The sequence below is a fragment of the Desmodus rotundus genome, chromosome 11, assembly GCF_022682495.2.
Source record: "Desmodus rotundus isolate HL8 chromosome 11, HLdesRot8A.1, whole genome shotgun sequence".
NCBI lineage: Eukaryota > Metazoa > Chordata > Mammalia > Chiroptera > Phyllostomidae > Desmodus > Desmodus rotundus.
In genome coordinates, this window is record NC_071397.1 from 2,130,743 (window position 1) to 2,199,354 (window position 68,612).

Here is a 68,612-nt window from a genome sequence, read left to right on the forward strand (position 1 = left end):
CCTACACCCAAGATTTCTCTATCCAGCAAAGCTTTCGTTTAGAATGGAAGGGCAGAAAAAGTGCTTCCCAGATAAGGTCAAGCTAAAGGAGTTCATCATCACTAAGCCCTCATTATATGAAATGTTAAAAGGACTTATATAAGAAAAAGAAGATAAAAACTATGAACAGTAAAATGACAACAAACAACTATCAACAACTGTACCTAAAAAACAAAACAAAACAACAACAAAAATACCCCAAACTAAGCAAACAACTAGAACAGGACCAGAATCACAGAAATGGAGATCACAGGGAGGGTTATCAGTGGGGAGGGGAAGAGGAGAAAGAGGGAAAAGGTACAGGGAATAAGAAGCATAAATGGTAGGTACCAAACAGACAGGGGGAGGTTAAGAAGAGTATAGGAAATGGAGAAGCCAAAGAACTTGTGGGCCCATGGACATGAACTAAGAGAGGGGGATGCTGCCGGGAGGGGAGCGCAGGATGGGGGGGAATAAACTGGAGAAAAAAACCAGGACAACCGTAATATCATAATCGATGAAATATACTTTTAAGAAAGCAACGATGTGGACTAAATGGCTGAACGCCACACCATGTGTTGTGTTACTTATGCGTCAGCCGTCTGCACAGGGCTTGGTGGAGACAGCTTATCTGTTTGCGGGGGGGGGGGGGGGGGTGGGGGGGGGCTGGCGGGCCTCCGTCTCCCCACCAGGTCTCTCCAGCAGGGCAGCTGCTTCCTCTTTCCATGGTGGCTCCGGCCCGAGAGGGTGGGAGTGGAAGTGAGCAGGCTCCACGACCGTGGGCCAGAACGCACCGGGATCCTGCTGGCTACATTCCATGGTCAGGGCTGGGCCAGATTCAAGGGAGAGAAATAGACTGCACCTCTTGATGACAAGACAGGCAGACAGCGTGTGGCATCTAACTCACGGACATCACCAAGGTGTCAGAGGCTTCTGACCTTGCCTCCCAGAGTCCAGTCGGACCTCCACACTCAGGCTGTGGGATGGAGGCTCCAGCGGGGAGGAGGGTTGGACACACGGAGGACAGCCCGCCCATGGACTTTGGGGCGGGACTCTTCCAGCTCACCCACGGGAGACCCGCCCCACGGCAGGGCCCTCCAGCCTGGCTGCCACATGGGCTTCTGTTTTGCACACACTGGTGTTTGCAATCAGAAAGTTCAGCGGCCTTTCCAGCGTGCTTAAATTAGTCCCTACAGAAACCGAATCACTTCATTTGCAGCGAAGGGCTTAATTGCAATGGGAACCAGGCAAAGGGAATTCTGTTGCCTGTTTTCATTGAAGAAAATTACTGTACTTTCCCGTCTCCTCACTAAACAGAAGCTGCTTAGAAATTGGACTGTGATCCCCAGTCACACCTCTCTTTTCTCTTCTCCAAGCCTGTACAGCTCGTCCTCGTTCCCGAGACCCTGCTCTGAACTCTTCTTGCTCCCCCGCCTGGCCAGCCACCCCAGTGCCGGCCCGGAGCTGTGCAGCGCTTCCCTGGTTTGCTAGTCTCACCACACCCCCGTGAGGTCAAAAGGATCACCCTCAACTTCATGGGGGCCTCAGCCATGGACTGGTCCACACTGTTGGCAGGAAAAATCATTATCCCTTTCTTTCCTAATCTGCTCTGAGCCCTAATTCACCTCACCTGTGCCGCAGAGTCGTCACATTGAGAAGTGCCTTACACAATGCCTGGGGCTTGCCTGGGTCGGTGCCTGGCAGAGGGGAGGGGCCTGCTGTCACGGGATGCTGTGGGCTGGCAGGTGCTCCGGTGTCCTACGTGAGGAAACCCGGTAAAAAATCACCTCGGTCTGGGAAGGCTGGTTCCCTCTGTGCTTCTGTGCCTGTGAGCCCTGCCCTGCCTCAGACAGTCCGGCGTGATTCCCTCTGTGGCCAGAATTTCCCTGGGCAGGGGCGATGGACCCTTCAGGGAGACAGGTAGCAGGCTGGTAACCTGCGGGGGGAGGTACAAGTAGGGAGGTGAAATATGTACATCTGGTGTTAGGAGAAAAATAAGGGAGGGCTGGGCCGTGGAGGGTGTGTGGGGTTGGGTGCAGCCCCAACCCCAACAGGCATGTGGTCTGAAGGAGATGGGGGGAGATGGGGAACAGCAGAGGGGGTGGAACAGCAAGTGCAAAAGCTCAGAGGCAGGAGTGGGCCTGGTGAGGGCAGAAAGGCGAGGCCTGAGCAGAGTTGGGGAAGACGGGAAGGGCAGGTAAGAGGAGCCTCCCAGAGCCTCTTCCTCTGGATCAAAGCTTCAGCAGGCTTCTGAGCGTGGCTCCCCGTTCTGTGCTTTGGGAAGGGCAAACAGCAGGGACAAGAACAGACTCTGGAGCTTGGCAGTCTGGGCTCAACCCTGGCCTCGCCACCTACCTGACCTCCCTGTGCCTCAGTTTCCCCCTAAAGGGGATATGACGCTGCTGCACGGGGTAGTTGTGAGGGTGCAGTGGGCGATAGCTCACTGCGAATGTGTCGTGACGCTACCACATGTCGGCTGATTTTCTCACTTCTTTCTTAATAACGTCCCCTGCTGCGGGGATACAGCAACCTGCTCGAGGTCCCGGGCAGTGAAGCGCAGGGTTCCCAACTCCACGCTGCCCAGTGCAGCATACCTCCCCCCCCCTGGAAAAGGCAGCGCCAGGTGGCAGTGTCCCCCACCCAACCCCTCTTTTCCCCGGTGCATTGTGGGACCCTTCGGCCAGATTATCTCCTTGTCTCCAGAGCTTTCTCTGGGGACCGAGTGGAGAGCTGGCCTGGCTGCCCAGGGAGGAGGGCCATTTTGGAAAACCGGGGTCACCTCGTGGCACCAGAGAGCCCTGCCCCTTCCCTCCGGGGGAGGCTGACAGAATAATGGATTTGAGTCCGTACCCCTGCCTCAACAAAGGGCTTTTCTGAGGCTCAAAGTCAATGGTGTATTAATTAAGGGGAACAGCTGCTACTGCAGCTCGTACAAGTCACTGACAAACGGCTGTTTACCTTTTTCCTGAGCTGAGACTCCGGAAGGTGGCCTGGAGCTCCTGGGTGGACACCAGGGCCGAGGTTTGTGGGTCCCACCTTTCCCCCTCACCTCCAAGCTTTTCTATATTGGTGCCCATGGAGCCGACACGCTGTTTGTCAGTGAGGAAAGACAGGTGTGTGGCCCAGCAAGCGCTTGGAAGGTATCAGGCGGAGGAGCAGAAATCTCTCAGCAAAGCTCCCACCCAAAGATGCCCTAGGACCGTGCCTGGCAGATGGGTCCCTGCGCCGCCCCATGGCCCTTCAAAGCCGAGATGGCTGCAGAGCTGGGTCTGGGCCTGAGCCCTTCGAGGATGCGCTGGAGGCCTTTGTGCCCAGCGCCCTGTTGGACCATAAAGGACCCGGCTGGTGGCGGGGGTGGGGTGGTGGCTTCTCTTACTTCGTTTATTTTGGTCTCACTCCTGCTTCCCTAACAGCTGCACAGAAAGAGCCCTGCGTTAGCTCCCACCCCAGCTCAAGACCAAACGCAGTGCAGGGGAAAATCTTTCACTGAAACGAGAAAAGGGGAAGACGGGCTCATTTTCTTCTGTGTCGTTTCTGGGTTCCTTGATTATCAATTTACCTGCCGAGTTTCCAGCCAGTGGGAGGACAGGACAAAGCTCAGGCCAGTCACCACCCACAGGTGGGAGGGGCGTGGCTGGGAAGCTCAGAGGCTGCCGGGCAGGGCCCCTCTGGATCAGGGTGCCAACCCCCCGACGCCCCGCAGCTCTTACCCCACACCTGCCGTGCCCCAGGGCAGACCCCTGGCCTGCAGGTGTGGTCCCCAGGCTGCACTGCCATTCTCCCCAGTGGTGGGCCTCCCAAGGAGACAGCTCTGCTGCCGGCACCAACCTCCTGCCTCCTCAGGACACGTCAGCTGCCAGGGAGCCCCACCCAGCCTCATACTGCTGGTCTCCTGGGTCTGGTCTGCGCACCTGGGGCCTCCAAGGGGGTGGAAATGGGGCCCAAGGGAAGCTCTCTCGATCCCCACTCTTCGTCACCTGCAGGGACCAAACAGGCAGCTGGTCCGTTTGCCCTGCAGGGGTTGCCACCGCTGTGTGAAAACTGGCTCTTCCAAGTTCTGTGGTTTGCGGAGGGACCCGAGCCCCGAGGTAGGAAGGCCCAGGGACCCTGCTCAGCCCTGGAGCTGGTGTTAGTGACGGCACGCTGCCCCTCCTCCTGCACTGCTCTGGGGTGCAGGGAGCAGCACCTTTTTCATAAAGCGTTTATCAACCCCAACGCTGAAGCCTGTCGCATTCCTCATTCTGGCTGGAGTCTGAGCGTGAGACCGTCTCCTTGCCACAGCGCCCCACGGGTCACCCCGACTGCAGAGAAAGCGAGAGCTTTGCTCAAACGAGGAAGACTGAGCTTTATTCAGAAAAGAAGAAATACCAGGGTGGCCAGGAAGGGGCGGTTAATGCCTTTTGGAAGCAGCTGTTGCAACTCCCTGCTCGCCCCCTCGCCAGCCTGCTGCAGATGCGCACATCTGGGATGAGACTCAGTTGGAGAGGCTCCCGCACACAGTAAGGCCGCACACTTGTGCGGTTTCTGGAGACCACCCCGACCTGGGGCTGCTGAGCTGGTGGCTGGCAGGTCTGAGGTGGCGCAGCCCGGCTCTCTTGTGGCCAGCAGGGGGCAGTAGTGCGGCCACCACACCTCCTGGAAGCACAGAAACCAGTGTGTGCTGAAGGTTCTGGTAAACCGGCCCCTGGCTGGCTGTGGTCGCTGTAAACAAAGGCGCTCTCCCCACACCGGAAGTGCGAGGCTCCCGAAGTCCTGGAACCGGCGCGGGGGCGGGATGCAGTGCCCTGGCTGCAGGTTTGGTCTAAAACCTCGTCTTCCGTGAGAAGCACCACTGAAGGGGCCCACCAACACTCCCTCTGCTCTCAGGCCCTGTGGCCACCCCAGGTTCCTCCCAGGAAGCCACCTGGCAGCTCACACCTCCTGACGTGAGGGCCTGCGTGCCAGGGCCACTCTCCTGTAGTACTTGTTCTAACTTCTAGCACCTTCCCCCTTCAGGACAGGAGGCCCATCCAGCTGGAGGACAGGCTTTCTCCCTCCACCCTGGAGCTCCCAGGCAACAACCCCAAAGGCACGTGGATGAGCTGCTCCCTGACCCTGCGGCTCCGGCTCACTATCCCGCCCCACCGCCCCGCCCAGTGTCCGCACCCAGCTTCACACTCGCTCTGCGGGACCTGGCAGCTGCTGCTTTTATCTTTTCTATTCAAGAAAAACAAGCCCTTCTCCACTTCTTGGCCAGCAGAACAGCGCAGAGAAGGTGGGGCCAGAGCAGAGGACAAGCTACCCACCTGCCCCTGGCCTCTCTCCTCCAGCCTCTGAGGAAGCTCAGACTTTCCTGCTAAGCTAATCTCTGAAGAGTCTTACAGAGAGACCTTTGGAACAAGGTCAGGAGGAGGTGAAAGTCAAGGCAAGTGTGAACTCAGCACCAGCAGGTCTGCTGGCCCTCTGAGCCCCCAAGGGGACTGGCCGGACAGGCCGACTGGGGACAGGCCTCAGCGGAAGCTCATCGCTCGGAGTCAGAGAAGGAAGAGGGCTTGGTCCATCTCCACACCAGCATGTCCTCTCCCGCCACGCGGTGCGACTCCGTCTGGATCCGGGATTCATTGGAGGCCAGGAACTCCACAGCCCGGTCCCAGACCCTCTTCATGCGCCTCCTGCAGAGAGAGGGAGGGCCAGCTGGTCTGTGGGGGGCGCCCCTCATGCAGGGGGGACAAAGCTCCAAAGTCCCGTGCAGAATTTGTCTACGGAAGGAGCAGCCATTAGGTACCAACAGGACTCCTGCGGAGGGAAACTTCGGGGGCCCCGGACAGATGATTCCACAACTTTTTCTGCTCCAAAAGCATTCCATTAAAGGGAGGTGAAGGAGCCAGAGGCGTCTGGAGCAGCCCCAGGTGTCTGAGTAGGGAGGGACTGTGCTCGCTGGGCCCGATATTGCAGCAGCCGGGCCAGGTGGCCCACTACCGGTTCTGCCTGCATCTTGATGCCTCGTGTGGGCTAATTAAAGAGTGGCCGCTGGGCTGCTAAGTCCACAAACTCCTTAGCACTTCAGGGGATAGGGATGAGCTAAGCATCAGAAGCTGGAGCCACTCCTGGAACCTGAGCAGCCAGGTATAGCTCCTCCCCCGCTCGCTGGCCAGCCAAGGCCGGTGGCCAGAGGGTCCGCTCGGAGAGCTCCAGACCACATGGGAAGACACCATGGCAGGTGGGTAGGGTGCTTGGCTATCTACTGTTTGCCTTGCCTTTCATCAGCCTTGCAGCCCACTTCCCCACGAACCCTCTCGTGGGAAGTGAGTGTGTGTGCGCGTGCGTGTGTGCGTGCAAGAGCAGGAAGGCTCCGCCTGGGGGAGGACAAAGGGTGGGGAGGTCCTGAGGTGGCCTGTGAGTCAGGAGGCAGAGGGGCTGTCGAGGCTTGCTTTCCCGAGGGTGGGTCCTGCCACTGACCAAACCCCACAGCTGTTCAGCAGCCCCCACTTGGCTGGTCTGGTCAAGGACACACGCCTGGGGACTGAGCCCGTCATACTGGGCCCCGAGAGGGGGCAGCAGCCCGTGCGGTGTGCGGGTCGTCCTTCCCAGGCTGCCCACTGCCGGGTAATGAACAGGCAGCCCAGCGGCTTCTCTCCGCACACTCTGCTTCCTCAGTGCGCTCTCTTCCCACGTGCCCCGGCTTTCAGGAGTAGACCCTCACCCACAGGGCACAGCTGAGGGCGCCCCGCAGGGCTGGCAGCCGCTCACACACCTATGAGTTCAGAGCTTCACTGAACTGACGGGGAGGCTTGGCGGGGAACGGAGAAGCTGCGAGCGGCAGGGCCTGCGCCTCCCGGTCCCTCACACCCTGTGCTGTGACGAGGGGCAAGGCGACTTCCCGCTCCAATTTAAGTGAACGTGTGTCGCATATAATTAAAGCCCAAGCTACAACGGCTGCCCTCTGACGAGTGCCCAAGGGCCAGGCAACGACCCAGTGAGCTGAGCGGCTGCCTCCTGACACCCTGGTTGTGTCCCTCACAGCACACATTCTCAGGCCTCTTCCCCTGTCTTCCCCTTAGAACCGATGCTCCAGCAGGCCCGTCCACCCCCACTGTCTCCCCATGACCTAGGACGGTGTGGCAGGCAGCAGGCGCCAATAAACGCTGCTGAGTGAATGAGGGAATGCCAGCCTCTCTTCACCAGAGGCCCCCGCAAGGAAGTGGTATCATCTGTTCTACGAGCGAGGAAACAGCCCAGAGAGGGCGATACCCTAGGTCCCGTGCTGGCTCCTCGTGGCAATCGGGGAGCGCCAGTCGGGGAGCACCAGCTGGCCCCTCCGAGACCTTCCCCAGTGGCTGCCTCATGCTGGGGGCAGTCTGTTCTAAGCTTCCTGCCCCCACCTTCCCAGGGGGTGAGGTGTTCATAACAGTTATTAAACATCTTCACATTTAAAAGAGGCCCTTTAGCCTGGCTGGTGTGGTTCAGTGGGTTGAGTGCTGGCCTGTGAACCAAAGTGTTGCCGGTTCGATTCCCAGTCAGGGCACATGCCTGGGTTGCAGGCCAGGTCCATGGTGGGGGGCACACGAGAGGCAACCACATATTGATGTTTCTCTCTCTCTCTCTCTAAGAATAAGTAGATAAAACCTTTCTTTTTTTTTTTAAAGGGCCCTTTAATGTTCTACTCCTCTCCCAATTCCTCTTGGGTTGGGACCAAAGAGCCCAGCAAGGGGACCACAGAAATGCCACCAGCTGCGGGCCTCTGACCCAGTTTCTTAACCTTTCCATGCCTCATTTCGTCATCTGTAAAATGGGGTCCTCTCTACTCTTGCCTCCCGAAGCCATGGTGAGAGCCAGGTGGGGGGCACACACTGCGGAGGGCTCAGAGCAGTGCCTGGCTCACAGGGAGCACTCGGCAAGTGTGAGGCTTAGCGTCCTTAGCATACATCAGGAAGCATCCCCAGCATCCTGGGAGGTGGTGGCACCCAGCCAGCCCGAGACCACAGCGACACCTGTGGTAGATGGACCATAAGCCGAGTGACACCGTGGGGGACTCTGCTGGCTGCCTCTTGGGACTTGGTCCCCTAACTCTACCCACCCCTGGTTTTTTCAGGGCACATGTGGAAGGTGGCCCTGGAGCCAAGCATGACAAGACTGCCATCCCTTCCCAAGCAGTGCACGCCCTGGAGGCTGGTTCCATTTGCTGTCAGCTGCAATGTGTGTGCGTGTGTGCGGGACCTGGACCACCATATTTCAGGTAATGGGCATTTCTGACCGTGGACCATAGTTTAAAAGTTTGAAAAGCAGCTGGCCAGTGTGGCTCACTGGGTTGGAGCGCCGTCCTGTGACCAAAAGGTTGCTGGTTGGAGTCCTGGCCAGACCACCTGCCTGGGTTGTGGGCTCCATCCCTGGTTGGGGCATGTGCAGGAGACAGCCAATCGGTGTTTCTCTCCCTTCCCCCTCCTACTCTCTCTCAAATGAGAATAAAACCAACCATAAAAAAAAGTTCTTAAAAAAGCATTTGAGAAAGTCTCCCCCTCCTTGCCAGTGATGGATTTAAGGACAACTAAGCAATTGTCCAGCGAAGCCTCAAGGAGTGGTCCCTGGTGGCTTCTGGGAAGGCTCTCTTGCTCGTGAGGACAGCAGGAAGCCTGGCCTCCCTGGCTGGCAGGTGCCATCTCGTGACCGTGAGGAGCTCCGCCAGCCGACAGCACTCAAGGAGGGCAGGACCACGAGAGCCGGAGAAATGGAATCCGAGACCTGACTGACTGTGCTGGAGCCCACGTGATTCTGGATGCCACTCGTGGAAGCCCACCAGGTCCTTCCCTGCCCGAGCCCCTCGGGGCAGAGGGTGGTTCTGGTAGTCACTGCCCGAAGCACCCCAACCGTACAACCCTAACAGGGCCGCAGTGGGACCAGCCCCACACTCGTCTGTGCCTTGTGCCACAGAAAGCTGAGCGCCGGAGGATCGGCAAGAGGCGTGGACGGTGCCCCCACCTGTGAGGCCGGGGGCCGCCTGATGCCAGGCACTCGGTGGCCTCAGACCTGGGACTCACCGGCTCTGCGGAGGGATGAGCGTGTCGCGCACGTGCAGAATGCCCACGTACGGGTAGCGCTCCATGTCCTGCTCCCAGTCCACGTAGTGGTCCTGGACTACATCTGCGGGGCAGACGGCACAGGTTAGGGCACGGACCTCCTGTTGGCGGCCAGCAGCCCTTCCCCAGGGGCCACACACCTATGATCTTCTTCACCATCTCATACATGGCCTGCTCCTCCTCTTCCAACTTGCGCCACCGGTACTTCAGGAAGATCAGGAGTCCCCACAGAAAGGCCAAGCCTGTGTGGGAACACGGCGCTATCAAAGGCTCCCATCACTTGGGGCGGCTCAGACGCGCACCGGGTCTCACTACGGGGCAGTCACTGTGCTGGAGGCTGAGGCAGGCTGCGACTGTGCTCTGAGCGCCTGCTGTGTGTCGGGCCCAGGGCTGCCAGGCAGGAGACAAAGGGCGCAGAGATGCCAAGAGAGGACAGGCTACCAAGTGGCTGTCTTCTTTCCTGTGAGCTGTCGCCGGAGGCGCCTCCCAACCCCATCCCGGGGCCTCATCCCCTCCCTCGTGAACTGGAACCTGGGGTTTCATGCATGTGTACGCGCTGGGCCCTTTGTGTTCTGAGATGCCGCCGCTGATCACGATGTCTGTGCCTGATAGTGTGGGAGAGGGAGCGGTGTGCATGCCCAGACGCCTCTGATGTATAGCTCAGATCTCTTGGCAGAGCCAGCGGGTTCTGTGACTTGACCTTTTGCCCTCAGAGACTCCCCAAGGCCTCTGCTCAAAGGCAGCCCTACTGTTGGGAGACAAGGCCTGAGCTCTGCTTTCAGCTCAGCACCCTGGGTTTTTCCTGCTGTTATCAGGTGTCTATAGCTTCCCAGGAGATGTTTACATGGTTCAGGGAGTAAAATTAGGCCGAGCTCCTGCTGCATCTCCCCATCGCAGTGGCCTGCATTTTGGGGTCCTGGAAGGGACAACACCCACCTCTAGCCCGGGCCAGGCTCCCTCTCAGGGGCGCAGACAGTCCACTCCCTGAGTCGAGGACATTTTCCAGTTAACCTCCTGTTCCTGGCACCAGTCTCTACGGGTCAGACAACCCAGGGCAGGAGCTGGCTTGTCCACGCCCTCTGTTTCATTAGACAAACCTCAGGCTCACTGGACAGAAATGGACACTCGAGGGCCGGTTCCCGTAACTCGTCCCTCAAGCCCAGGAGTGTCGGGAGCCCGCCCCTGGGCGGCGCTGCGTGCAGGCACTTACACCAGAAGAAGATGAGGACGTGGGTGACGGCGGTGAGCAGGGCGCGGCTCAGGCGGCAGCCCACGCCCATGCGGGGGCGGGCAGATTCCAAGCAGACCACCTTGTCCACGGCTGTCACCGATTCGGAGGGGTCGTCCCCTTTCAAACTGAAAGGACAAGGGGTTGTGAACACGTCTAAGGGCTCTGAACAGCCGCAGTCTAAGCCCCATTTTCTGTGGGGGCAGGAGAAGGGAGGAGGGGCTTCGAGGCCTCTCCTTGCTTGTACAATAGACTTGGTATCCTGGTTGCGCTCTTCCCAGAAATTTCCCACGTTGGCTACTTAGAAAGAAAAAAGCTTTAAAGAAGCAGCATGCTCGAACCCCTACTGCTAAAGTGATGTCCCCCTTGTTGGGTCTTTGACAGCCCCTCTCAGCATGCGAAAGATTAAACTATAAATTGGATTCCCACCTCCCAGCACAGAGAAATGGAAATGTTCACCGAACCACTGGCTTCGCACTGCGTGGTAGGAACGAGAAGACAGAGTCCTGGGACAGTGTGCTTCTCCTCAGGCGTAAGGAGGCACAGAAGCTGTTCCCGGGGAGAGATCAGGTGTGGTGGCAGGGCACAGGGCATGAGGACCGGGCTCTCCCAGGCCAGGCCCCCGGCCAGGGGGCGTCAGGACCCGCGGGGCGCTGACACCCACGCCTTCCAGTTAGGTGGCAAGCGCATGCCCTGCACACACTGGAACGGCTGGAACCTCAAGCGTCCCAGTTTCTCACGACCCACTTTCAACCCTGGCCATCCGAGCCAGCTCAGCCGCCCTTCAGGCTGCCCTCCCCTGTGTGAAAAGGCGAGTGTCACCGCTCTCCTGTGTTGGCACCTGCGCACTGTCCTCCACCTTTTCTAACACAGGAGAATCGTTCAGCCACTCAGGGAAGCTTTATTTCTTTTTAAACCAATGAGTTTTAGTGGTACCATGCATGCAGTTTTCAAGTTTAGGCCGAGCTGCCCTAGGCTTCGCTGGATGCATAGCTGATGGAATTAGTAATCTGGGTGGGTTAGAGAGGGGAAGAACAAAATCCCAGAGTGTGTTTTAGTGCTGGGAGCTGTAACCCGAGCAGAGCCCTAACAAACCCAGACACCGGAGTGGAGTGACGGGGCGAATGCCTCCCAGCAGGGAACTTTCGGTTTCCAGCCACCAGCTAGTGGTCCGCACCCCGGCCCTAGGGGGCCTTTCAGGGAGGCAAAAGGGCTCACTCTCTCTGCTAACGGTGCTCAGCACAGAAAAATGAGGTGAGACTGCCCAGTCAGAATAAAATCCAGTATTTCCTTTTGCGATTTCCATAGAGTGAAACGAACGTGCACACTCATTTCATCTACAAGTGGAAACCAGCACCGGAGGAAAGGAGTGGAAAAGTGCCTACTCCAGAAAACCACTCGGAGCCGGCGAACTGAAACGGCACAGGTGGAGTCACGTGAGGTAGGCTTAGCGTGAGCACCTGGCTGCCGTCTGGACACCTGCGTTTTGTCTCATCTTGAAACTGCTCCTTGCCCGGCTTCCCAACGCTTCTTCCTCCCATGGCCAGCTTTGGCTGGGAGACCCGCCCTCTGCCGTCTGACCCCAGGCGCCTCTTTTGGGGCCAGGGAGGCAGCTGATGGGTGAGGACAGCGGCCGCAAGCACCCCTCTGGACACCCCGCTCACACTCACCAGATGCCCACATCCTTGTTACTGCTCAGTATCCAGGCCAGGGCAGCTTCAAACTTGGCCGAGGAGCTGCCGGTTGCATTCTGTGGAAGTGGGTAGGAGAAGATTAGTTCCGGGGCTGGGCGGAGCAGCTAGAGCAACATGATTCTGCTGCTGGGTTCAGGAAGCCCCCTCCTGTGTCCTCTGCATGTCCCCAGCCATGCTCTGCCCCGGGCGCAGCCAGCCAGCAGGAGGGAGATCAGGAGCTGATGAGAGCCAAGGAAGAGGCTATACCAGAGGGGTGGCGAGGAAGCACACACAGGGAGACAGTGCGGGTCTGCGGCAGCCAAAAGAACAGAATGTCTCAAGGACTGAAGGCCAGTGCGGCAGCAGCCCACCTTGGGTAAAATGGAAAAAAGCGTGGGGGTTCAGGGGCCTGGCCACCGGTCCCTGGTGTTGGCCTTTGCAAGTCCCTGCCCCTCTGTGGGCCTCAGTTTGTTCATCTGTGAAGTGAAAACTGGACTGGGTGACCGAGGTTCCTGCCGGCCCCACACACCCATAACTCTGTCGTCCTGACGCCACGTGGAAAATCAGACGGACCACACAGTACTCATAAGGGGAGAGGAGGAATGGGCAGGCGACAGGCGTACCCTTAAAGCCGCTGAGAAGGGGAGGAAAGCAAACTGAGGGAGGAGCAAGTGACAGGACCATTTCAGAGGGGCAGCCTGCTGTGGCCCGTGCTGCCGGTCAGTAGTGAGCGGCACACACGCACACACAGCAGGATGCGGCAGGTTTACTCCGGCTCACAGCTCAACTTGCTCCCAGTCACCCCCCACTGCTGCCTTAACTTAAGGCAGCCTAGCACTCGACTAAATTTAAAAAAGTGAAAGAGCAAAAACCTCCGAAACCAAACACAAAGCGAAAAGGAGAGAAGAGACCAGGGCCTCCCGGGAGCGTGAGCGCCCGGCCGACTTACTGCTATGTACTCCTGCGCGTCCGTGACGGGGATGCATTTGCTTTTTAGCTTCTCTGGATTTCCACACTCAAAATTACCTAGGAGGGGAAAAAACACATTCAGACGGGAAAACGGTAAAAAAATTACTCTGAAACAGACTAAAGAAATGCAGCAAGAATCAAGCCATTAGCTCGGAGAGGGAGCGTGTGGCCTGGGGCTCTGGCTTCCGTGGGCATCTTCCCTCTGCAGCAGGATCAAAAGCCATTTAGCCTGGGTCGATTCTACATCATTAAAACCTGACCTGCAAAGCAGTGCAGTGATTTGCATTAAATGACTAAAAAGCTGCCCAATGCCAAGGTCTGTTTGCAATTGATCCCTAAAAGGATCAGACAGATAGCTTTGGAAGGTACCAGAAGGGCACTATAAATAAACCCAGCCTGGGAAAGAAAGGCAGGGAGGCTACAGGCACTGCAGGGGTCTGACACACGGAATGGGCAGGTGACCCAGAATGCCAGGCCCATTGTTTTGAGGGGGCCTGGACGGACGTCCAAAATGCCCCATGGAGGAAGGGGGTGTCTGAGCGTGGGGCAGTGGGGCCTCAGCAGTGCTCCAAAGCTCCCTTCTAAGTACCCCAAATGGCCAACTCCCACCCAGGATGGAGCTGGGAGCTTCCCCCTAGTCCTGCCATTCTTTCAGGTCCAGCCCAAAGGCCCCAGCCTGTGGGGGCCTCGTTTGGCCAGATTGCTAGGAACTTGGGGGCCTGCCACAGGCCTTGGCTTTCAACTGCCCACTGCGGCTTGCCCACCGTGAGCTGCTCCACCACCAGACCCCTCGAGCAGGGACAGTGCAGGGCCGGGCAGGCGAAGATCCTTTACCCTCACACGTGGGCTGACTGCCCTTCAGCTGGCAGTCTGGAGGCTTCAAGTGGCCACTGTGTGTGTGTGTCTGTGTGCTGGGGAGGAGTGGCGAAGACAGCATTCAAAATCTTGAGAATGAACTGGAGCCCATCGTTCCTACTTCAAACCTGATCTTGACCTTCTGGGTCCCGAGACCAAGCTGGCTTCTCCCACCCTCCTGCCCCCATCAAGATGGCCTGCCTGGGACATGGCCATGGCCTCCTGGCTGCCTTCCTCCTCTCCCCTTTCTTTTTTAGTTTAAAGCTTTAAATTAATTCTGCTTAAACGCCGCCACTCGACCTAAATGCTGCCACACAGCCTTCCTAGCCCCTGGCCCTCAGCACGGCACTGGGCCTCACTGCCTGCAAGACTAAGCCTTGGTGGCCTGGCATCTGTGGCCCCCAACTGACCCTTTTAAACTCCACTCCCTGCTTCTCCTTCCCCCAGGAAGCCAACTGTTTCCATCCCTGACCCCGTCATTTCCTGCTGCTTTGACCTCACCTCTCCCTACCGCCCCACCCCATACACAAAACCAGTCCTACCTGGGCTTCAGGGCCTCCCCCATGACACTTTCCTAACTATTCTAGCTAAAAGGCATTGTGCCTCTGGAAACTTGTGGTTTCTCAGTTCTCATCCGAGGCCTCTTGTATCTCCAGTGGTCAGGGAGGTAGGTGGCCTGCGCCATCGTGCACCTACAAGGGTCAGCACTGCCCCCTGCTGACAGCGGCCTCTAATAGGGCGTGGGGGGAAGGGAGGATTGCTTAGTAGAGAGCCCACACTCCCTGGCAGCCTGTCTCAGTGAGAGGCACGTCCTCAGGGCTGCCTGTTAGGCTTGTCACAGGACAGTGGGACAGGCCCCTTGATGGCATAAGTGAGAACCGCACCTGGAGGGTGGGACGGAGGAGAAATGTCGACTAGGAGTCACAGTCTAAGAGCGGAGCTTCTCAACTTTACCCCCTGGGGCCTTATTAAAATGCAGACTTTGATTCAGTAGGTTTGGGATAGGCCCTGAGACTCTGCACTTCCAAAAAGCCCTGGTGGTGTGGGTGCTGCTGCTCTTGGACCACAATCAAGTCCCAAACCTTTAGAGCACCCTCTGAGGCCAGGACTTACATCCCGAGCACCTGGGCCGTGGGCAAGGCCCATGATGCCTGTGGTGCTGTGAGCCCCAACTCCGATCGCTCTCCGAGGAGCTCACAGACGCCTCCCGGACCACCTCTAGTCTCCCACCAGCCAGGAGGGTAGAGGTAGCAGAGCTGAGGCCCACACGCTTGGCCCTGAGGACTGAGGGCCCAGTAGAAGTCCACCCAACCTTGATTTCCCAGCAACAACCTTAGGCAAGTGTTGGTCTGTAGGAAAGAGGCGCCTCCCCAACATCCCATGAGGCTGAACAGCTCCATCTGATTCCCGCGCCAAGTGTATTCAACACGGGCACAGCCCTGGGAATTCACCTGCGTCATCAGCAAGTGACTTTGAGAAGGACACAATAATACAGGTGATCCTCTGGCCTCAAAGACCTGGTTTGCCAAATAAAATAGGGGAGCCTTCTGGAAGGAGTTTCCAGGGGGTCCTTCCTGGGGGGCTGAGAATGCCCTCCTCTAGGGGGCAGCACTTGACTTTCATTTTATAAGGGAAAGAGACGACAGACCCAAGATCACTCGGAGAGTCCCTCAGACTACCAGGGCCTTGTCCAGGGTCCTGCAGCCAGCTGGGGTGACCAGGACCAGACATGACAGCAGGGCCTGGGCAGGCTGCCCAGGCCTGAATGTGCTTAGCCCACCACGCAGGGCCCTGCCACACACCGGCCTCTCTACCTGTCCTGGCCGACCATGTGGTGCAGGTAGGTCCTCTAGGTGGGAGGACTCAGACTCTGAGGCTGGGGCCGGGCCCCCCCAGTGTAACACAGACCCCCAGAGCACGAGGTGGGGCTGAGCCAAGGAAGGGCGCACCGCTGCTGAAGGGCCTGTGCATGTGCCAGGACCCCTGGGGCCCTTCGATGGCATGTGAGAACCCAGTGCGTTCTGCCCAAACGTAAGGCTTGCACAAACGTATGAGCGGGCAGCGGGGCAGTGGAGACTCGGTTCCTGAGTGTGTCTTCTGGGAGACGAGCACAGAACGCCCCGGCTGCCCTGGATCCGCTCACGAGGATCTGGGGCCTCGAGACCTACTCACCGGCTTGGGTGGCCAGGAAGTTGTAGAGTTCGTGCAGCAGCTCCAGCAAGGCCGCCTTTTGCTTGGCCTGACAGAACTGGGAGGGCATAGGATAAGCGGTCAGCAAAGATGGGGCGCAAGGCGGGGGTCGGTCTGTCTGGCTTCATCTTGTCAGCTACAGTATCAAGTACTAAGCGGCAAGGACACCACATGCTTTTAAAAAATCAAGACCAATTCTGCAAATTGGTGGGCCCAATGGCAGGGTCAATAAATGCCGAGTTAACTGGCTGAGAAGGAACTTTGTAAAAGCAGCAGCAGAGTGAGAGCGGCTGCAGTAACCAAAGGCCTGCCATCCTGGAGGCTCCCCGGCCGCTGCCCCACGGTCCCCCCAGGAATACGGGCCATCAGGCGGGGCTGCGGAGCAGGGCCAGGCAGCGGGAGAGACGAAGCCGTCGGGGACAGCACAGGCACACGCAGGGGCTGCTGGTCTTTTCTCCCCCTCGGGCCACCCTGCCCTTTTCGAAGACTCAAGGGTCTGCATTCTGACCATGGATTGTCTGCCTTGTGGAGTATCTGCTGCAAATGTTTAACTTTAGACCGGGTTCCTCTAAAGAAGTAAGTTTTCTAGGATCTTGAAATTGTAGGGGGAGAAAAGTCATCTGTACGCGAAAACAGGAGAAGGAATATACGCACACCTAGTCCTCCAGCTCCTGTCGCAGAACTGAGGCCATCTCGCCAGGCTTCCTGGATTTACAACACTAAGAAAAGGCTGCTCCTCCTTGAGCATGGACGAGTGCCAGGTGCTGTGCTGAGTGGTGTGTGCGAGTGCGCACCGAATCGTCACCGTGACCCTGACTGTACCCCAATTTCTCAGACGGGGAGACTGAGGCTCAGAGACCTTGTGAGCCACCAACACCCCCCAGCTCATGAGTGGTGGAGTCACGCCAGTCGACTCCAAGCCCACCACCCACATTTCAGGCCTCCTCTGGGTGTCACTGGGCAAAGCCCCGGACTAGAAGCCAGGGGGCTGGGTTCTGGGCCTGGTTCTGCAACCGCAGAGGGAACTTGGTCTCTAACACTCTCCGAGGACAGCGAATGTCCCCTGATGCTGCCTAAAGACCCGAAAACCTTTACAAGGTGCAAAATGATGTGACCCAGCTTTGTACACAGGACAATAATGTTCAGAAACAACTTGTGTGTCTTCTACTAGATCCAGGTGCCCAAACTATTTTAAAGAATGTTCAAGGTATGGGCAATGCTGATAATAAGTGTTAAATGTAACTTAATACACATCGAGAACCCAATTCTATAAAGGTACATACAGAGATAGATGGGAAGGAAATGCCCCCAAAACATTAACAGTAATTGTCTCTAGGTGGCAGGATCATGGGAGATTCTTCTTTGTCGCAGTTTTCAAATTTCCTACACTAAAGAGCTACCACGGTCACAACCGGAGAAAAGGCAGTGATAATGAACACCGTTCCAACCCCAACACCTGGGCAAAGCGGGACTGGCCGCGCCTGCAGGAGAGAGGACAGGAGGCCCCGGACAAGCAGGCGGCCCGGCTCAGACTGCACTCCGGCCCGCCCATCCCGTGCTCTCACCCTCGGCAGCAAAAGGCAGAACGAGAGCACAAGGTGCCAAGTCGGCTGAGAAGGGAAAGGAACTCAAGTGCCCTGCTGGGTCCCACGCGCGCTGGACCACACAAGGAATTACAGACTTTCAGCAAGGGCCTCAGCAAAGCCCAGAAGTGCCTCCCAACCTTCCGGCTCCTGGGTCCTCCCTCCATGAAGGCCACAGGCACCTCATGACATTGAAGTTCAATGGAGCCTACGATGATGGCCCAGACCCTGGTGTCCCTGGCCCCGGCGTCACGAGTATAGGCATGCTCACTGAGCACGCCTTCGGCAAGAGCCTGACTGTGTCGGCCAGGCTCACCCAAGTGCGCCTGGCTCAGAGGAGGGCCTGATGCACTTACAGGTGCGAAAGACCGAGAAACAGAAACCAAGGAGCCGTTTGCTAATTAAAAGACGAAAACTGGTATTCACCAGCGAAGTCTTACAGAAAGGTATTGTTTTTCCCTTTTCGGGTTTTCAGTCTGCAAGATCTAGCTTCCCCTCTAGTTGCCACCTATGTTTCTGGGCTGCTCTCTAATCGTCAGCCGTGCTCTTATGATGAAAGAAGGATGAAACCTATGATGAACATGTTTCTACGGAACAATGGGAAAGCAAAGATATTCGGTGGGTGAGTGCAATAAACGAATGGAATAAAACACCCCCAGATATGGCACAGCAGAAGCCAAAGAGAAATAAAAGTGGGTACTGCACCCGGACGCCCCTCCACACACGGGTGAGAGTCAATGTGGGGCGTGGAGATGACCGGTGATGACCAGGTGCCGTGACCTGAGGTCCCCGGGGCCCTGCATCGCCCAGGTAACAATACCACAACTGAGTCACGCCCTCTGGCAGCCCGAGGCCCCTCCTGATAGGATCTATGGCCTGAAAATTCACTGCCTCGCACCTCGCCCAGGCCACCTCCGGTACCAGCATCCAACTCCTCACTAACGCTCCTGTCGTAGGTGGAGGGGGCCCTGTCCCTGAATATTATTTATAGGGAAGGTGAAAGCTTCATAAAACAGATCTATAGACCAAGGCGGCTAAGTCCACTTCGGAAGTGTTTAAAACCCTCCCCTCCCCCACAAAGTTCCACATCAGAACAGCGTTTCAGAGCCACGGAAGTGCTATTGGAGAAGAGAACGTGGAAGTGAGAGCGTGGCCTCTTGTTGCTTAGAAACTGCCAGCCCCTCCTCCCACAGCCAGGGAGCATAGAGGCCCTTCGACCACAACTTACTGCACTTGCCCCCCCAGACCCCTAGGCCTAGATGGACTGACGCAGAAGATCAAGGTCCCCAGCGCTGCGACTGCCGGGTCGCGAGCCCAGGGGTGGGTCTGGGGAGCTCAGTTCTGTTTGAAGTACTCCTGTGCTGCCGCAGCGGTCGGACACGAACGCCGCAGGACAGACGTGACTCCGGTGCTACAGGAGGCAGTCCTGAGAGGACCCTGTTACGATCTTTTTCTGGGGAGGCTCACCTCCTGATGGAGGCAAACACACGCACAAGGAATAAAAACGAAGAAACTCAAACTCACCTCGTCTGTTTTTTCCTCACAGTCCACTGGCAATAATTTCACTGAGACCAAGAAAAGAAACACAGAGGAAATTAAAAGGTGGGTTGAGGAAAGAGTACAAATAGGGACTGCTCTCAAAATTCCGGGGAAGTAAAACATTATCAATGTGGGGGGGCGGGTATTAGAAAGATGTCATCTAGACAAGGCACTTTTAAAATACTGACAACAAAATGTAAGGGTTTCCCAGCCCCGGATCAGGAATCGGGACAGCTGGGTCCTAATCCCAGAGGGAAATGATTAGCCACAGGCCCTGGGCAACGCAGCCACTCTGGACCTCTGCTCCTCCTCGTGAAGCAGGATCGATGAGGCCTCCCTTGCCTACCAGGGAGTTAGCCTCAAACAACACCCAATGACAGTCTTATAAATTGTGAACGATGACACGTTGAACAGGGCGGGGAACTCCAAGCAAACCCCGGAAAACCCCAAAGAGCTGCTGCCTTAAAGCGTCTCAGCGGCAAATACGACGGCGCCCTGACACTCCCAGGCCTGCGCTTCTGTGGTGGGTGGGTAAGCTGCTCTCGTGGTGCGACTGTGTGAGTGTGTGCACCGGCCTGGGACCCCCGCGCCCGCAGACCTGTTCCTGCACCCAAACGTCCATCTGCTGCAGGGGCTGGGGCGCACCTAGCTTTTCCCGGCACCGGGGCTGTTGCTGCCGGGCAAGGAAAGATGTAGCCCTGGCTCCAGTCTGGGGGCAGGACTAATCACATTCTTGCTTTGCAGAGAATATTCTTTTACTGTTCTTTTGCGGTGAACTACAGTGTCACTTTACACTTAAATTTATGAAGCCACGGCCTCAATATTGTTCCCTGCTAGGCTAGAGCCCAGGATTACCAGAGAGGCGGATTCAGGCAATTTAACTATTCAGGAAACACTGTTGCGAGCCGACGTCTTATTGGCAAGTCTAACCATGTCACTAAGTGCGGAATGAAGCATGGCTGGGGCCGTCCTTTAATCACACGACTCTCTCTCAACACACTCCATGAGGCTTCTGCAAGCCACGGTAAGTGCCTCCCTGTGTATCAGCTTCAGAGCCTTGAAAAGGTTCTCCCACACCGGACAGGCAGGGCTGGTATCATCTCCCTGTTCGCAAGGGGCCTTGTGGCTGGAAGGAGCGAGCACGTGGCCCTACGGTGCTGCAAAGCTGGGACCTCAACCAGATCCCATCCATGGGCAGTGAAACCTGGGTGTCTTCAAATGGGCACTAATGTGTGATTGAGCAAGAGCTCAAAAGGGAAGAAACAGCCAAAAGGGAATGGGGGTGGACATGTCTGGTAGGGGTGGGTTGCGGCTTTTTCGAGAGAGGGAAAACCAGAGTCTGGGGTAAAAGTAACTACTGGTGGTGAGTGCTTCCAGCACGTGGTTGAAGGGTAGATTAGTAGGGAGGGCCAGGGCAGGAAATGAGAACAGGAGAAAGTGAAGACAGCAGATACTGCAGATGCGGGAATCCCGCAGGGCCTTCTCTCCCGCAGCCACAGCCGGAGGAAGGAGAGCTGGAGGTAGGAAGACATCAAGAGGCACCTGGCCAAGCGCGGGCCGTGCAGCCTGGCGCAGAAGGGACAGTGGGCGTGCTGGTGGACACACGCTCGCCCAGGCCCACCCCTGCGCGGGCCCTGGACGTACTGTGGTCCTCCGCCTCCTGCGGCGCCGAAGGCTTGCCCATCTTCACCCAGAGGATGCCCAGAAAGACGAACAGCAGCCCCAGGCTGGCCCAGAGCAGGAGCCGGGACAGGCAGCGCTCCAGCCACCGCCCCGCCTCGGGCTGGGCCTGCGCCGCGCTCGCCGGGCCCGCTCGCGTCGCCCGCAGGCCTGGGCGCGCATCGGGGCGGAGGAGGGCAGAGGGCAGCCGCGCCGGGGTCGGGGACGCGGCCCACCAGCGACGGGCCCCGAGGCCCGGCGCGGGCCTGTGGAGCGGCCGGGCGTCCTCGTCCTCCTCGGAGCTGCCCCGGACCGAGGCGCGGCGCCTGAACGGCACAGGGCGGGCGGGGTAGGCGAGGTGGCGGCTCTCAGACCAGGAAGGCGCGGAGGCCCCGAGATCGCCGTAGGCCCCGGCGGCAGCGCAGGCCGAGCCCGAGGCTGGCGGGGAGGGCCAGGGCTCCGCCCGCGGGGAGGCCGCGGCGGGCCGGGCGCGCAGGCGGGCCTCCTCCCGCGACCGCTCCTCGCTCCGCGTGCGGGCCTCCTCCCGCAGGCAGCGCAGCTTTTTGCGGTAGACGTCCCGGGTGGTGTCGGTGATGGGTCCTGGCTGGAAGCCCAGGGCCTGCAGCTCCCGCCGCAGCTCCGGGTCTGACAGGCCGGCCATGGCCAGGACACCGCCCCCGGCGCGCACCGCACCCGGAACTGCTCCCGTCGGCGGCCGCGGCGGAGCGGGCGGGGCCCGGCGCCATGATAGGAAGGTCGCCTGGGCAGCCATGTTGAGGAGGTCGGAGCCTGACCCGTGGGGCAGCCATGATGAGGAGGTCACACCGGCCGCCATGTTGGGGAGGTCCTCCGGGCGTGTTCTCGTTCCTCTTCCCTCCTCACCTGCGATTGCTTCGTCTCACCTGTGAAACCAGGCGGTGTTCATGTCTCAATCCGCCGACCCTTGCTCAGTCCCTAGCACGTGGTGGGCACTCAAATGAAGTCATGTTGATTTAATGGATGAACTGTTTAAGGGTGAAAGGCAAGCTGTTGCCTAAGTGGAGACACGGGACCCTTTGCCTCTCTCTGCTCGAGGACCCATATTGATCCCCTTGCTCGCCCGGGGAAAGGCTTTGTTTGGGTCGTAGAGAAGAGCCCTCCAGAGGAACAGGCCTGCAGGGAGCCTGGGCCGGGGGAGGACCCACATCGCACCCTGGCGGGGGCACAAGACCAGATGTCCCTGGGCTCGAGTGGGCGGTTCAGGCTTCCCGAGAGCGCCGTGCCGGATTGGTGGGACCCTCACACGGAGAGATGGATGGGGGATGGATTTAGGCTGGGGGTCTGGAATCAACGCCACCGCTCGTGGATGTGTGATCACCTCCCGTTAACACGGCTCGCCCGTTGGTTAGTACGCCTGTTGGCTTTCGGGAGGACGAGGAGATGTTCTTTGTGTACGGTGCTCAGGACAGTGCGTGGTACGTGCGTTTTTGTGTTTATACTTCACCCACGTCTGCAGCAGCATTGCTGTGCAAACCTCCTACAGGGCGCTGTTGGATTACATGACTGCTCTTAGTGAGAAAGCCCCAGGGAAGCCTGGCAGGCGGTGGCCGCAAATGGAAATAGAGCTACAAGTCCTTGTCTTCCTCCCCCTCTTTGTATTCCTTCCACATCCCGCATCAGCTGCCCTTCCCAGACATTCGTGGCAGGCCTCCTGGGTTCCATTTCATTTCTGCCCCTTCCCCTGGGCTCCCCCACAGTCCCATCGCCCACCCCTATGTTCCCCCCTCCTGTCCCCTTCCTGGCCCTGCCTGTGGGCAAGGTCCCTCTGCCTGCGGTTTGCGTTCCTGCCACTTGCTCTGCCACAGTGGTGTTCACAACTGACCACAACTGCTAGGAAAATTACAGCTTGGCGTGGCTGGGCTTCCGGCCGTTCGCCTCCCCGCGTCCCCGACTTAGCTGCTCCCATGTGGAGCGATTTCTTTCACCAAGTGTTGTTTTCCTTTTCTCTGCCTGTGTTTGCACGGAACGCCATGAATTTGATACAGTGATTGCCTAACACACATACCACATAATAGTATTTTATTTCTTTCCGAAGTGCTGTGTGCATGACAAATGAGTCGGTCACGTTTGTGCAACTGCTCACAGCTGGGCCGTTCAGCTCAGAAAGAATGAGCCTGTCGGCGCCAGTGCCCGCCCTGCGTGTTCTAGGAGGGCTGGAAGCTGATGCTTAAACAGAGTTAGTCCCAGCGTTTCGCAGAGTTGCAGAGTTGCCGTCTGTGTCATCACAACGGGTCTCAGGGTGATTAAAAATCCAGACTGAACTAGAGCCACCCTGCTGTGGGGTCCAGTGTGGGCTTTGTCGGTTTGTCAGGCTTCCTTGTGATTGGAGACACTGCTGCTGCCGCACACCCCTGGGGCCAAGTGACGCTCCCCGCCCCTCCCCGTGTCTTCCCTCTGGCCTGGAACCCAACGTGTGTCAGCACTGCTCCCCCACCCCCCACCCCCCGCCTCCACGGTCCACCCTCCTGCCTCCATGGTGGCTCCTGGCAGTCCCAGCCTCATTCGTGGGGTGCAGCAGGCCTTTGGTGGGGCGGTGCCCTGCCCCTGAGGGCATGTGAGCCCATCAGAGCTTCCTCCCAGGCCCTCCTGCCCCCGCCCTGCCCCGAGAAGAAACCTCACCATCTTATTGGAAAAGGCAATTAGTAAAAACCTCACATGTCAATCCTTCCTCCCAGGTCCCTGCCTTTCCTGTTCCTGCTGAACTCTCTGCTCCAGCCCTGTCCCTCCCTGGATTGCCAACCCCTCTGGGTCCTCCATCAACTTCTCCTGCTTCAGTGAAGTCAGCTTGTTGCTGTTCACTTTCCTGCACACAACTGTCCCCAAACTTCTTCCCTGAGCCTCCTGCCCCGCGTCCCCCCACCCCCCACCGTTCCAGGACAGGGCCTCGGTGCTTCCTCGCCACCCCGGCCCCATGGGGGGCTGCCTGTGAGCCCTTGTGGGCCTTCTCCAAGTCTGCCTTTCTGTGATGTCACCGCAGTCCCTCAGCTGGGCCCGTCTGTGTTTGGAAGACAAGGCCCACAGTGCAAAGTCAGCAGCTGCCCTGAGCGCCCTCCTTGCTCGTCACTTGGTTGTGATGTTTTCTAAGGTGAGTGGCTCATGTTGTGGACGGTCTTCCTGATTTATTATTAAAGACAAAAGAGGAAAAACAAGCCCCCGTGTCTTCATCCACTTAGTAACCACATCCACACGCTTCGCAGGAGGGAGGGGCTGCCCGGAAGACGTTCTGGATCCCCAGAGGGCCGCCCGCGCTGTCCTGCTGACCCCCCGCCTCAGCAGAGCCTTGCCACAATAACAGCCACGAATCTTCTAGTGGGTTCCATTGTCATCGTCCTCCTCCTCCTGCAAAGCCCTGCACACTTTTATCAAGTCCTTAGAGATGCTCGGGGACCGTAGACTTGTCCTTGATCTTCCTCGTTGCCGGCCTGTGTGTCCCGCAGCTATTCTGGGCTTCCTTCAAATCGCATCCTGGTGGCGTCACCCTGGAGGGCGGTGCAGTGGGAGAGTGTGGTTGAAAAGAAGGGACGGTGTGGGTGCCATCTGGGGCTCTGATTGGGACAGGAACGGCCCAGCACTGCCCAGCATCTTGTTGCCCCACCTCAGCGCGGTGTGGAGGAGAAGGACCCTTTCCACCTCCCTAGGTCAGCGAGGGGGCAAAGAGCGTCACAGAGAAATGCTGGGATGGGTTTAATGGCAGTTCTGTCACCTGCTTTTCCGGGGACAATGGGACAAAACTCTAACTCTTCTGGCCTCTATCACACTTTGATCTGTGCGGATAAGCGTTCCTCACGAGGCGTGGAATACGTCCCCGATGTCAAAAACGAATTGTGCGTGAAGAAAACGTAGTGCTTTCAAACAGTTTCTTTTGGACGTTGTCTACGATTAGATTACACTAAATTACAGAGTACAGATACCAGGCAATTACTCTTTGCGTTTAACTATCCAATCTCACTGCAGATTCTCGTAGCTCAGTAATTATAAAATCACACCGATGTGGTTACGGGGAACGCACCTCACCATCTCCGTCTTGTGCACCTAGGCTCAGGTCGCACTGTTATTACCTGCGGTCCTGTTCCCTGTGCGGTGCCTTCCACAGGAGGACAGGGCGATCCGCAGCTGTCCGTAATTGCCAGGTGTCTGCAGAGAGTCTTGCAGATTTTGCCGGATAAACCTCCGCTGGCTGTGAGGAAGAGTCCATCACCCTCACCAGCTGGTTCCTCTGGGCCCCTCCCCATCTCATCCGGTCCAGGGATTCTAGCCCTTTGGCCAGGGCTGTGTCCCTTACTTCTGTTCTGTGAAAACATGGTCATTTTCTCTGGGCCCAGCTCACAGGATCCCCCCCAACCTTCCCCCAATTTTAATTTCTTCCAGGGCTGTGCGGGTCCTGTGAGCAGCCCAGTCTGCTGTCCCAGAAACTGGAGGAGCGTGTTGGAGGGAAAGAGTTATTTGAGCCAATTGGGAGAACAGCAGCGGGAGGAGGAAAGGAGAGAAGGAGCCGACACCTCTACATAGGGCCCCGGCTACAGTGCGTGCGATGCTGGTGGTGGCAGGGTCCCCTTGCAGTTCATTACCCAGGAGCACATCAGAGGCCGCTGGGTGAGGGTCTCAGACAGGCCTGCGGCCGCGCTGGGCTTTGAACGGGCCGTTCTGCCGAAGAGGCAGTGCCGTCACGCCTCGGGGCTGTGCTTGCTGATCCAACTCCCACCAAAGATGCAGACTCCATGGGGAGAATCTCCTAAGGGTCTCAGTTCCCTCCCTGGCACCTATTCTACAGCCCCGGGACCCTAGAGAAAATTCCTCAGAGGGCACTGGGGCCCCTGGCCCAGAGGTGGGCACCCTGCTGGTGATGGGGGAGGCGGTCTCACTGTAGGTAGGGGCGGGTCTGAGCAACCGGCAAGGAAGCCACGTGAAATCTGTGTTTCCCACGTGGGAAGAGACCGAGAGTTTTGTGTTCCTGCTTCTTGGAGTGCATTACAGATAGTGCAGTGACCGGCAGGGAGCTCGGAGGTGCCAGGAGTCTTGGATCCAGTTCCTCCCAGTTGCAGGCTTTACAGGTCCCCGTGCCTCTTCCTCCTTTCTCTCCCACGTGCCCTGCGGTGGCCCTGGCTCCATTTGCTCCCTGGCATCTTGGCAGCATTTCCCGGACCCCGCAGCTGCGCTTGGGTGTCATAGTAGTGCGTCGGAGCGCATAGGAAACTGAGCCGCAGCGAGCGAGGGTCTGGGTGTTCCTTGGGAGCATCCAGAGCACCCCAGGGGAGTGAGTGTCCTTTTTAAGGCTCGGGGCTTTCTTGTTCCAGTAACTGCTCTCTGGCTGAGCCCCTGCACTGGTTCGTGTGGGTGGAACTATGGAACGGGCACTGCATCTAATTGCTGGTAACCTAAGGTTCCTGTGTGGCCCTAGCTTATAAATAAATGAATGTTCATTAATGTGAAATTAAGTTAGAATGAAGTGCCCATCCGCTTTTGTTTAGAAGGCAGAAATAAGTGGGCTGGCGGTGAGATTTTGCTGCAGATGCTGGAGCGCGTAGTTGCAGGGTGATAACAATAATAATAATTTGCTCTTTGCTGGCGCCTCCATGCCTTCGTCTGGGGCGGGCATCACCCCCTCGCTTTTGCGAAGGTTCATCGAGTTGAAAGGCTAGCAGGACGTTACTCAGCAAGGGGTTGTGCTGAGGCCTTCACATCTCCGGCCCATTTGACCCGGAGCTTGTTGGTGAGCAGAAAATGCACCAGAATTCAGGACACCTGACCCCAGCCCTTGCTCAGCCACAGATGCAGTGGGGGCAAAAGACGCCGTCTCTCTGGGCCTGTCTCCTCGCCTCTCACGGAAGGGCCAGTTCCAGTCTTCCAATTCTGTGGCCCGAATTAATATTTGAACTTAGAACTTAGAAAAGATGCACGTCTTGCTAAAGTACGCACCATCTGTGGCCAAAGTCCCTCTGAACTTTATTTTTCCCATTATGGCATGATCCGAGTTTGACCTTTGGAAATTAAGATGTTAAATAAAAGAGTCATTTCTGTGTTTTCACGTTTTATTCACTGGAGGGGGATTTGCTTGGGAGAAGGCTATTTTCTTCCAGGCCCACGGCCGGGCCCTGCAGCCTTCCGGGGCCTCCCCGGGGCAGGTCTCTCAGTTCCGGCTGCCGGCCACCTTCTCCCAGGAGTGGAGCGGGCTGTCATTTGGCTGTCAGAGAAAAGCAAAGGTTTGCAGCTCAGCAGTGTCAGCAGGCTTGCTTATGAGCTTATGAAGCCGCCTCGTAAACCTGCCTGCGGTCCCAGGGAAGAGGGGCAGCCGGGGGGGGGGGGCATGGTTTGCCAGGGTTCTGGAAGCTCTACCTCTGGCTTTCTCCACAGCCTGGGGCAAGTCACTGAACCCCTTTCTGCACCTTTGACACTTCCTCCCTGCCTTTTTTCTCTGCTGGGGACTGTGAAAAGTCATCAGCGGCTGTTTGTCAGCCTAGACCTTGAACTGGGCAAGGCCAAAGGGGGCTCAGGACTTTGGTGTGCAGAATGATGCAAAGCAATGCAGGCTTTGGTGAGACTGCATCTTTCCCTTCCGAGAAATCACAGTGGTGTCTGGGGGGAATGAAGGCATTTGGAGCAGGGGGGAGTTGGAGTGTTGTCATTTGTTGTAGCCCTCTGCCAGAAAGGTGTTTGGGCTCCGGGCTGGAGCCATCCAGGCCGGCCCTGGAGACGCCCCGGCTGGAAGCTGGGCTCCTCGGGCCCCAGCAGCCACCCCAGCCTGCCCTCCTCCACGATTAGGCTCGGTGACCGCAGGGCAGGGCACACTTGCGGGGAGAAAGCAGCTTCACGTTCCCACGTGCAAAGCAGACAAACACATCACCATCCCCAAACCCCCACTCAGACTGCGCTGCTGGAATGCTAATTCGGGGTGGGAGGAGGCTGGCCCTGTGCAGTGTGCCCACCTGCCGTACCATCCTGGGTGGACAGCAGCACCTCGCTGAGCAGCCCTTCCATGGCGGCCCGGTACTTTTCCAGCCGCCGGGAGTTCATCCTTATTCCAATTTCCATGGGAGCAGTCAGCTGTGAAATAAGGCAGAGTTAACCAGAAGGGAGAGGCAGGGAGAGGGCTGTTAACCCCTGGGTGCCCCACAGGAGCCACACCCCTCTGCTGGTCCCACCCTGCCCAATCCTCTGGGTTTCTAGGGCCAGCCTGGAATTCTGGCACCCCCTCCATATCTCCCCCATTCTCAGTTTCCTCCCCCCTAACCCCCCCCCCCCCAGCAACCAGTTCTACCCAGGGGGCTGGGACCTTCTGGGAGGGTGATTAACAAACCTCCTCCGCTGGGGAAGCTGGGCCAGGAGGCGTGGAGTTGTCAGGAAGCCTCCTGGCTTTTCACGTGGGCAGGACACTCCCCGCCCTCCCCTGTCTCCTGAATGTACCACCACGTGCCAGGCGCCATCCTAAGTGCCTTAGTGTGTTGTGATTAAGCTTCTCAATAGCCCCGTGATGCAGAGACTGTTCGTGCCCCCGTTTCGCAGGTGAGGAAACTGAGTACAAAGAGGGTGAATAACTGGCTCGAGGCCACACAGGAGCTCCATAGTGAGGAAGAAAACAGTGCACCCAGGGGGCCTGTCCCCAGGGTCAATGCCAAGGAGCACGAGCCACACTTGCTCTAGCACTATGGGAGCACAGGTGAGGCCCTAGAGGACCTGTCTGGAGGCTCGCCGCCAAGAGAGGTCTTCATGGCGGCGCACGAGGTGCTGACTGATCCCGCTGTCCCCCAGAGCTTCCTGGATCGGTGGTCTTGCTACCAAACCAGCTCCCCACCTCCCACCAGGCTCCCTGGGGCTGGGAAATGGGCTCTGGATGCCTGAAGGGCAACCTTAGGCGTTCCTCTGGGCAGCTCCGGGTCCCAGCCTGGCCTCTGCCATTCCCTTGCTGTGGTTACGCCTTTCTCTGGGCCTCACCTTCCTCACTGTAAAATGAGGGGGCTGGATTGGATGACCTGTACGGGTCCTCCTGGCCTGCATGGCATAGTTCTAGGGAGATGGACAGGGCACGAGAAGTGCCTCACCCCAACAGCCTCCGGAGATGTTACATTGGACGCAGTGTGCGCCATGGAAACCTCAGTCGGTGCCCTAACTGCCTCTGCCGCATGTGAGGGGGCAGTTTGGAGCCAGCGCCCCCTTTGCCAGCTGAACGACTCACTCCCAGTTCCTCCTCAGGAGCTGAGGGAGCTCCCCACCCAGTGCAGCAACTGCACCAAGATCGCTTCCTGGGCCACATGTCTGACCTCCCCGTTTGGGGACAGCGTGCCGTGGCAACCCAAGGGGGCGGAAAGATCACCGGCTAGTGTGCAGGTGGCCGCTCGGTTCTACCCTGACCACCGTGTGACCTGGGCAAGGCCCCCCCTCTCTCTAGACATCAGTCTCCTCCCCTCCTGGGCGTCTCTACAGGGAAGTGCCTCACGCTCAGTCCTGGGGCCTCTCCCTTCTCCATCGGCCCACACCCACCTAACGAGCCCACCCTGTCCTGGATCGAAATTCCATCCATCCCGGATGACTCTCCCTGTGTCTCCAGCCCTGAACTCTCCTGAAGTGCTGACTCTATATATGCGCCTGCCTGTGCAGCGTCTGCCCCCTGCCTCCCGCCCCATGGCCATGGCCGGCAGGCATCCCACAGTTCACAGGTCCAGTCTGACCCCCGATCTTCCTCCTGTCAACCTGCGGCCAACCCAGGCTTCACCGTCTCAGGTGTTTTCTTTTTTCTCACACTCTGTATACGTTCCTTCAGCAAATCCTGTGGGCTTCTCGCTCCAGAATGTTTCCGGAATCCGACCACTTTGCTCTACCTGCACCATGACCACCTGGGCTGACCCACTCTGCCTCGGACACCGCCACAGCCTCTTCCGTGGTCCCCCTGACTCTGCCTTTCTGCTTCGGCCTGTTCTCAACACAGAAGCTGAGACGACGCTTTGAAAACCTAAACCAGATCCTGTCCCTCCTCTGCCCAAAGCCCGCAGAGGCTCCCAGTCAGCAAAGTGAAAGCCGAGTCCAGCGGATGTGAAGTCCACATACTGGACTCGGCTCCCAGTCTCTCCCCAGACACCCCTCCCCCGGCCACTGCGGGCACGCCATCCATCCCTGAGTGCGCAGGGCCCACAACTGCCTCGGGGCCTGGGCCCTGCTCTTCCCTCTGCCTGGAATGCTCTCGCCCCAGACATCCAATCACGGAGCTCTGACCACCCCTTGTGAAATCACAACCCACCCCCGCTGCTTTCCCTGCTTATTTTCCTCCACTGCGCACACCACTAGCTGCCGTACTACGAAGTTTGGTTGTTACCCTGCCTGTGGTGTGTCGCCTGTCCTTCGGGCATCCGTTTCTGGTTGCCCCCTGGGTTGGGGGACCAGTGTGAGCGCCCGGAGGGCAGTGGGTTGTCGGTTGTGTTCACTACTCTCTCCGGGGCCCAGAACTGGGCCACACCCACAGCGGGGGTGCTCACCACCTGGATGCGTGACTGAGTTGTGGAGGCATGCTGGACATGTTCGAGTCCCTCTCTGGTCCTGATGCTCTGTGCGTCCTAGTGTGTTGCTGGAAGGCCCTGGGCCCGCACACTGCAGCTGCCTGCCGGGTTTCGTCCTGATCACCTCTCTCCCAACCAAGGACTGTGCCTGCCTCCTCACTGGTCTCCTGCCTCCCCTCACGCTGCCCAGTGGCCTCTGGCCCACCGGACTCTGCTGACCTAGTGCCCTCTCTCAGGGCACCCTGGCCTCAAGGACCTGAAACCCAGCACCTGAGCACCTTTGTGCTCAGGTCTCTTCTACTGGGATGTCCCTGCTTTAACTCTTCACAGGGAGGGGCCCCTTCTGATCACTCAGCTTTCAAATCCAATGTCCCCTCCTCCAAGGGGCCTTCCCTGACCCTCGCCCCACCCAAAGCAGTGCCCCCAAATTGCACCCCGTCACACTGTATGATACCACCTTATTTGGTGCCTAAAGTGGTTTAGTGTCTCATGGTGGGTGTCTGTCTCTCCCTCGCAGGGTGGAGTTCGTTGCCGGAATGGCTGGCTGGCTCACCGCTGCACCCGGACACATTCTGTGGCTGGCCAGGGGAACCCTCCCCGGGCTTCTCTGCATTGTCCGCTTGTCCGCTCACCGTGATAACTTGGTCTTCTTTCTCCGCTGTGGGGCCCGCGAGGTCCAGAGGACCCACCTCTTCAGACCTCTGCTGTTCACTCAGATATTTCTTTTGCCCTTTGTTCCGCTCCTTTTCCTGGGGGCCGAGCATGAAATCACAGCTGCCCTCCTCCCAGACGGCCCTTGTCTGTTCCTGCCCAGGGTGCCCAGTGGCCTGAGCTCCCCTCAGGCCCCAAACCCCTGCTCCTCAGGTGCCTCCTGCACGAGGAGTCACAGACACCCAGCGGCCTAGGAAAGGTCCTAGAGTCGCCCCGCCTGGGTCAGCAAGAAGAGGAATCTGTTCCTTTGAAGTTCAACATTGCGCCCGGGTTGTGACTGTTAATTAAGTTAAAATGTTGAAAATAATGGCTGCCCTTCATGCATATTAAGTGTGAAAATGTGTTTTTCTTAGCAGAGAGCCTGTAAAAAAAGGTGGCAAGACAGCCTAGCCTGCGAGGGCACCACGGGGTGGCCCAGAAACTGGAGTCCCTAGGAGGTGGTTTATAAGGGGCGAGACAGGGAGATGAATTATGGAGGAAGGAGTCTGCAGCTTCTTCCTAAAAATCCCGGAGCCTGGCAATTACAGGGAGCAAAACCACACGGCAGATTAACGCAAAGCACCCTTTGGTTGCCATTTTGCTGGTTTCTGTCCCACTGAGGTCGATGCCCCGTCCAGCCCCGGGCTTGCCAGGCCTCGAAGCCCTCAGACCAGATGCAGCGCCGTGCTGGGTGGGTCCAGCTAAGGACACCCTTGGGCTTCAGCTCTGGGCCTGCCCTGAGACGGGCAGTTCTAGAGCCGTAGTGTCTTCTCTGGAGAGGGAGCCGGGTAGAGGACGGTGTGTTCAGGGTCCCCCGTCAGTTTCTACATCAGTCCCTGAAGAAGAGGATCCAGGTCCAGCCTTGCCTCTGCAAGGGATGCCTGTCCCTGGCAGAGGGTGTAGACACAGAGGCCACACGCCCTCCCGGGGACTGAATCAGGGGTTTGTCCCGATGGGAGCCTCCGTCTCCGACTGGTGGGATGTGACAGTCCGGTTTCTTCGTCTCCTTGGGTGAAAGAGAAACCAGTGTCGGCAGACTCTCGGAAACCCTGCGTGTAAAGTAAGAGTCACAGGGAGGCAGGCCCAGCAGTCCAGCTGTCCTGAGGCCCTGCCGCCGGTTCCCTAGGCCTGCCGTGTTTCCGCCTGGGCTCTGAACAGAAGGAGTCTTTGCCACTGCTTCCCGGAAGTTGCCCCACCGGGTCCTCCTCCTGCTCTCCCGGCCCGGGTGTCAGCTTTTCCCTGCAGGCTTCCGAACGGGCACCAGCCCACGGCAATTTCTCCCTCCTCTGAACTCAGCACTTACCAACAACATCACTTGTTGGGCAATTAATCATCCCTTGCCTTGTGACATCTCCCTTTTGTCTTCTACTGTTAGTGAATTTTTTACGTGTTTGTGTCTTGGCTCCTGAGCTGCCTTAGGTTTCGTTGTATGTCTGGCCTCTCACCCAGTGTATTGACCTGTCAATTAAAAATTTCCTTGGGAGGAAGAGCAGGAGTGGGAAAGATGTCACTCCATTGACACCTTTGAATGGCACGGGTGGAGGAGCGGAGGAGGCCGGGGAGACAGCTGGAGTCTGGGGCTCTCAGGGCCAGGTCCTTCTTGCTGTCCTCAGTGTCACTGGCATAGTTGATTAAACGTAGGTTTACTGAAGAGACACTTGTGCCTTAGAAAAACTAACACGTCTTCAGTGCTGAGCAGGGCGGTGAGTCGCTGGGCCATGCCAGGGAGGGGAGCAGAGGAGATTTCTTACCTGGATCCTCTGGACCTCGCTGTAGGTGAAGATGGGAATGAAGGCTTCTGCCTGGGAGGCCAGCAGAGCAGCCACATGAACCACCAGCAGGGCAGCCACGGTCTTGTAGGACACCTTCCTGAAGCTGGACAAAGAGGAGCTCCTGTCGCGGAGTCTGGGGCAGTGGACTGCTGCACCGGACGGAGGGCAAGCCCTCAGCTCCGGGCCATGCCCGCCTGTGGCTGTGTGATCTTGCCTGAGCTGCTTAGCCTCTCTGGACACGGGCCTGGTATGGGGCTTCACTAGATAAGCTCAGAGCCCCCTGCCTGCCCCAGAGCTGTGTGAGCTGACCGGGAGAGGCGCCTGGCCCCTGCCACACACCAGAAAGAATCATTCTCCTTGCGGGCCCTTCTCTTTGTTATGGTGAGGTCTGCTGAGGTCAGCTAGGCTCCTGAAGTGGGAGGGACCTTGTGTCTCTGAGAAAAAACTCCTCGATTACTAACAGAACTATGCCCTGAGACCCGGGGAACCCACCCTGCTCCCTCAGCCAATTGGGGTGTTGAAAGGGACGCACTTAGGCCCAGATGACCCAACTCTACTTGGAAGCACCAGGCCCAGACCCTCGGCCACGTGGAGGCAGAGCCAGATGGGGCAGTGTCCAAGAGCTGGGAGTGGGGTCCCCACGCAGCGCTCTGGGGCCAGCGCAGGCTCTGGAACGAGCCCCTCCCAGTTCCCAGGAGTCTCATTGCCTGTTCACCGCCCTGCAGAAACAACAGGGGGGAACCTGCTCCCTGCATCCTCCCCCCACCTCAGCATGTCATGAGTGCTGGGGAGGTGTAGGGGGGCCTTCCTGCATCTCGGGAGGTGGCTGTGTCTGGGTGGGCTGTGGAGACCTGGCAGGGAGCAGGTGGGTGTGGCAACTGCAGAGATGGGAAAGGGGTCAGCCGGCTGGGCTCTGGGCAGGGTCAGGAGGGTCCTGTGGGGAGGAGGGCGTGGTCTGCTGCGTGCCAGCCTCGGACAATCCCTTACATTGGTGCCAGAGTCCCATTCCTACCCCCTCCCGCACAATCCTCACATCCGTCTGGGTGCAGGTGTGATCTGGGGAGGGAAGGAGACCTGGGGAGGTAGAGGGACTCATTCAAAAGCAGTAGGGGGCGGGAAGCCGGGCCTTCTGAGGCTGGGTGCTTTTCCCAGCCCCTCACCACATGTCACCTTTGGTCACAGAAGGCAGAGAAGGGTGTCGTAGCGGGCAGGCCTGCTGAATGTACCCGGGGCACCAATGCTCCTGGGCTGGGTGGGCTGCTGAGGCCAGGGGCCCGGCCTCCAAGGCAAGGAGGGGAGACCAGGGCAGCCTCTGCTGCAGGAGGCATGGGGCGACTATAGGGTTTCAGATAACGAACTTCTGGGGGCCCACGGGGGCCTCCCACAGGATTCTGTTTAATAGGAGTGTCCTGCCTGAGCTGGCCTCCAGGCTTCTCCACAGGCCCCACAATCTCTCCCTTTGGACAGAATCTTCTGAGGCTGGTGTCCTGCCTCTCTGCCAGGACCTGGCTCCTCAATCACCTAAAACCGCCTGTACTCAGCAGAGCACTCCCTCTGCCTTCCGGCTACCCGGTTGCCCTGCCCTACTTCCTTCCCTCCTCTTGATAAAACTCCCTGAGCAAGATCATCAGCATTCAGACAGCCAAAGCCTCCCACGCTAGTAGTGCATACAAATTCCAGGGAGGTGGGAAGGACCACCACCCACCCAAGACCGCCTCTCTCCTAGGAGGATCTTGAGAGGACAGAGGACAGGTGGGGGTGGGGGGCTCTGAGTCACGGTCCTTCCCTCTGTTCCTATCTTTCTGCTATGCAGTCTCTGGGTGCTGGTCCCTCCCAGAGGACACAGGGATGTCACATTTATGGTGTCCCATTCCGTCATGGAGATCCCTTTGCATTCTGGTGTTGGCATTTCATTCATTCTGTAAGAATCAATAAAAACCGGAAGTAAAAAAGGGCCGAGTCCATGTCACCTGCACTTGATTGCGTTCTGGAAGCACAGAGCTGGGGGTGGGGCGGCTGTTCAGTGTGTGTCGAGTGCTGACTTCTCATTCCATCACCAGGGCGGGGCTCTGCCTTCAGGGGCTCAGCTCTGGACAGAGGGGCTGTCCCCTCCCTTCCCTCCATAGTAGTGCCAGGCCTGTAGCCCTAGGGAGTGGCCTTTCCCCGTAACCTTCCAGAGCAAAGCCTCCATGCCACGTGGGGTCCTGTGTTCCTGCTGAGATTTTGGCTTGGGGTTCTGGCTGGTAGTCGGTGGCACCGCTGACCCCAAAGAGCCTCTCTGTTGCCAGGAATTGCACTCACCTGCTCCCCCTCCAGCCTCCACGCCTCAGGTAGCCCTGCTTCTGTTTGCTATGTGCGCCTTTAGCCGGCTACCAGAAATCAGCCGTGGCACTCGGTCTGAAACCCAGCTAAGCGTTTGAAGGTGGCAGAGGGGCATAGGTGCTGGTCAGCTCACCGCCGTTGTGCCCTGGGCTCATGCTCACCACCTCCCCCACCCACCTCCTTCCACGGCTACTCACAGTGTGAGTGTGGTCTGCGTGGGCCTGGCGGAGTCTCTCCGCTTTTCCTTTGGTGTCTGGCCGGCCTGACTGGTCCTTATATACCTCCAGTCTCCCCTCTGGAGCCCATTAACCTTTGGCCACACGTCTGGGGCTCTGGGTGGGGAGCCTGGATTCTTGGAGCTCATGGAAACAATGGCAGGGCCTGCAGCACGGTGGACTGTGGGGCCTTCCTGGAGAGCCTCTTCCTCGAGCCACAGCTGGGGTTCGGTGGAGGCCAGCCCCCACCGCACGGCACTCTCCTGTCCACTCCGAATGCCAAGCCGCCGCCCAGAGGGTCATTTTAATGACAGCCCTTTCTGTTTTGTTACTTAAATATATGGTGGTGTTGAGCATCTCCAGGCCAGCTAGGTGATCACACTCGCTGTTGGCCTGTCAGAGCACCGTATCAGGGAGATAACTCGCCTGCAGTCTTCCACCGAAGCCCCTCGTGAAAGAGAGGACTCAGCAGTGCGTGGCAGTGTTTCAATCGACTAATGAAAAGAAAATGACAGTCCAGACCCAGGGCTGCGGGCACCAGAGGCCCCACGGGAGCCCAGGAAATGCGTATGGTGTGCGGTACAGAAAGCTTATGTGTCTGCAGCCCAAATGGAGAGACAGGACTCCCACCCAGGAAATGTGTTGGGGCAGGTGTGTAATTCCAATGGTAAGTTCAAAGATTCAGAGAGGGAAGAGGTGGATGCATTCTGGCGTCGGCCAGGCTTGCTGCTGCCGGCTGTGTTGCTTCCCCCGGGGCTTCTGGGAATGTTCAATGTGCACAATCTAATTAAACCTCAGCATCCTCATGAGGGGTGCTCTTATTTCCCCCCTTTTCACAGGTAAGGAAACCGTGGCACAGTTGAACCGCTCCTCTGGGACCCCACTACAAAGTCTCTTCATACGAGGGCCACGGCTGGATGTGGCCAGCTGTTGCAGAGGGAGGGTGTGGGCCACCCACAGGCGTGGAGGACGGCACAGGGCGGGGGTGTCACAAGAGGTCCCCTCTCTGGTCTGGGAGAGCGCCAGTCTGGGGTCTGTGTGTGGGGGTGCTTAGAAACCAAGGAAGGATTTAAATTCGATGGTGGGAGGACCTCATGGTGCCTTGAAGAGGGTGCCATGATGGAAGTGGCAAGCTGGTGCAGACGCTGGGCAGGGAGAGGCGAGGCGGGGAAGCCGAGGGAGGCAGCTGCCACCGACCGGTGTGTAGTCCCGAGTCCAGGCAGGCAGAGGCCACGTCCCCAGGTGCACCTCATTGGCCACTAGCACCTTCCAGAGAGTCTGCCCCGACATCCAGATGGGGACTGTGTCTTGTCCAAGAGCCTGTTCCCTGTCAGCCCTTCAGTCTTGCTCTGGCTTTTCCCCTTGCAAAGGAGCGAAGATCTCTAGTGCTTCAAACCCGACCCAGACAACCTCTGAATTCCCGGCTCATCCAGGCTTGCTGGCCACATGGCGTCTGTATTCCACTCCCCACGCGAGGTTGGAGCCCCTCCAGCTGCTGGACTGCATCTACCTCAAAGGAATTAGAGCTTGAAATGCCAGAGCTTGGAACTGAGCTGCTATCTCTTGACCTTGGCCTGATTAGAGTCTGAATACACCACCCATTTCGAGAAGGGCTTTTAAGATGAGGTCACAGACCTTAGCGGGGTCAAGGCCGCATGAGGCTGGGAAGGAGCCCCGGCTTCCCAGGCCTAGGGAGGCTCCATCCGTGCCCTGGGCTCCTGTGTCAGGATGCAAGGGCCCTTCCAGCTCCCCCTTCATCTTTATACAGCTGCACAGCTAAGAGTCATTTTTACATTTTTAAATAATTCAAAAAATCAAAAGAATAATACTATTTAGTGACTTGAATTTAGGTGAAATTCAAATTTCTGTGTCCATAAAGAAGGTTTTTTAGGACATTCTCATTCATGTGTGTGTGGTCCACGGCGGCTTCGGGGTGCGGCAGCGGGACTGGAGAGCGGTGGGTGTCAGGGACGTAAAGGCCCACGGAGCTGAAGATATTTATCGTCTGGACCTTAGGGAGGAAGTTCGCTGGCTCCTGACCCCGACGGTGTCTGGAATGTGGATGGTGCTCAAGATGAAATAAATGACAGCCGGCATGACACCGATCAGCTTTTAAAAATCTCACAGCAACCCTATGGGGTCGGCGTGGCTACGATCCCATTTTACAGGTGGGAACACTGAGGTGAAAGGACTGACGTAAGATCACGCAGCTCTTAACACGTCAGGGCTGTTGTTTGAACTCAGTTCAGGACCCACTGTGCTTTTTTTTCTTTTGCCTCTCAGTGCTTGCTGTGTGAGCGCATGGGAGTGTACAGCTGGAGAAGGCCCTTAACACGGCCTGGCACAAATTCTACAAACCTGCCCCCCTTTCCCTGAGCCTCCCCACCCACACCCACCCGAAAGGTATCTGAGCATGATGAGTCTGCGCTGACCAGCGGGACAGACACTGGTATTCTTGTGTGTCCGTGGGCTTGGAGAGTCCGGGCCTGGGCCCAGGAGGACTGCACACGGTGGACCAGACCATCCACCAAGCACCAGGGGAATTGCGAAGCCGTTCCCCACCACCCTCCGCATCAGCTGGGCCAGTCCGGGTGCTGGGCCCGAGACACCTTCAAGACTGTCTGAGAAAGAATTAGGAGGCAGGCCTTCCAGGAGAGATGGCAGAAGGGAAGTGCCGCAAGTACTAAACAGTGGAGGTCACTTTTCTGGGCATGAATCACGCTGTCCTGGATCTTTCCTGTGATTCGGTGCTTCTGATCGGCACTCGGCAGGACTGCGGTGTGACATCGGCAGTTTGGTGTGGAAGGCAGGCACGTCAGCATTCACAATGGGCTGCTCCTTGTAATGCAGCGGGGACTCTCCTGTACGGGGCTCACGGGGCGCTCCGGGGTCACAGGCAGTGGTAGCAGGGACGAAGGGACCTCTCCTCGTGCCCCTCTGGGCTGCAGATCTTGTGGGTCAGCCCTCTGGAACCGTCTCAGCAGGGACGTGTCTTTTCTCCCCTCTCTGCCAGGTGCCCTGTTCCTCCGTGTCTGGCGTCACCCACAGTCCCCGTTGTGCTTCAGACGTGGAGAGACGATGACACAAGCCTGGTCAGGACTGCCGCCTCACCGTGCGCGCGTCTCCCCTCCACGTGCTCATTAGTGGCTATTTCTCCTGCCACGAACTGAATACAAATATCAGCAAGGCATACGCTGGTGGTCTTCATGCTTTAAGTGGGAACTGCCACACGTGTGCAGCAGAGGGAGCGTGGAACCCAACCCGCGTCTGGGAAAGGAAGTCCACAGAACGCGGAGGGAACGACTCGGACCGCAGGGGCACTTGATGCCTCTTTCCCCACGGTGAGCAGGTTAGCTGTCCTCTCCCCGCGACCTTGAAAACACCGTTTGCCGGGTTCTGCCACAACATCTTCATTAATGGCCCGGAATGGCGAGGCAACGGCGTGGTAACGGACTTTGCAGATGACACTGAGCTGGGAGATGCAGCCGACAGCAGGCAGCCCAGAGACCTAATGCAAGATGCCAGGGGCTTCCAACTCCAAGCAGGAAATGGCCAGGTGAGCTGCTAGACAGATGTCCTCAAGGCCCCTAGGACGCGGGGTGGAGGACGCGGTGGCAGGGAGGGGCCAGCAAAGAAGAAAAGCTGGAACTGGGGGCTCCGGTGCGGGGGAGCACTGGCTCTCACACACTGCTCTGTTTGCCCTTGGCTCCCTCAAAGAGACAGGACGGCTGTGGAGGAAGACAGAGGTGAGAGCTGAGTCAGGGAGTGCTGGGGGTGCCAAAGCTCGAGGTATAAAATTGAAAAATGGAAGGTTTCAAAAGGTCATTGTGGCCAGAATGCTGGTAAGAATCACAAGTGTGCTGCTGGCGTGAAGCAAAGGCCGAAGAGGGGCAAAGAGCCCAGCCTCTCAGGTGCAGGAGCAGGGGGTGGGGGTTAGGTGCCGAGAGCTGTTGCTCTGCTTAGGGTTAATGTCCTCGATGTCCCTCACAGAGCGAGACATCGGTGACTGTGCTCGTGGGCACCAACACTAGGTGATGGTGACGGCATTTAAAACCAGGGCAAGCAAAGCCCCGAGAGATGTGTTTGAGGCTGCAACTGTGTCCTGGCCCAGGGGACACAGGCTTTGGTGACCCACAGGGCATTTTTATTCTTTTCCTTCTGCGTCTCAGGGTCCTTTTTCAGAACTCACAGATGACTTGTTGAGAGTGACATGCAGCAGACACTGCCATTTTCCAAGGTCCCCCGGCATAGAAACTGGGCAAGCAGAAAGAAGCACGCAGATGCAGAGCCCACCCAGCTCTCTTCTCCAACGAGCTGGGCTTACTGTTCGTGTGATGCATCTGCGGCTTGCATCGACGTTCCTGCGTCTCCGACTCCCTGTGGAGTCCATTCAATGCTCACCGACAACCTGGACCCGAAACAATCCGATAAAGTGCTTTCCTTTCTGGCTTGGCCTCAGGGACTATTGAGAGTGTGCACAGAACTGGGGGCCTTGGCTGAGTTTCACAACGGCACTCCCGCCGACTTCCCGGTCAATACGTCCCCTGGTGGTTGATATCTCCCAGAAACGTCCCAGACACCAGCTTGCTTCTGGTTCCGTTTCTGTTTATGGGCATTTGTCACAAAAGCTGCTGCTATAAAAGGGGTCACACAAGGGGTCACGTAAATTTTTTTCCAGGGACGGGATGTGGGTGCTAAGAAGCTGGGTCTGTGACTGTATTTCCACGGGATTTGTTTTTATTGTCCCTTCTTTGATGCGGGGTCTCCTTGTAATTGAATTTTAAGTCTGTGTATTTATATTTTTATGGAGATGATCGATGGTGTGAAGAGAAAGCAGATGGCTTTGGAAGTGACAAGTTAATTATACAGAAAGGCTGGACCTCATGAGCCAACACCTCTCCTTTTTCTTTACCTATTTCAGGACTGGCAGCTCCCAGCTCCCTGATCCGAGGACGCAGGGGCAGCTGACACATTTTCGTAAGTGATTAAGGAAGTCTGTGGTTGAGAAAGGTTTGTTCTTTCGTGTTAAGGAGCAGAGAAGTCTTGGTGTGGATGGGAGCCAAAGTGGTGTCAGATGTCAGCCCAATCCAGGGTAGATTCAGCTGTCCAAACTCTTTCTCTTCCATTGTATCAGCCAATCTTGGCCCTCGACTTCCCCCCATCTGCTAGGCTGATGGTTTTTGGATTTGGGGAGCTGCCAGCAGCTGCTAATGGGAACAGTGAGCCACATGCAGTCCCTGCCATTGACGATGGTGGCAGTCACCCAGGCCTCCTTCCCACCAGCTCTCTCTGGAGGTGAGTGGCAGGAAAAGAAAGAAGATTCTATTTTCTCTGTGGCCCAGAGCTAGGGCTGGGTAGCTAGGTGGGGTCTGGGCAAGCTTGGGGGCAGCGAAGGAGGAGGAGGAGTTCACCTAGGGATCAGGGGTCTGTTTGCTGCTCAGGTCGGGTGCTCAGGGTTCTTTCCCAGCTGCAGCCCCTTCACCGGAGTCTGAGCAGGGACCTGATCTGCCACCACAGTGAGCATGCTCCTCAGGTCCCTGAACCCTGTGGCCTGTTGTGTGCGCCAAATGGCCAGGTCCTACCATCTCATTCGGGATAGTAGGGTGAGCCAGAGGCACAAGCTTGCGTTCACACTGGGGGATTCGGGCATGGGCAAGATCACTTGGAGAGAGCAGCCCAAGCAGTGGCAAGCCTTGGCGACTCTCAGCTACGTCTGAAGCAAGCCAAGAGCTCTGGACAGCTGCGAAGGAGGGGCGTTAGAGCTGCCCCTCCCTTCTCCTGGCAGCTCCCGCCCCTCTTTTTCCTGTTCAACTCCTTAGACTAATATTCGTCTTAAAAGAGCAACCAAGTTATTGGAAAACTTCAGCCAAAACCACTGCAGGACGTTGAGAGAACACCCCAGGTGTCAGGCGAGAGCCAATCACAGAGATACTCCATTTAATCATTATTCACCCAGGGCTCGGCTCACGTGTGTTTGACTGTCAGAACTGAATTCCACCCCAAAGAAGATCTTTTCTCAGAGAAGATTTACAGTCGTTCTTTGTGAAAAGGAGTAAAAGAAGAGGGAATTTATTTAAAATAGACCCATGTACGCTCCTAAGGGACGGAGGCATGAATTGCAAGGACGGCTGCAATGAAACGCGAGCCCTCCTGGTGCAGGATCTCACGAAGGAGAAAGGGGAACGAGAGGGAACGGAGCGTCCCCGCCCACCCCAAGCCACACCCAGGCCGTCGCTGGTGGCAGGAGGGCTACCTGCAGGAGGGCTTTATTTGATGTGAAAAGGGTTAATGTCATTCCTGTAGATGAGAAATTCTCTGGGTGTCTTAGAAGTAAGTAGCAGATTCAGAGCTTTTCCGTGAAGGAAAGTGCACGAGCTCTGGAAACAAAAGAGGAATGGCCAGGTGTCCTTTGTGTCTAACCCACAAGCCCCCGAGGACCCCGAGTTTTCTGACTCTCGTTTTCGGGTGGCTGAGCCCAGTGGTGGGTGGTAATGGCGGCAAGAGTGGGATTGTGTTAAAAACTTGAGGCAAAGAACCAGGCAATGCGTAGTCAAGGGCCACCCACCCAGGGTTGCTCTGTGCTGGGCATGGGGTGTGGGGGTGGACGCCCGCAGGAGCACTTGCTCTGGTGGAGGGCGCGGTGCTGCCCACGGTGACAGCAGTAGCTGCGGAGGAGAGAACTCCTTAGGCCAGAGTTGTCGGAGGGCTTGGTCGGAGGGCTTGGGGGAAGGGGGTGGGGGTGGTGAGCGGACTTTGGTTATGTGCTGGGAAGTCATGCAAGCCTCAGGGACCTTCCTTCTCTTGTCACCGATTCTCCCCTTCCGATTGTTCCTCTTTCCTTCTTGCCCTGAGCAACCCCTGACACTCTACCTCCACCCTCTCCAGAGGCCAAAAACACATTCCAGACCAGCCATGTTATTGGATTTGAAGTGATGCTATAGCTTTTAAATTCTTGCTTTAATTGCCTTCCCATGCAGGGCACAGAGGATGGTTGATTTCCAGGCGACTGGCCTGGCAGTCACAGTCCTTGGCCAAAGTCCCTTTGAGCTGCAGGGAAAGGGCCTGCTCTCAGGGCCTCGGGAGTGGGGGTTTTCAGGCCAGCACCACCCCCTTCCCATAGCCTGCAGGCGCGTGCGGCTGCTGGGGACTCGGGTCGCTGTCCATGGTGCTGATGGCCCCAGACTGCTTTGGAACTAGGTGGGCTGAATAAGTTAAACGAATTGACCTGGAACTATTTCCCTTTCCCTTAAGGGCAGCAAAACTCCCCCTGCTTCATCTCTGGGATGACTACCCCTCACTCAGGGATACACCACGGCGAAGGGGTTGGGTGGTCCTTCCAGGCACTCAGAGAATGAGATTTGGGAGGATGCTGAGGAGTGTGGGCTGGCTCCCAGCCTTTCCTGCTGTGAGTGGGAAGCTAGCAGCTCTCTACTAACTGCCTCGGAAGAGGAGCCCTGAAATGAAGAGCCAGCCAGCCGCCGAGCCCAGCCCTCCCCTCAGCCTCTGGCCTTGACAGGCCCATGTGGGAGGGGAGACTCCAGTTTGTCCCGTCATCATTTTCCCTCAAAGCTCATGATGACAGCCTCGGCACTGAGCACAGGAGAAGGCCCTCCTTTGTCCTGAGAGACGCGTGGCTGCTTAACGAGGCCAGGCGCCCGCAGACCCAGATGGGCAGATGCTGTGCGGGGACGAGATGGCCCGTTAGCAGGTTAAACAGTCTGGGTGCTGTGGTGGGCAGCAGCCCCTTCCCTCCAACTCACATGCTTTGGACCAAAGCCCGGGGTGGGCCCTTTAGTTGTGAGTCCAGCTCAGGTTCCAGGGACGGTACCTGTCCACACACCCGCCCCCCCCCACTCCCCCGAACACTGGCTCCTGCTCCATCTCACTAGCTGCCTCTCTGGGTTTCTGGTCTCCAACCATTCTTTGTTCCCTCCCTCACCCCGTCTCACAGCCTCGTCTGGAGTAGCTACATCTGCTAGGTCCCACTCCACAGACATCCGGCATGCTCTCTTTCCTTTCCCCTGGGAACTTAATCCACTTGAACCATCCTGTGTCCAGCAGACCCGAGGTCATAGTTAGTGACCAGAGGACTGAGTGTTGGTGCCCTGATAACAGGAACGCAGTCCACCTCCTCGAGGGCTAAACTCCCTCTGGGACAGAGGGGGACAGGAGTGAGGAAGGACAGTGAGAAGCTAGGAACATTTGTTGGCAAGTGGAACAGGGCACCTGAGACGGACAGCTGACAGACTGTCTGGGGAATTCACAGCCAGATACAGAAAGTCACCTCCCTGGAGACGACATCGAGGCCTCAGTTGTGTTTCAGCTCCAGGCCCAGAAAAGCCGCAAAACCAGGTGGGCAACACCAGGGCCAACTGCAATGACTAACGACCCCCTGAAGGGGCACACCTGGAGAACTGGTGAATATTCTGCCTCAACCCTCCCCTGAGACCTCCCCTAAGATTCCTGCCTGCAGGAGAGAGAGATAAAATCCTCAAGACAAGAGGCCCAGCTTGAGCTCTCCCACTGGGGAGCACGCCTGCGTCTTCCCCTGTCCCTTACTTCCCTCACAGACAGGCATCTCCTTGACTCTAGGGGCCCTAGGAGACTGGCAACCAGGGGAGCAATGGGCGGTGGCAGCTTGTTCTGGGTTAACCCCCTGGTCCTGTCTCCAAGGACCCTTCTCTCTGACTTCCCAGTGAGCTAAGGCAGCCCAGCCAGGACTCTCCTGTTGCTGCTTCTATGTGAAGCCCTCCCTTGTCTCACTGTCCCCAGCTCTAATAAACACACCCTCACAGTCACCTGGATTCATGTTGTGAAGTCTTTCCTGAATAAAGTCAAGAACCCACACACTAGCGGCTGGCCCTAGGCAGCCCCGCTCAGGGTCAGGTCTCCAAACAGTAACAAGAAGGGTGAGCCCTAGAGAGCCCAGGAGGCTGCAATCTCCTGCTGAGGCCACCTCCGCAAAGGTAAGCTTTTGTCCAGCACCACCAATCAATTCTGCAACACCAGCTGGGTGTCCTACAATTTAACTCAATTTTGACACTACCTACCTGGAGATAGCATTGGATCCCATGGGGGAAGGGCTCAGTCCCTGAGACTCCCCTCCCTTTCCCCAGCTTCAGATGCCAGCCACAAGTGCAGGTGCTTCTGACTGGCTGACCATAAACTGGAGGGTCCCACGGCCCCCCCTAAGGTTTGATTACTTAGCTGGAGTGGCTCACAGAACTCAGAGAGGCATTCACTTACATTTACCAGTTTATTATAAGGAATATTAATTCCTTATAATAAAGGATACGGAGGAACAGCCAGGTGAAGAGGTACAGAAGGTGGGGACTGGGAGTGTTGCGATCTCAGGAGCTTCAGTTTCCAAGGAGTTGGGGTGTACCACCCTTCTCCTGTGTGGGTGTGTTCACCAACCCAGAAGCCCTCCGACCCCTGTTGTTTTTTTAAAGGAAGCTTTATTACATAGGTATGATTGATTAAATCATTTGCCATTGGCGACTGAACTCAGTCTCTGGCCCTTTTCTCCTTCCTGGGAGGCAGAGGGGGCTGAAAGTTTTAACTCTGCAATCATGTGTTTGGTTGCCCTGGCAACCAACCCCCACCTTTAGGTGCTTTCCCAAAGCCACCCCATTAACATAAACTCAGCTGTGGTAGAAAGGAACTTGCTATGAAAACAAGACATCCCTTTCATCTTTGTGGCTCTGGGGTTGTTTCAGGAACCAAGGACAAAAGACCCAATATTACAACAAAAGATGCTTTCAGGACCTCTGTGCCAGAAAGGGGGAAGGCCCAGCATTTGTAAATCTCAATATCACTAAGGAGCACTCCCCTAAATGATGGGTAGGGCGTGGGGAGGGGCAGGGGTCAGAGCGCCTCCCCGACCCATGCTGTCTAAGCTGGAGGGGGAGACAAGGAGGGCCCGGGGGCCAGGGAGAGCCTGGGTGGGGTGCTCGGGTAGGGTGCCTGGGTGGGGTGCTCAGGAGCCAGCAGAAGGGGGGATGCTGACGTCAAGCCTCAGCCTGGTGCCGCCTGTGTCTCCACCGCCATCACTACGCTGTCACAGAGGAGCGCAGTGTGACATGTCCCCCTGGCGGTCCCACTCTCATCCCTGGCATTTCAGGGTACTGATTTAATGTTTTCCCAGAACACAGGGTTGGTTTTCTTCCCCCACTTGATTTCCTGGGGTTTGTCTCTTCATTGTTTTTTTTTTTCCTCCTTAAAAGAATAAAGCCAAAGACAGGCACCTGTCTTTTGTTCTTTCAGCTGAAATTTTGCAGCTGGTGGTGATGAGGGAGGTGCATTTGGGTGAAGGGACATGAAGGAACAGGACCCTGGAGCTTGCTGAGGATGGGGAGCCCTGCCTCTGGGAGAAGCGCCCCTTGAAGACGCTGGGCCTACAGGAGGGTGCTCCCTTGTGGGAAGCAGCCCAGGGCCCAAGGCTGCCCAGGCAACACCCAGGCTGTGCTGGCCCGGAAGGCTGGATTAGAGTCACTCACCACAGCTGGCTGCAGCATGGTCTGGGCACCTACCAGACATGGGATCAGGCCCCTCACCCCTCCCACCCTTTCAGCAGCTAGAAAGAAGACTGTGGGCTGCTGGGTCAAAGGACAGAGATGGTAGGGACAGGAAAGAGTTTGGCCATTTTCTAGAAACTGATAGGTGAGCAGGAGAGTGAACCCACAGGTGGGGTGGGGTGTATTCTGGTAAGCTGGGATGTGGAGGAGGAGGCAGGAGCTGGATCACACAGCACCTGAAGGCCACCCATGAAAATGTATCATGCGTTGCTTTCCAGCATCCACCCTTTTCTCTTTTGGGGCACACAGTGGAAAGCCAGAGGGCCAGATGCTCTCTCATTTGGTTAGGATATAGCAATTCATCTGGCTTGGCCAACTGCTTCCTCCTGCCCAGGCCTTTGAGTCTCAAGAAGCTGAAGCCAGGTTCCGTCTGGTTTCTCACGGGGGATGCGGAGCTAGCAGCCTTGGACAGGTTCTGTCCTGGCTATTCCTGCCAAAATGTGCTTCTTGCCTGTTTTCCAAGACCAGAGTCTCCCGATATCAGGGCTTTGATGGGGCGCTGATGTCCTCCAGCAGAGCCTTTTTTTCTTAAGCTAGCTGGAAATGGGCGGTGGGCATACAAATGGGCACAACTGACCTGGACAGGAGCCTGCATTCAAATGGGATGCCATCGAGCGGTTTCCAGCAGGAGACGACACGGTCCGAGTTTTGTTTGTAAAGCTCAGCCCGGACACTGTGTGGAGAGCGGGCGGTGGTAGTCAGGCAAAGAAGCGGGGAGGCTATAGGCCAGGTGAGAGAAGGTGGGGGCGATGAAAACCAAGGACCGAAGATACATATTTGGAAATGGATTTGGTGACAGACGGGGTATATGGGAAACAGGATCGAGGGCGGCATTTAGGGTTCTGAGTAGAGTACTGTGCGGATATTTACCGAGGCGGAGAAGGCTGAGGGAGGCAGTGACACGTGCCGAACATTTTAAGTGTGAACCCCTATGTCAGTGGGGGTCAAAGCGGGACAGGAGGACTTCGCCCAGGTAGCTCAGTAGAGAGAATATGATGTGCAGAAGCAGTTGCAGAGGAAGAGCTAAACCTTGAGATGGGGGAACAACCCAGAGGTGGCCAATGGCGGGAATCTGCCCCACCCTAGGATGAAGGTTTGAGGAAAAAACCTGCCGGTACCAGCCCAGGAGCTGGGGTGTCCAGAAGGAACTGGAACTGTGGAGGGGACAAACTGGGGAGGCTGCAGCTAAGCAGCCACTGTCAGAGACCCCACAGATCAGAGAGAGAAGAAATGCTGTGGTTTCTGCTCCCTTCCCTCCCACCCGCCAGTGGCGTCCATGGGTTGAACCCCACGGAAGCCAGCAGGCAAGGAGCCTGGGACAGGTAGTTTCCTGGGGGCCGCCGCCGTGCCAGGGAGCAGAGCAGAGGAGGGCGGCAATCCAGGCAGGAGTCGGCACAGGTGTCTGCCGGAAACCACTGTGACAGTGTGGTCTCCTGCCAGGGATGGTTGTATTTCCCTTTCCAAAGGAATCAATCTCTAAATAAATAGGAGGTTCAGGCACCAAAGACAGGTGGTTAGAGGGGGGTCTTGAGGGTCTCTTTTAGCTTCCCTGCAGAGAACCTGGACATGACCTTCTTCTACTCCATTGCGGACAGGTCCACCTTGGAAGTCAGAGCTGGCCTTGTTCACATTCTAAGAAAGCCATCCCACTCCACAGCCACCTCAGTCCCTGTCTCCAACATCCCTCCGTCTTTTTTCTTGGAAACAGCAGACGTGTCAGAAATCTGCCCCCAGGCTAGAGAGAAGGAGGGGAACGTGATCAGGAGAGCCTTGGAGTGGTGATGGCCGCTGCTGCTGAGTGTGGGAAGGGGTCCTACCGACTACTGCTCGGAGGGGAGGGGACGTAGAAAGTCAATCAGAGCCAAGGCAGAGGGCAGATGCGGGAGTTGGGTTGCTCCCCACCCCAACACCAGCTAGGAACCCCATCCCTTAGCAAGGCAGGCAGAGGGGTCTCTGATTGAGGGGAGGAAGACAGCGATCAAAGAGAAAGCCCAGAGGGGAGGTCTGGTTCCCGTGCGGACCAGGGAGGCCGAGGCTGGGGAGCTGTGTTCTTGTTGCAGCCGGAGAGCAGGGGCTTTGGGAAAGCTCGGGCAACCTCTCGGGGCCTCAGAATTTCCTTCTGCAGTAACCAGCTGCCTCCTCCTTCTCCAGTCTCCTGGGACTGGGCTTCCTTCCAGGCTCCCAGCCTCCCCTCGCTGCAGGAAGCCCAGTCTTGCCCCCTCCAAAGTAGTTCTGGGGGTCCCTGAGGAATTCTTGCACAGCCCCCAAATCCGTGCCGGCGGCCCCACCAGCTTCTCAGACCTCACGGGGGCGGTTTCTGAGCTCTGTCTGTCACTCCCTTTCAGTGGGCGTTTTTCAGGCCAGTTTCTTCCTCCTCAAACCCCTTCCTTCTCAAACCCCTTCCTTGCAAGCCGGGAGACAGGCTGAATTCTCAAAATTCACAAACCCTGACTGAGACCTTGCTCTGGAGTTAAGCAAAGTCACCTGGGGCTTAGTCGGGGCGGGGGGGGGGGGGGTAAAGGGAAGTGGGTCAGCAGGTGTCCCAGTCTGGGGTCTGAGGGCCCCATGCTTCTGTGAGCGGCCCCAACTCTCGCCCTCGGGGTGGCTCTCTGCTCAGCTTGGACCTCATGCCATGGTCTGCTCGTGTGACAGTGCCTTTGGCCACGGCCCTATGACCCAGTGCCCAGGCCCCGACCTCTGCTGGGCAGAGAGAGGGGTGGGGGCCCACACTGCCTTCAGAATCATGTGCTTTTCATCAGACTCACCCTCCCTAGTCAAGAAGGGGAGCGCCTTTATACCACCCCCCCGAAACCTTACTGAATTATCTTTCCCAGAATGAAGGAGCTCTCCTTCCACAGCACGGCGGGCCGGGAGTTACTGCAGCTTTGATGCCGAAGTTTGCTCCCACTGTGAGCCACTGAGGTTGCAGAAATATCGGGCATCAGCTTGGCTAGAGCCCCTTTTCACGGGAATAACGGGGATCACGACCTCTGCCTTGCTGGCCATTTGAGCCTGAAATAGGTGTTGGATGAGAACGTGTGGCGTGTATGGCAGGAGCTCGGTAAATGCGGAGGCACGTTCCCCACCGTAGCGCCGTTACTTCAGTCGTGAGGTAAGGAGCTGAGAAGAAGGCCGCACTGAGGGGTGTGTGTGTTGTGGGTGGGGTGGGGGGGACACCTCTCCCAACTCTCTGAGCACAGACAGGTTGGCGGGAGGCTTTTCCAGGTGGCGACATGGGGGCATGGGAGGGCCAGACCAAGCGAGGTGGGTGTGGGGCCGGGTGTCGGCTCAGTGTGGTCTCTGGCACAGAAGGCTGGGCTCACGTCCAGGCTGTGTCCCCGCCTGCCCTGCTGTGTACCCTTTGGGCAAGGCGAAGCCTCTCTGCCTCTCACTTTCATTGCTGGGAACCTGGGCTTGTTCATCCGTCAAACCCTGCTCCGCTCCTGGTTGACCGGAGACTTAATGACATTTAGACGTGAAAATATTTTTCCAATTTGTGTCATCTTTGCCTGGGACTGGTCCGAGTATCTCACCCAGGTTTGAGTTGGCAACGCCTGGATGTGGGGCAGAGCCAGGCCGTGTGGGGCCGTGCGAATCGAGGGGTCGTAGGGCCCAGTCTGTGTGTGGGGGGTCTGCAGACACTGCTGGAGGCACGATGTCACTGCACCCCTGCTGACCTTGCTCTGGGTGCAGTGACCTTGCCTTCCCTCTCTATTCTCCCCAAGGGCTTAGCCCTGTACCCGGCACACAGTGGTGCTTAAAGTTTGTGAAATAGATGGATTTGTGGGTAAGAAGCCCTAGTTTAAAAATCAATAAAATGGCCAAAGGGTAGAAAGAATTCTTTTTCTAAAAGACTTTATTTATTTTTAGAGAGAGGGGAAGGGAGAAAGAAGGAGAGGGAGAGAAACATTGATATGAGAGAGAAATATTGATTGGCTGCCTCACATACGTACCCCAACCGGGACTGAACCCCCAGCCCAGGCATGGGCCCCGACCAATCCTTTGCCTCGAGACACAACGTCCAACCAACCGAGTCACACCAGTCAGGGCTGGAAAGGTTTCCTAAGGGTGGGAAGGAGAAGGAGTATCTCGGGGCAGAAGAGGATCTGCTGGTTTTGGTCAGTGGGGAGCAGTTATTTGGAGCCTGCGAACCCGGATACGGAGATAGACAGGCACGGTCCTTGCCCTCCAGGAACTCTCAGCAGATGACCACAGCGAAGGGTGGGCCAGGCAAAGTCCAGAGGACAGAGAGTCAGAGGTCCCGGGCTTTCTGTGGTGGGCGGGCTCCAGGGGGGCTCCCTGAGGAGGTATATTTAAGTAGAGTGGAGAGCGTGGTGCTTAGGGGCAGCTTCTCATAGGTTGTGATGGAGGCGGGGAGAGGTCAGGTGGGCGAGGCCCTCCAGGAGAGTGGCTGGGGATTGGCACCCCCTGTTCCCAGCCATGCTCCTGAATAGCGTCTGGACCTGCACCTTCTCCTGGTGGGTCTGCTCCTGCTGGGGCCGGGGAGCGCCCACTGCTTTCCTCGGCCCTCCGAGCTTCGGGGCCTTAGACCTCCAGCTGTGTTCCGGCATAAGGGAGCAGGTCAGGGCGACTGAACAAATGTTTGTGGGGCGCCCACTGCCTCTCCTGCGTCGACCCGATTCTCTGCTGCGGCACGGGGAGACAGGAGGGCTTGGACGGCGTTTTTGGCCTGAGGTTGCTCCATGTGCTGCATTGGAGGGGAACAGGACTGGCCAACTAGAGGCGTACAGTCACATGAGAGGCAGACGAGAGGACCAAAGGTCCCCTGCCTTTTCCAGTAGAAGGGTCCCTGTTTGGCATAAAAAGTTCCAGCAGCTTTGAACCCTGAGTGAAGATGAAAGAATTACCGAGAGGTGTAATCATGGTATTTTGGTTCTGTTGAAAAACGAGGAGTCCCTATCTTTCAGAGATACTTAGTGAAATGTGACGGGTGACACGGTACGATGCCTGAGGGCTGATGCTGAGTGACGACGACGTGGAGCTCTGGACTATTCTCGGTATTTTTGAAATTTTCAGTAATAAAAAGTTTCTTTCTAAAGCATAACAACCAGCCCCGCTCTGTCTGAGAACAGCAGCTTCCGACTGCACTTTTCAGTAATCTGTCGTTGCTGGAAATTCCACGACGAAAACCCGCCACGGACTCGGGGGGCTTCGGGCGAGTTGTTTCATTAGTCACAACGGGGTCTGTGGAGAATGCGTGTGGGACAGTGTGATCACACGTGGACTGCGTGTGGCTGGTGTGTGGTGGCGGGGAAGTCTGGCATAGCTTGAAAGCTGCCTGTGACTGGGGGTGATAGCGCTTCGTGACTGGCCTGGTTTCCCGGGAGGGGACGGGTACCCAGGGGACTCAGCGGCCTCCCTGGAGGGGTGCAGAAGGGCGGTGGGCCAGCCCCTGTGGAGGACCTGCGCATCTGGTCACTGTGTGTGGTGCGCCGTGGGAAATGGTCTCTCCTGGACCTTGTGACCCCACCCCACCTGCCGCACCATGGTAGGCAGGTGACACAGGTCTTCCTGGCCCCATTCCCTGCTGGGGGGAGGGGCTCTGGGCCCTCGTGGGGCTGAAATTTGGGGTCGGGTGCTGACACTCAGATTCCCCTTCCCCTCTGCTGCTGCCCTTCTTGAGGCAGGGTACAAGGAGGCCCTGTGGGGGTGCTGCTGAGGGTGGGGGTGCTCTTCACCCACCCGCCCTTCGGAGCTCCCCCTTTCCTCCATCCAGGCCTTCCAGAACTAGGTCTGCCTGCTCTCAAGGGCAGTACTGATATTCCCTGAGAACTTCCCCGAGGTGTTTAAAAAGAGGACCCTGAGGAGAAGGGAGGGGAGAGACAGGAGGGAGGGGAAGGAATGTGGAGGTGGTGGGGGTGGGGGAGCGGGGTTGTGGGAGAAAGAAGGACGGAGGTCAGGCTGGCGAGAACAGTTTGGTGCAGAGGGAGGCAGAAGACAAGGAGCTGGCAGTGCCTCCTGCTGCCACCCAGGCCTAGAACGGTCAGAGTGAGGTTACTCCTGATCTGGGGGGACTCCAGTGGTAGAGGCATTACACCCCACAGTTACAGAACTGGGCCCTGGGGAAGCCCAGATACCGCTACCAAAATAAGCCCCCTCCCTGGGGTCTCTCTGCCACTGCGGGTTCTTTGCCCGCCGCCCTTAGGAATTATGGCTCTCAACGCCAGGGTTTGGTGAAAAGGGAAGGAACTATTTATTCAAAAGTTATACAGGTTCAGAGTAATGGTGGAATATGGCCATTAAATCTCAAAGTCCCTTTAAAACACCCACAAACACACACACACAGTCCTGCCTTCCACGCTTTGGCCAGGCAGGCCAGGCAGGGGCACCGTATCTCAGGAAAAGAAATAGAAGTGAGCAGCTCGGCTGGACTCCCGGTCCCTCCCAGTAATCCGAGCTCGGCTGGCAGGCCTCCCGCAGGCCCCAGCACCATCAGCTGTGTTGCCGGGATCTCCAGTTCTTAATCCAAACCCACATGGCATCTCCTCAGGGCCCGCCAGCGAGAGTCCTTTCACCCCCTTCCTTCCTGCATGGAATCACATTGTCTCCCCTGCCCCCCACCCCGGTGTGTACCTCATGGCGGCCGGCCTTTAGTTTAAATCCCAGCCTGGAACCTCCTCTGCAGCCCCATTTCTGACTCCTCCCACAGTCGGCTACACCTGTCAGCACCCCCCACAATTTCTGCCTTTCTGGGCTGCCATAGTAAGTCCGGGCAGGCGTGGCCCCCTGGCACAGAGCAAACCATCTCCAAGCTCTCATGCAGGCGTGGAAACCGGGGAGCTGCCTCCCAGTTACGTGATGGGTTAAAGTGAGGCCCACCTTTTGGGCTCCACTCCGGCTGGAAAACTAGTCTGCTGTAATAGATATGCAAAATAACCGTTTTTGCATATCAGGCATGAAGCTAGCCTGTTATCGGTATGCAAAATAACTCTCAGTGGCCCTGCTCCGTGGGTCCCACCCCACAGTGGGACTTGTGGGGGTGGGAATATCCTATATTCCTGGACACCCCACCTTCTGGATCCTGTTACAGACCCCCATTTGGGGGGCCCTGGCTGCACCCCAGTAAACTACTTCTACGGCAGCTCACCTCTCTGTCCACCTGGGCGATGTCCACGTGTGTTGACCTGCAGGTCTGGACAGCTGGTGCCTGTCACTGCTGTCACTTCATTTGGACTCTTGCCACCGAGGAGAGGTCTCTGGGCATGCGGTTAAGCGCTGCCCCTTTTCACTCTCTCTCCCCCTTACCCACTAGCGTGGGGCTGCTGAGGTTCCTGAGGTCACAGCAGAGTAGCCTCCTGAGTCCCCACTCCCAGGCCCAGCCTGTGGCTGGGTGGGGAGTTTCTGGGTGGGCCTGCAGCAGCCTGAGCCAGGACTCCAGGGCCAGTTCTCGGTGTCCCACACAGGCTGGGAGATTTCACCCCGTGGAGGTCTGGCCAGCACTGACCACCTCCCCGGACACACTCCTGCTAAAGCTGCTCTCAGAGACCTTGAGCAGAGGAGCCGAGAGGGCAGGGAAGCTGGAGCTCCTTCTGAGGTGCAGGGCTCCTTCACTAAGAGGTGTGGAGAGGGAGACACGGCCTCTCAGGACCCGCCTGGTCCTGGTCCTGGTCCTGTGCTCTTGCCTTGTCTTCTGTCTTTCCTTCTGTCCATTCCAACCCAACTCCTCCAGGAAGCCCTCTCTGATTGCACCAGCCGTTTCTGCCTTCCTTTTCAATGAACACCAGCTCTGACTCATCCCCCACCCCTTGCCCCAGTGCTGTGCTGTAGGAACGTGGGAGGTATCCGGACTGAGCCCTTAATTATACATATTTTGCAAAAGAATCCTCTAGAGCAGGTTCCAGCAGAATCTCACCCCCACCCATTTGGATTATGTGCCTAGATGTGGACCAGTCGGCTTTGGCCAGGGAAATAGGGCAGGGTCACATGACAAGTGGGTGACACAGCCTGTGGCCAAGCCAGGAAACGCTGAGCATATCCGCCCCACCCCCCTTCTCCCTTTCCCTTCCCGAGGCCAGGTGTCTCCCTGGGAGAGAAGGGGCATTCTCTGTGCCCACTCCCCCACCGCCTCCCCACCCGGGACCCACCACCCCTCCCTGGGAGATCTGCCCCGCCTCCTCCCTGGACTCCAGCCTCTCTTGTCTGCCGGCTCCATCCAGTCCGCCTGCTGGGCTACCGAGACGCCCTTCTGAAACACCCAGCAGAGGGTCTTGTCTTTCTCCTGCAGAGCTTGGAGAGCTCTCTGTGAAGTCACAGACACTTAGCTCCACAGACAGGGATTTTCAGCACTTGCTTTTTCTGGCCTGCCTCCGGCGCCTTCCATCCCTTCCATCCCCCCCCCAGCCCAGAGGCCTCCCAGGGCCCCAGGCTTTTTTGGTCCAGTTCCTTTAAAATGCAGGCACTGCATTTCTTCTGGCTTTGCTCACGCTGTTCCCTTTGGCTGGGGCTCTTCAAGGCTGAGGGAAAATGCCACCTCCTCTCCGGCAGGTTTCCCTGACTCCTCAGGTGGAGTTGCCACCTGTGCTCCCGTTGTACCTGTAAACACTTCGATGTGGTCCCTCCTTCTTTCCATTAGTGTTATTTTATCCGCCGCACTCCCCAGCACGACTCCTTGTCCAACCATGGGGACTGGGTCTTACTCATTTAAGATTTGCCCTGCACACAGTAGGCACATAATAGATGCTTGTTAGGTTGAATAGATCATTGTCATTCACACCGTGTGTGAATTGCTCGTTTTCCTTTAAAACTTTAGAAATTGTTACAAAAATGGTCCTTAGGAGCTTTTGAACATTCACAACCATACCAAAGTGGATAAATAAAAAGCAAAGGTCCCTACACTTCTCTCCCTCCCAACCTAGTTCCCTGGAGTGAGCCTGTGAAAAGCGAGAATGTTCTCTCTCAGCCAGCCGTTCGTGAAGCTGGTGCCCCTCCCAGCAGCATCAGCCGTGGTCAGGAACTCGGATTCTGATTCCACCGCAGACCCTCGGATCTGCGCTCAGGCCCAGGCCCGGCCCTGCCCGCAGGTGAGAACCGCCAGAGCCCCAGCCCGAGGACTAGCTGGAGTGGTGTTGAAGCCCTGGGCCCAGGGCTGCCCGGCAGGCGCTTTCCCGCCGGGAGTGGAGATGCCGCTGGTGCAGCTTCCATCACAGGTCAGCTTAACTTCTCCGTCTGTTGCCTCCTTCAGCCTCAGTGTGTGCAGGAGAGAGCCAGTGTGGGCTGGTGGCCAGTGCCCTCCTCTGGGGCTGAGAAGGGGTGGTGAGACGGGGCTCTGGCTGGACCACTAACTTGCCGTGTGACACAGTACAAGTTGCAGGACTTAACTCGTCTCAAAAAGGCGGCTGTTCTCTGGAGACCCTCCAGTGTGTCCGAGCAAATACACAAATGCAGAAAAACCTGTGTCTTGAGCTCTCCAAGGGCCTGCAGTCCAGATGAAAGGAACTTTATGGGGGAGATGCCACCAGTCTCCAGACTTTCAAGAGGGGACAGGGTCCCGGAATGGAATGAAACTGCACTTGCTCAGTTTCAGAACACGGCACAGCCACCAGCTGCCCGAGCTTGCGGACCAAGGCAAAGAAAAACTCCGCCGCTTAAATTCACTCTTTGTAAGAACAGGATGTAACAGACATTTATTCAGCACCTACTGTGTGCCAGGCACTAGTCCCGACCTCAGAGTACAGCAGTGAAGAAAACAGGTCAAACCAGCCACCCTAGTGAAATTGACATCTAGTCAAGAGAAACAGACAATAAACACAGAAGTGTCCCATGGGAGATGGGAGGAGGGCCATGCAGAGGAACAAAGCAGGGTGGGGGCTGGGTGGGAGGGCTCTCAGAGCACAGACAAGGAGGCCAGGGCCTGGAATCACCACTTGGTCAGGCCCCCCAACAGGGAGAAGGAATTTTCAAAACTTCTCCACATGAGTCAGGGCTAGTGCCAGGCTCGGCCTCTAAGGGGCTTCTGGTGTGTTTAGAGGAAGAGACAAGACCGGCTGCAGGCCCTGTGTGATTCTTCCACTGACAGAATTCCATTTATAAGCTGACCTCAGGCAGGTCGGGGAAGGCAGGTATTGGTAAGGTGGAGGGCTTCCTAGAGGAGGTGGCATCTGGCTCTGCCTTGAAGGATGAGTAACTCACAACTGCCTAGGAAGGCGAGGGCACTCCAGGGGGGACACAGCGGGAGCCAAGATGGGGCAGGAGATGCCAACCTACCCCAGCCACTGTGCAGGAGGGGATGAGCTGCCCTGGCGCCTTGTAGCAGCCTGCGAGGCCAGCCTCTGCTCTGGGCAGTGCAGTGGGTCACCCCTTTGTTTCCCCCGGGGCCTCCCCGTCCCCTCCCCACTTCCAGCCTCACCCACCAGAGAACGCTTTCTGGCAAAAATCCAAAGAGCAAGTTTTTATTTGTGGGGTGGGCTACAGGGAGGCACAGATAATCTATTTCTCTTTTCTTTAAGGAGGCCTCCGAGCTGTCATTCTATGAGCCCAGGGACAACTGTGGTCCTCGGCAGGCCCCTGAGTGGGTGGGGTAGACCAGTTCGATAAGTAGGTCTGCTGGTCCAGAAAGGGGTTGGGAAATAGGCCCGTGCCTCAGTTTCCCCACTTGCAGTTGTGCTACGGAACTGGGATGGGCCAGTCCAGGCCTTGCGTATTCTGGATCTTGCATCGAAGGGCCTGGCTTGCCGGTGCGGTGACCGACGGAGGGTAAGGGATCACAGGCAAGTCTGGCCTCAGGGCTCTGGGCTGAAATATGGCCCAGGGGACAGGAGGCTGTGGGCGGCCCAGCCTGATCTGAAGGCTGACAGGCCATTACTTCACCATCCTGCTGGGCTTTGTGCTCCCAGCGGTGACATTTTTTTGCTGCAATTGCTTAGAAAAACAGTAGAGACGCCTCCCCTGGTCATTTTTCTACTTTTTCCTCTTAAATGAAAAGGCAAATGTTTCCCAGAAGGGGTACATCAGTGGTGTCAAACTCATTTTCACCGGGGGCCACATCAGCCTTGCGGTTGCCTTCAAAGGGCCGAAATAATTTTAGGAATGTATAAATGTAACTATTCCTTCACTGTTAAGGAGTTGAAATTACATTCAGCCCTTGGAAGGCAACCATGAGGCTGATGTGGCCCCGGGTGAAAATGAGTGTGACACCCCTGGGTACATGTCTCCCTAGTGCCTCAGAGCCTGGGATGGGGTGAAAGATGCTGCCCCCTCAGGCCCACCCTCCCCTGCCCGCTACCCTGTCCCCTCCTTCCAGCCCCTCCCAGCCCTTCAGCCCCCTCCTCACTCTGGCTTTCTCAGTGCCACCTCCCAGCTGTGACTTCCGCTCAGTTCATTTGCCACACTGCCCAGCACTCCTGCAGCTCCTCAGCCCCCCACCTGACCCTCCGGCCTCGCTCACACCTGCCCCTGCACCTGGAATTGTAACAGGGTGCAGCCCAGAGGGGGGCCCCAAACAGGGATTTGTAATGGGTCCAGAAGAGCTTGGAGATAATTGGCTCCACACCACAGGGCCACACATGCCCAGAATGCTCGCAGCTGTGGCCAATTGTGGGAGGAGCCGGAAATGGGTGCAGAGGAAGATGGGTGCTGGGATTTAAACCTGGGCATGGCAGCCATTAGGTGTCTCTTTTTGGGGCCACGTGGCTTTGGGGTGCTCCCTTTTGCCACGTGTCTTAGGCAGCAGGAGAGACTTTGCCTGGAAGAGAAGGGGTGAAAGGACTCTTGCTGGTGGGCCATGAGAAGGTGCCACATGGCTCTGGATTAACTGGAGATCGTGGCAGCGACACAGCTGATGGTGCCGGGAGCCTGAATCATGGACTTCTACTTCTTTCCTGAGACACGGTACCCCAAACTGGGCAGAGGGGAGAAGGAAGGGCTGTGTGTGTTTGTGGGTGTTCTAAAGGACTTTAGTCTGTATAACTTTTAAATAAATAATAATTCCTTTCCTTTTCACCAATCTCTGGCATTGAGAGATGTCTTTCCTCTGGCGGTGGGCAAAGTGAACCTAGTATGGGGGAGGGACCCTGGAGAAAAAGGGGGGGTCTTTTATATCGTTCAGCGCCCCCCCCCGCCCCGTTCTGTAACACTGGTGCTACTGCTTAACTCTTCTGAAAACAGCTTCCAGAACTGATGAAACACCAATTCCTATGCTCAAGAAGCTTAAAACATCCCAAGCAGTGTAAATAAAAAGGAAAACCCTAGATATACCCTGGTGAAACAACAGAATGTGGAAGATAAAGAGAATATTTTAAAAGCAGCCAGAGGGGTTAAAATGCAGATTATCCTCAGAATGTGAGCATGAGATTAACCGCTGGCTTTCGGCAGCAGTGATGGAAGCCAGAAATAGTGCTGTGCTTTCCTGGTGCCCAAGGAAAAGGCTGGTCTGCCTGGAATTCTATGCTCAGGGACTAGATCTTTCCAGAATGAGGACAACATTTTTAGATGAGTCAAAATCAAAATCATTCACCAGCTGCAGATTTGAGAAGAAAGTTCTGAAAGATGTGCTGGAGGCAGAAGACAAGTAGCCGCAGACAGGAAGTCTGAGAGGAAATGCAAGTGAGCAGAGAGTGGTGAATGCCCGGCCCGTCCAAACCACGTCACCTGTAAAACAATACTGAGTGTCCTGCGGAATTCAAAAATAATGTATAATTAAATACCCCCAAAGATACCCCAAATAACATGAATTTGAGAGAGCGTACGGCGTTGATCATTCTAAGATCTGTGTGTTATCCAAGAGTTGGGTAAAGGTTTTAGAAATCAGTTTACAAATAGATTTCTTTCCTCTTCCATGTGCAAGTGATACATTGAGGGTATCAGCTAACAAACAACTTGGTTAGATTAACTCCCTGTCCTTAAGAGGTTTCTGTCTCAGAGTCCATGTGTGAGCACTGACCAGTGTGACGAGCAGTGCTACAGAAACCTGAACTTGCCTGTCTGACGGCTGGAGCTGGATCTCAGGTGACAGGCGGGGCCTTGACCCCTGTGACCCACTCTGAGCCACAGCCGCACCAGCATCACTGACAGAGGGGTCACCCTGGTGCCCGGGAAACCTGATTGTCTCTGAGAGAATATGTGGTCTTGTTTCGCCTTCTGAGTGCCCTTCCCTTTCCTCCTGGCGTCTGAGGAGTTTTACAAAGTCCGGTGTCTGGCCTTGGCAGTAGGAGAGAAGAGAAACAAGCAGAGACATACTGTGCCCGAAACTCCAGAGGCTGCTGGGAGCATTTAGCCAGGGAGGTAATAAAAAACTGTGGGGCATAGAGCGTGAAAGCGTCTGGTGAGAGGACATTTTATTGGAAAATAAATCTTTTATACGCCATAGAATGAAAGACAATGGAGTAAAATGAGACAGTAGCATAATTAGGTTTTAAACATATGTTTTGTTCGTATTTTGAGAGAGGCAAGCCAAAGATTTAAATTCTTTTGAAACTCCTTCTGGCTGCAGGAAGGGGCTATGGGAGTGTGGGTGTCATATCTGAAAGGATATTCTCTCTGACGGTCAGCCACACTTCCCTCTGGAAGAGCACACTTGGCAGCTGCGGGAGGGGCCTCCGTGCCCTGCACCACACAACCTGAGACGCTTACATTGTTGCAATGGGTCTGCATCATTGTACTTTTACGATTGAACCGCCATTAATGGATGTAGATAGAAAGATTAGGGAGGAAATATTAATAAATACAATACAACCCAAGATAATAGAATTACTGTGCACACCTTACCTTTACTTCTAAAATTTCTGGGGACCAAGAAAATTGGAAAATATGATGGATTATGAACTATCTCTTATCTCTCAAGGAAAGCACATTCGTTCTTTAAGAGGGTCTTCCATGCTACCAGTTAAAATGTCATGAGTCTAGGCTCTCCGCTCCTGCTGTCCGACACACAGCTGCATCTTCCTGCGCCGCGCCAGCCTCAAGCCTGAGACAGGATGCTGAAGGTCACAGTGAATGGGTTTGGCCGCATTGGGCGCCTGGTCACCAGGGCTGCCTTTTACTCTGGCAAAGTGGATGTCTGGCATTATGAGTCCATGCCCTTATTGCCGCCCTGGAGGTCAATGACCCATTCATTGACTTCAACTACATGGTCTACATGGTCCAGCATGATTCTACGCATGGCAAGTTCAAAGGCACTGTCAAGGCTGAGAACGGGAAGCTTGTCATCAGTGGAAAGTCCATCTCCACCTTCCAGGAGCGAGATCCTGCCAACATCAAATGGGGTGATGCTGGTGCTGAATATGCTGTGGAGCCCACTGCTGTCTGCACCGCCATGGAGAGGCTGGGGCTCACCTGAAGGCTGGAGTCACGAGGGGCATCATTTCTGCCCCTTCTGCGGATGGCCCCGTGTTTGTGACGGGTGTGAACCACAACAGGTATGACAGCTCCATGAAGAGTGTCGCAGAGTGTCGCAATGCCTCCTGCACCACCCACTGCTTGGCCCCCTGGCCAAGGTCATCCATGACAGCTTTGGCATCGTGGAGGGACCCATGACCACAGTCCATGCGTCACTGCCATCCAGAAGACTGTGGATGGCCCTCTGGGAAGCTGTGGCGTGATGGCCAAGGGGCTGCCCAGCACATCATCCCTGCCTCCACTGGCACTGCCAAGGCTGTGGGCAAGGTCACCCCTGAGCTGAACGGGAAGCTCACTGGCACGGCCTTCTGTGTCGTGCCCCACCCCCAATGTGTCGGTTGTGGACCTGACCTGTGCACACTCACACATACACATACACTCACACACATGCACACTCACACATACATACATGCACACACACTCACACATACACCCTGGGAGGAGGCAGAGTGGCAACACTGTAACTGGGCAGACTGGCCTCTGGCTGCTTGCCACCTCTGTGTATATGCAAACACGAAGATTTGTGGCGAAGAAAATAGGTTTTTATTAACAGGGTTCCCAATTGGAGGGTGCTGGGAGCATTTCTGCTCCCAGCCGACCGAGCGGACTTCTCCTGAGAAGCAAGAAACCAGCCGCCCCAGGAAGATTAAAGCCCAAATCCAGGCCTGGAAGTTCCCTGTTGTTGCTCATCTGTGACCCGGGGCTGTTACTCAAATGCGTCTCCGTCTTCACAGCTCCCGGCCCTCTGTCTCTGGTGCCAGTGACACCATCGCCTCGCAGCAGCTCTCTCTTTCTCTCAGGGTTGTGGGTGCGCTGCCTGGTCGCACCCTAGATGGTTGTTCAGGGGCAGCTCTGTGCGTGAGCAAGGTCCTAGCTTGTGCCTCTGTGTGCCACTCTCAGGGCGAGAGGGCGGAAGCAGTCCAGGACCCGTGTGCTGTGAGGCACAGGGTGGTGGAGTCCCAGGGGCTGGACCCTGCCTCCGGGAGCTGGCTTCCAACCATGCAGGGCCTGAGCCCGGAGCAGTCCCAGCATCTGCCTCTCCGCCAGTCTGGGGCAAAGCAAGAGAGTGCGGCTTCTGCCTGCCTTCTGACTTCAGTGTGTTCTCCCAAAATCTCACGTGTGCCGGAAGCCAGGGTGAGCGTCCAGCTCTGCAGCCAAGGAGGGCTAATGTTGCCATGTTTGTCTTGCCCCTCTCCCAGCCTCAACGCTCTGTAAGGGGGCAAAGGCTTGAACTGTGCTCCTACAAGCTCCCTTCCGCCGAGTCCCCAGCTGCCCGGCTGCCCAGGCAGCCTCCCTCCTCCCTCCTGGGCAATCCACTTTGAATCTTCGATTCTGCCTTGGGGTTTTTCTCCCCACCCGCTGCCTTCTCCAGTGATTTGGCCTGACCCCTCTGCCACAACACTTTTCCCCTGCCTGGTGCTTCAGTGTTTGGGGTCCCTAACCCCCACGTAGCTCTGTGTGGCCGGACGACATGTTGAAATGTTAATTCGTATTCTGTGGCACCCTCTCCTGGTCCTTGGCCGGTTCATACCAAGGCAGGCGGTAGGACAGCTGTGGTCTCAGGCAAGGGATGACTCAGCATAAAGAGAAAAACAAGCAGTCCTGGCCTGGCTTGTGAGTTTCAGTATTGTAGCCCTCGCGGGGGAAACAGAAATGACTCGGGTGGCTGAACAGTTGTTCAGGGGATGGGGCTGGTGGGCTGACACAGAGCAGGCTTCCCACCCTTCTCCCACCTCCTCCCCTCTACACCCAGAGCTTTCTGGAGAAGGACTTGGAGGAGAAACAGAAGGACCGCGAGCAGGGCGAGACAGTTTGGGCCCCTGACAAAGATGAGCCCTGAGGTCACACGTGACCCTTCAGCTTGGCTCACTCTGCTACCTATTAGGTTGTGGAGTCCCAGTTCCCAGTCCTTCCAGTCTGATTGGCTTAGTTCATCATTTTCAGCCAGGCACCAAGTCCAGGTCAGTGACCAGCCCATGAGGACACAGCCTTTAGCTCCGGCGCACCTCTGGTCTAAGCCGTGGCCAGGAGCTGGGCTGCCTGGATTGAGGCATGGGCCCCACGCACTGGGGGCTTAGAAGGGGGCACGGGTGGGGGCCCAGCAGACACACCTGGCCCCGGACGTCCTGCTGCTGCCACAGGCGCAGACCCTTCGAGGCAGGCGCTGTGGGCTGGAGGGTTGTTGGGGTTCCTTCCCCTCACTGGTGCCTCATGGAGCCACTGAAGTGTTGCCTCCAAGAACTAGGAGTTTTGCCAAATGGGGTGTTTATTTGCTTTTGAATTTTTCCACGTTGTAGGAAACTGCCTTGTTAAGAGCTCCAGGTATTCCAGCAGCCAATTTTGTGCCCAGTTTCTGCTGGATGCCTCAGTTTCCCAGCTTGTTTCCTAATATATACCTTTTGGGGGACTTCTATGATATTCATCAGCATAAAAGTGCTATGAAGCGGCCCCAAGTAGACCCTGTAGATATAAACCCTGCGCTCTCAGCCTTTCTCTTTCCTGTCTCTCCCAGGTGGGCCCCCAGCCCAGGCCTCCCCCCACAGCCCCCTCAGACCTGAGTGGAGGGAGGCAGAGCCCCTTCACCCCTTGGCAGGCACAGTGAGGGGCCGGGCCGGCCAGGCTGGGGCAGTGAGGTGCTGACGGAGCCTTTCTCCCCATGATGGATGGCCCGCTGGCTGGAGCTGCAGTTCCAATTTGCTCCCCATTTGGACAGCCGCTTTACCCACAATTCAGCTTGTCAGGGCCACAAATCACTCTGCGCTATCAGCAAGGAGGTGGCAAGGAGACCAGAGGCAGGGCACAGTGAGTCCCCAAGGACCCTGGGCTGTGGAGAGGGGCCAAGGGGTTGGGGTGCTGGTCATACAAGGCTGGGCTCCATGCTGGGCCCCCTTTTCCCTCCACTCCCTCTTGCTCAAGTGCCAGCCAGCCCCATGGGTCCAGATGACCTGCTCTTCATCCAGTCTTAGCCCCGGACACCTGCCCAGTTCCCTGCCCAGGTGCCCTTTGTCCCCCCAAACAAACACAACAAGCCCTGTGCTGCTGTCCAGCTGCCCCAAGCTGTCTTCTGCCCAGCTCAGCCACCTGGCCCCACTTACACTTAGCCTCCTCCGGGGCCTTCTTCTGCCTTCTGCCTCCGCCATGGGACTGTCCCACTCCACTGCCAGGCTGTGAGGAGAGTTAGAGCCGTCCATCCGTCCCTCCATCCATCCGTCCCTCCATCCATCTGTTCTGAAAACACCGACTGAGCGTTCACTGTGTCACAACAGTGAGCAAAACCAGTCCCGTGAGGAGGGCAGATGTGAACTGACCGGGTGGAGAAGCGCATCACCCCAAACTGAGGCAACGGCTGAGGGGAAAGACCCTGGGAGCAGGGGGGCGTGGAGCTAGGGGGTCTGCCACGTCTGCAGTCTCTCTTCACCCCCTTCCTCTAGCCCTGCTTGGACCCATCTCCTCCAGGAAGACTTCACGGGTTTCCCATCTACAGGGAAGGGCAAAGGTGGGTTTACAGTGGTGAATACATGGAACAAAGTGTTCTTGTATGATGATAATTATTGCATTATTTCCCATCCAAACAACTGTAAAGCACTTTTACACGCCCCCCCCCCCCCCCAGCATGTGTAACCCACCAAAGGGCGCTTTGTGAAGGGTCCCTAAATTCAAGACGTCTCCTAGTGGTGTCTCGTCTTTCTGCTAAGTCCCCGAAGGTAAAGGCCCCCCCCCCCCAGTACAGTGCTCTATCCAAGCATGTCCTGGGTACCCGGCAATGCCTTCTCAGGACTCAGCTGAGATGCTTTCTCCTCCAGGAAGCCTTCCCTGGCACGTGTCCTGGGCTGGTTGTTCAGAATTTGGCCCCACATACCTTGGGCTCAGGGGGCGTAGGAGCTGCCCCCCCCACCTCCACCAGGTGCCTCTGGTGCATCCAGCTTTACTCTGGATTTGAAGACCTCTCCTCCAGTCCCTGTCCTGCCCCCGCCCAACCTCCCCCACCTCTGCCCTCTGCTAATCGTGATGCGGAGACACAGAGAGCAGGGCCTCTGCTGTGATCTACAGCAGCTGCTTCTCTGTGATGGATTTCTCAGCCTCAGACATCACTTTCCCTGGCCCGGTCACAGTGCTCCAGCTTCATCTTGCCAAAGGAACTGGTGCTTCTGTGCTTGGAGTGAATGGGGAAGGTGACTTTCCCTATGTCCCCTCCGAGCCAGGTCCAGGGAGCAGCTGGTGGCGAGGGAGCCAGTCCCCACTGACGGCAGGGCTGGGCGGCTGGCGGGCCTGAGTGGTCTCTGAGTGCTGATCCACCCTTCTGACGGCCACCCGAACTTGGAGGGGTGAAGCAGAGGAAGTGTGAGGGCCTGTAAGCTGCCCCCAACCCAGGGGCTCTGGGAGGCAGAGGCAGCGCACGACCTGTCCTGGTCTGGCCGCAATGTCCCCATGACGAATCCTTTAGACGGCGGGCCCACTTTCAACCACTTCTGTGTCTGAACATCTGCTTTTAGACAAAAGCCGAGTGGACGGCAATTGTTCTGCACGGAGAAGACTCGCTCCAGGACGCTCTGTGATGTGTTTTCCTGGGGAATTTCAATGAGGATTTTTGCCTGGCATCGATTTATGTTCCCAGCCTGTCCGGCACTCGGGGCTTGTGTAAGGGAGGACTGCCCACATCAGAGGCCCGTCTGCCGAACTGATCTCAGCAGAGACCCGTCCGCCCACCAGATATGTGGGAGCTGCGGGAGCGGGGAAGGGGCCACAGCGTCCCTCTGCAGGGGCCGCACTCACGTCTGCCTCCCAGAGTGAGCTCTTCTCTTGCTTAGGGATCTGGGGGTGTGGACCTTGGCAAGGACCCCATGCTTCTAGCAGGGGCTGAGCAAAGCTGCTTCCACTCCTGAGGCTCCTCTCCCCTCTCTTCCTTCTTTGAAGGCCCTCCCTTTTGATCTGCCCTGCGTTTTCATCTCCCCGCTCCTCTTCCTCCTCCAACAGCCCTCTGCCAGGCCTCCCTGCACCAGACAGTCTCCATTCCCTGCTCGCCCAGCTCCTCTCCTCCCCTCCCCGCCCCAACTAGTGCTCTTCACACGGCTGCCCCCCTGCCCTGCGGGCCTCCTGTTGGATTCCAGGCATGGTGGGAGGTCGGAGGGTGAGGGGACAACAGGGTGGGCATCTGTGGCTCCTGTGCAGCAGCTCCTCCATGCCCACCTCCCTGGGCACGTCCTGCCATGGCTCCACGATGCCAGCCCCCAGGGACGCACCCCGATGGTTTGCGGCGCCTTCGGCAGATTGGCTCCTGTCTGAGGGGCCATCTGCTTCCTCTTCTGTTCTCTTCCCCTTTTCCCAGTCCTGTCTCTTTTCTCTTTTGCCCCTCCCAGGGCTCATTCCTGCTGAGAATGAGCCTCCCGCTGTGTTCCTGTCCAGCCACGGCTTCTGAATGCTCTGCGGGGGACAATAGCCTGTTTCGTGTGTGTCCCCAAAGCTGGGTCAGGGAACCAAAATACCACGCCCACGCCCACGCCCACGGCCACCCCAGGCTTGTTTCCTGAGCCCAGGGTTCCACAGAACACGCTTTGGGAAACCTTGATCTCAGGCCAAGCGTGCGGGCTCTGTGAAGAAGCAGGAAATAAAGACATAAGAGCAGGCTTTGAGCCTTGCAGATGAGGCTGGAGTCTCGGCTCTGGCTCTTAGCGCAGCCAGGTTTGGGGAGAAGCATTTACCATCTTTCAAGTCTCAATTTCTTCATCTCTGAAAAGGGAAGGCTCCATTGCTCTGAGGATTCAAGAGGATAGTCGCTTCTTAGTGAAGACTCGCTTGGATGCAAGAACAGGGTTCACGTTACACAAAAAAGGGGATTTACTGGAAAGATGCTGGGTGGCTGCCCATCCCCGGGGCAAGGGTGCGGGGTAAGGGCCGACACCCAGGAGGTGAGTGGCAACCTCGGAGTGTCTGCACTCCAGCCTCCACTTCTGCTTCTCTGCACATCTGCTTCCTCTGTGGACCGTGTGTGTGACTTCCAGGGGTGTGGGGCCGCATGTGCCCACCCCCAGCCCCATGGCAGCCTCAGCTCCTGAGTCTAGACCGAGACTGGTGCCCCTCAGGACAGACTCCAAACGTCCAGGAGAAACAGCCTGATTGGCTCAGTGTGGCTTTGCTCCTGTCCAATCATCTCTGGCCAGGGCACTGGGCTCTTGTACTCACTTGGCCTATGGCCGCACCTCATGGCCCATCTACTCCAGGGGCGGTTCTCAGGACACATGGCCCAGCGGACACAGGCCGAGCAGATGCCGACAGGGGTGTCTGCTGCAACACTCGTGCCTGGGCACGGGGTCAGTGCTCGCTGAGTGTGGCCGGTGTGACCACGTTCGGTGCTTCTGGCTGAGAAGGGGGTGGGGTTCGGGAAGAACGAGGACTGTTGTCCATCTGCGAAAGCCCCACTCCCACCCCTCACACTTTCGCGTGCACGGAATCACCGGGGCACCGGCCACAGAAATGTCACCCCAACGTGGGCAAAACTGACTACTTGGGCTATCTTCAAATGAAAAGCTGCTCATCAAAGGACATCAGTAGAGTAAAAAGGCAAAACACCAGGCTGAAGAAGATGTTTGCCACACGCATATCCACCAAAGGACTGGCACCCGGAATATGTACAGAAGCCCTGTACGTTGGTAGGAAAAAGACAGACACTTTGATTTTTAAATTGGCAGGAGATCAGAATGGACGCTCTACAGAAGAGGATGCCGAAACGGCCAATGATTGGAGGAAAACGGGCTCAGCATCGTCAGTCATCAGGGGAAGGAAGGCACGTTAAAGCATAAGATGACAGCGCCTCACACCCACCAGAAAGGCTCAGACGAAAAGAGAAGCAGAGAAATGTACCAGTTGTCGGTGAGGCTGGACCACCTGGAGCTCTGCTGGTGCCGTCCACCTTGGGACAGCCATTCGCAGTGTCTCCCTCCCGCTCACAGACAAGCACCCGCCAGAAGTGCACGTGAGCATCCAGGAGACCCACGTCAGGGGGTTTTCACAGCGGCCCTTTCCTCACTGGGGACAGCCCGGGCCCGCGGCAGCACAGCACGGATGCCGGTTCTGAGCTGGAGTGCTGCTTGGCCTGGGAGAAAAGAAGCCAGATCCGCACGCAGCAGTGTGAATGGCTCTCACAGACAGGGTCAAGCAGGAGAGGTCAGACACAAGTGTCTGCAGAGTTCTAGACACATGAAGTTCAAAAGCAGCCAAGACTGGCCTGAGCTGTTGGAAGTCAGGATGGAGGCCCCTCCGGGGAAGGGAGCATGAAGGGTTTCTGAGGGCCTGTTAATGCTTCTGCTTCCTGATCTGGCGTAGATTAGACAGATGCGAAATTTGTGAAAATGCATCGAGCAATTCACTTATGGCTTGTACACTTCTCTGTACTTAGGTACCCACTTCCAACATGTAGAGAAAAAACATGGATGGCTTTTTTTTTTTATCCTCACTGAAGATATTTTTTCATTGCTTTTATGGGGTGGGGGGGCAGAGAGAAATGTGGAAGACAAACATTGGTTACCTCCTCATTCGTGCCCCAACTGGGGATTGAACCCGAAACCTGGGGTGTGTACCCTGACTGGGAATTGAACCTGCGACCCTTTGGTCTACAGGACAACGCTCCAACCTCCTGAGTGAGCCACACCGGCCAGGGCTAAATGGCTTATTTTAGGGGCAGATGTCTGTGACCCGCTCCCAGAGATTCTGATCATTGGGTCCTGAGTGCGGCCTGGGAGTCGGCACGTGCACCAGCTTCCCGGGTGGCTCTGGGGCAGCTGGGCCTGAGCAGCGGGCTGTAAGCCGGGCCCTGGCCAGTGCTGGGAGGTCAGTGGTGCTTGGCCATTCTTGCTGGTCTGTCAGCAGGAAGTGCTGGCGAACAACTGGGGGTTGGGGGAGGGCTGGGTGTGCTGAGAAGGCAGTGGGGAGGGGAAGGGGCTGGGAGGGGCAGGAAAACCTGTGCACCAAGGCAGGCTGGGGGAGCCACCGTTCCCCAAAGCACGTCAGTAGAGAAGAGTGTGTGGACCCTCTGGAATGCTTGCCAGGGGCGGGGCAGGTGAAAGGACCCTCGGAAGGCCAGTCTTTCCTGGGGTGGGGTGTGGATGCTGGGAGGCTCCACCCCCTGTCGCAGTTAAGTGATGCTCTGGGCCTCTGTCTGCCTTGGTTAGTGTGGGGAGGCACACTCTTTACAGCCTCAGAGGTGGGCTGAGCTCCAGTTCTGGCCCTGTCCTGGAGTAACTGTGGCCATGGGCCAGTCCCCTGCCCTTCCTGGGCCTTGGGTTATCCACCCATAAAACCAAGGGTGGAACTATATGACTGGGGACCTCTCTGTTCACCCGGCCACCTCCAAGCAGTTCTCTCTCACCCTGAGTTGAGACCTCTACCCCCATACCCTT

The 68,612-nt window shown here is 57.0% G+C and overlaps 2 protein-coding genes, 1 long non-coding RNA gene and 1 pseudogene across 3 annotated transcripts; 2 read left to right on the forward strand and 2 right to left on the reverse strand.

Moving 5' to 3' along the window:
• Positions 1-4,338: 4,338 nt before the first annotated feature.
• On the reverse strand, positions 4,339-21,473 carry LEMD2 (LEM domain nuclear envelope protein 2). Its single transcript, XM_045193175.2, has 9 exons — positions 20,753-21,473; positions 19,094-19,134; positions 15,969-16,044; positions 12,922-12,998; positions 11,970-12,049; positions 10,282-10,427; positions 9,212-9,313; positions 9,033-9,135; positions 4,339-5,669 (listed from the first exon to the last, which is right to left on the reverse strand). Exons 1-9 carry the CDS (start codon positions 21,426-21,428, stop codon positions 5,519-5,521), a joined length of 1,452 nt encoding a protein of 483 aa, XP_045049110.2. The 5' UTR covers positions 21,429-21,473; the 3' UTR covers positions 4,339-5,518.
• Positions 5,973-11,964, forward strand: LOC128779514 (uncharacterized). Its single transcript, XR_008425520.1, has 3 exons — positions 5,973-6,217; positions 8,090-8,233; positions 11,608-11,964. It is a non-coding gene; the product is annotated as an uncharacterized lncRNA (long non-coding RNA).
• A 5,354-nt stretch (positions 21,474-26,827) lies between the features above and the next one.
• MLN (motilin) lies at positions 26,828-35,230 on the reverse strand. Its single transcript, XM_053914057.1, has 5 exons — positions 35,209-35,230; positions 32,733-32,902; positions 30,924-31,040; positions 27,730-27,847; positions 26,828-26,987 (listed from the first exon to the last, which is right to left on the reverse strand). Exons 1-5 carry the CDS (start codon positions 35,228-35,230, stop codon positions 26,980-26,982), a joined length of 435 nt encoding a protein of 144 aa, XP_053770032.1. The 3' UTR covers positions 26,828-26,979.
• A 24,568-nt stretch (positions 35,231-59,798) lies between these two features.
• LOC139440352 (glyceraldehyde-3-phosphate dehydrogenase-like) lies at positions 59,799-60,854 on the forward strand (annotated as a pseudogene).
• Positions 60,855-68,612: the final 7,758 nt, after the last annotated feature.

Coding starts and splice junctions, on each gene's coding strand:
- MLN (XM_053914057.1), bottom strand. CDS start 35,230: ATGAGCCCAGGGCACAACGGCG. Junction 32,903..35,208: donor GAGCCCAGGGCACAACGGCG/GTGAGCTGACCA, acceptor CGTCCGGTGCAG/CAGTCCACTGCCCCAGACTC. Junction 31,041..32,732: donor GCGAGGTCCAGAGGATCCAG/GTAAGAAATCTC, acceptor CTCGGCCCCCAG/GAAAAGGAGCGGAACAAAGG.
- LEMD2 (XM_045193175.2), bottom strand. CDS start 21,428: ATGGCCGGCCTGTCAGACCCGGAGCTGCGGCGGGAGCTGCAGGCCCTG. Junction 9,314..10,281: donor CGTCCTCATCTTCTTCTGGT/GTAAGTGCCTGC, acceptor GTTCCCACACAG/GCTTGGCCTTTCTGTGGGGA. Junction 9,136..9,211: donor GATGGTGAAGAAGATCATAG/GTGTGTGGCCCC, acceptor TCTGCCCCGCAG/ATGTAGTCCAGGACCACTAC.